At 43.8% G+C, this 72,089-nt stretch overlaps 1 protein-coding gene across 3 annotated transcripts; it reads right to left on the reverse strand.

Moving 5' to 3' along the window:
* Nucleotides 1-17,663: 17,663 nt before the first annotated feature.
* Nucleotides 17,664-51,901, reverse strand: LOC119651294 (ubiquitin carboxyl-terminal hydrolase 1). Of its 3 annotated transcripts, XM_038054815.1 has the most exons (6): nt 51,567-51,901; nt 21,305-21,387; nt 19,808-21,030; nt 19,516-19,757; nt 18,920-19,373; nt 17,664-18,859 (listed from the first exon to the last, which is right to left on the reverse strand). In XM_038054815.1, exons 3-6 carry the CDS (start codon nt 21,017-21,019, stop codon nt 17,882-17,884), a joined length of 2,886 nt encoding a protein of 961 aa, XP_037910743.1. In that variant the 5' UTR covers nt 21,020-21,030; nt 21,305-21,387; nt 51,567-51,901; the 3' UTR covers nt 17,664-17,881. The 3 variants fall into 3 exon arrangements, with proteins under 3 accessions (XP_037910743.1, XP_037910741.1, XP_037910742.1); XM_038054813.1 differs by lacking the exon at nt 21,305-21,387; XM_038054814.1 differs by lacking the exon at nt 51,567-51,901 and having other exon boundaries at nt 21,305-21,398.
* Between the last annotated feature and the right edge of the window lie 20,188 nt (nt 51,902-72,089).

Raw genomic sequence — 72,089 nt, forward strand, 5'->3', positions numbered from 1 at the left:
CTCCACGTACACTTGTCTTCAGATTTCTAGTTTTAGGTTTCACGCCTTTTTCCCCAGAAGCAAGTGTTCCTAAGCCTCAATTTCCTTTCCCACCTTGTAACGTAGAGTTTCCTGCCCTATCCTTGGTAGAATACCATAAGAGCTAGTCGTTTGTTGTGTTTGTCTTGAGACTTAACGTCTCGTAGGTGATTGCCTCCCAGAAGTCTCTGGATATACGGGCCTTTGCGGCTATAAGCTGAAAGGTATTGCCGTCCGAGCTTCTGAGGAGTGTCCTTCCCTACCTTAATGTGAAACGGCTATCTCTTCGTTTCGGAATTTTAAAGAAAATTGAATATTCTTTCTTCTTCGTAGGGAGGAAGCGACGGGTGAGATGGACCCTTGATGGAATACGGAGGTAGTCGGCTATATGCTGTGCCATTCCGTCCTCAATGATTCATCTTCACTTTGTTCTCTGACTCCAGACGAGGAAGATTGAATTCTCGCGATTCCTTTTCGCTTGAGTTCTTTTATTTAATATTCTGCGACGGGGAGCAACTCGATTGTTGTCTCTTCTTGGAAAAACACTGTGTGTGGAAGTTCTGCACACAGATGAGAAAATTTATGAGGTTGGGATGGCATTTTAGTCATCCGAGAGTTCTGCGGGAGTTGAATATGGAGTTGAAAATTTGGAAGGAGAGGAGTCCTCGTAATACATTTTTGTTTCTTTCTTATTTTTCGCTGTTTTTTTTTTTTTCGATTGATTCGACAAGTTTCACTTTTTTTCTTGCTTTCTTTTATATACTTCGTTTTTTTTCCTTTTCGCTTCTTTTTCCTTTTTCTTTTTCTTGGACTTCCTTTTGGTCGTTTCCAATTTTATTTTCTTTTTTTTTAAATTTTAATTAAACACATGTCTCATCAACGAGATCACTGGTCTCGCGACCTTTATCGTCTCCCTTCCACGCTACCTCCAGGTCAATGGAGCTCAGCTGAGCTTGACCTGCCAGCACGCCGTGACGACTGACGGTGGCATGAGGCGGCGAGGAGAGATCCTGTGGGTTGGGTTGATCCTTCCACGCGGGATGTTAGGGCGACGGGCGCTTCACGAGTTGTAGGATTGGTTCGAGAGCAATTAGTTGCGCTTCGAGACTCGAACCAGAACACGCACTCAGTGCATCAGGCAGCACAGCATCAGCCTGCTTCAACTCGTGCAGTACATTTTGAAGACAGACGTGACTATGGACAGAATAAAGACAATTTTTACTTACATGACCATAGACGTAAAGTTGATTTTTACGGACTTGACGACAAGTCCGGATCCGAGAACATTCAACGACATGACGACAGATCCGGACTCGACTATATGTACAATTTTACTGACTCTGATGAGGACGATTCGCCGTATGGATGTCAGGCACGACCGCTTAGTACCATGTCAGCGGATCGTGTTTATACAATTTTGGCATCCTGGGACTTGGTTTTTGATGGCACATCCAAAACTTTGCCCATCAACCAATTCTTGTTCCGCGTGGAGGCGTTGACCAACACAACCCTACAGGGGGATTTTGGCCTGCTGTGTACTTATGTACACACCCTTTTCAGAGGCAGAGCAGCAGATTGGTACTGGGACTACCACCAGTCTGTCGGACGAATCGAGTGGACCTCTTTTCGTGAGGCTCTTCGCCATGAGTTTAAGGATTCTCTAGATGACTGGGATATCCTTGAACTGATGCGAGACCGCATGCAAGGTCCATCCGAAGATTTCGACAGTTATTATAAAGCTGTGCGTTCGCTAGCCAATAGGCTAGAAAATTCCTTAACGGAAGACAAATTGGTAGAGTTGCTACGTCGTGGGCTGAGACCTGACGTTCAGAGGCAACTTCTCTATTTTCCGGCTAGTACGGTTCGCGAGCTGCGTAAGTTAGTACAGCAAAGCGAAATTTTAGAGGAGCGTCTCTCAAGCAGGCTCTCTCACCAATTACACAGCTATTCTGCTGAATCTGAAGAGGGTGTTGACATAAAGAACATCTCAGGAAATCCTCAGTCTGAGATTCATGATCGAGATTTGGACTTGGTCTGCTGGAATTGTCGGCAGATTGGACATTTGTTTGAAGACTGTTGGGAGGATCCCAAAGTCTTTTGTTTCGGTTGCGGGCGCCCGAACACTCGTAAGCCCGTATGTCCGGACTGTCGAGTTCCAGAGCCCAGCCCCAGTCATCAGGGCGTTCCTACATTGGACGCACGTGACTGCGCAGGCGTTGCGACAACGTCTTCCACAGTAACTCCGAAAGTTACCGTGTTGAAGCGGTCCGATAACTTAAACATGACCTACCCGGATTTGACCCCACCACCAATTGTTTCAAGGAAACCGATGCTTTCGGTTCTGAGGCCGTTGCACGTAAGACTGCAACAATATCAAGCGGCCAGAGAACGGATCTTCGGAGTAGCAGAGATGGCGACGAAAAAACCGAAGCGTTCAACTCTTCGCTTACGCCACTATTGGATGCGAATAATGCGCAACCGTCGTCTTTACTACTCTGCCATTCTCACGAGTCGGCCCAATAACGACGTTCGCCCGTATGCGGATGTCACAGTCTTGGGTGAGCGTGTTTCAGGACTGATTGATACCGGAGCCACTGTAAGTTGCTTAGCTTCGGATTTCGCCCGGAAAATTATTAACGACGGTCGGTACAAGTGGGAGAAATTACGCATCGATCTCAGGACAGCTGACGGGACTAGCCACTCGACAGTAGGCAGAGTGTCAGCTGACATCACGTTTCGTGATCGGACGGAATCGATGTCGTTCCTCCTTATCCCGTCGTTAACGCAAAATCTTTACCTTGGAGCTGATTTTGTGCGCAAGTTCGATCTCGCACAGGACTTATTTGTACCTTCCATTTGTTCTATCGAAAATGTTGAGAACGTCAATCAACACCAGTTGACGACACACCAGCGAGCAAGGCTCGATGCTGTCATTGGCAGTTTTCCATCTTTCGAGTCGGAGGGCTTAGGACGTACAAGTCTCACGACACACGTCATCGATGTCGGCGGTAACAAACCGATTAAACAGAGACACTTCTCAGTCTCTCCCGCCATCGAAAAGCTCCTCTACGAAGAGATTGATAGGATGCTGGCTTTGGGAGTCATCGAAGAATCGCAAAGCGCCTGGTCTTCGCCAGTTACCCTTGTGGTGAAACCTGGTAAAGTGCGACTTTGCCTTGATGCACGTAAAGTGAATAGTGTAACAGTGAAGGACGCTTATCCTTTACCTCTCATCGAGGGGATTTTCAGTCGTCTCCCGAAGGCTAGATTCATTACGAGTTTAGATCTGAAGGATGCGTTCTGGCAAATTCCTCTGGATGAGTCGTCCAAGGATAAGACTGCCTTCACCGTCCCAGGTCGGCCACTCTATCAGTTTGTGACCATGCCGTTTGGGCTCTGCAATGCACCTCAAACCATGCAGCGACTGATGGATAAGGTCATCCCTGCTCACTTACGTCATCAAGTCTTTGTATATTTAGATGACTTGCTGCTTATTACAGAGACCTTCGACCAGCACCTGCTGCTCTTAAGCGAAGTGGCTCTCTGTATGAGACGCGCTGGCTTGACGTTGAACATCCAGAAGAGCAAGTTTGTCATGAAGGAAGTTCGATACTTGGGGCACATCATCGGTAACGGGACGATTTGTACCGATCCCGACAAGGTACACGCCATTAAAGATTTTCCGCGGCCGAAAACCGTCAGGCAACTGCGGCGGTTTCTTGGGATGTGTGGGTGGTATCAGCGATTTGTGCCAAATTACGCTTCGCTGACTGCACCGTTGACAGACATGCTTCAGAAGAAGCGGCAGTTTTGCTGGTCTGAGGAAGCTATCTCGGCCTTCGACGCTCTGAAAACGAGTCTCTCCTCGGCTCCAGTTCTGCACAGCCCCGACTTCTCCAAGCCTTTCGCCATACATTGTGACGCAAGTCAACATGGCATAGGAGCGGTGCTGATGCAGAAGACAGAGGAGGGACATGAAGTTCCTATAGCGTATATGTCGAAGAAGCTTACACAGCCTCAGCGAAACTACACTGTCACTGAGCAAGAATGTCTGGCAGCGGTGGAGGCAGTGCGCAAATTCCGAGCGTATGTTGAAGGCACAACATTCGAAGTGGTAACTGACCACGCTTCGCTCAAATGGCTGATGAACCAGTCCGACCTTCACGGCAGACTGGCCAGATGGGCATTGAAGCTTCAAGGATTCTCGTTCATCATTAAACACAGAAAGGGATCACAACATCTGGTCCCGGATTCTCTATCTCGAATGTATTCACCAGCGGAGGTGGATGCTTTGGAGAGAAGTGGGAACAACGCAGACGTGGATTTTAATTCACCACATTTTCGGTCTGCGAACTATTTGCAATTAATAGAGCGTATTAGGGAGAATTCCAACAAACTCCCTGATCTGCAGGTATGCGATGGATTGGTATACAAACGAACCAATCATGCTTCAGGAGATGAGATGCAGGAACAACAGGCTTGGAAGCTTTGGATTCCGGAGGAGCTGACGATGGAGGTGATCACCCGTGCCCATGATCATCCTTTGAGTGCACATGGGGGGGTTGGTAAAACCTTGGGTAGACTGCGGCTGTGGTTTTATTGGCCTAAAATGGTTTCACAGGTCAAGGACTATATCCGCAATTGTGAAACGTGCAAGACGTCAAAAGCTCCCAACCAAACGCACCAACCTCTAATGGGAAAAGCGCTCATCTCCGATAGGGTATTTCAACGTTTGTATATCGATTTGATCGGCCCATACCCCAGATCTCGCGCCGGAAATATCGGAGCAATAGTCGTTCTCGATTCTCTCTCAAAGTTTTCATTTGTGGAGCCGATTAAACGGTTTACCGCAAACGTGCTGACCGAATACTTGGAGAAGAGAATCTTTCATGTGTTTGGAATCCCTGAGTCGATCACATCTGATAATGGGGTACAGTTCAAATCCGTGGCTTTCAACGATCTTCTGAACCAGTATGGCATTCAACACATTTACACCGCTTTATACTCCCCGCAGGCAAACGCCTCGGAGCGAGTAAATCGCTCACTGTTGGCTGCTATACGCGCTTATATCGGTCCTGATCAAAGAGATTGGGATAATAAGCTGTCATCCATCAACTGTGCCTTGCGTTCAGCGAAACACGTCTCGATAGGGACTTCACCCTATCACGTCGTTTTTGGGCAAAGCATGGTCACTCATGGGAGTACCTACGCCCTTTTACGACGCCTGAACGCCTTGCCTGATGCGACCTTGGAGATCTGTTCTTCGGATAAACTTGCTATTCTGAGAGCAGAGGTTCAAGGGCGAATCCTCCAGGCAAGAGAGACACAGGAAAGGGGTTACAACTTGCGATCCCGGGCTCGTGAATTTCAGGTCGGAGATATCGTGTATAAGCGGCTCTTTAACTTAAGCAGTGCAGCAAAACGATATAATGCCAAATTGGATCAGAAGTTCGTGAAGGCGAAGGTCATCGGTCGAGTCGGAACGGTTCAATACGAGCTGGAGGACATGGAGGGTCGTAACCTGGGCATCGCTCACGCGAAGGACCTCAAGGCCTAATGTGGGTTTGGATCTCGGTCTACCTTTCCTTGTAACCGCCAACACCCAGCCGCTATCAGCAGTGAGGCCCTCACTGGTCTTCAGCTTTCTTTCCTCGAGCGGGTCTCGAAAACCCAGCTGCCCTGTAGTGACCGCGGCTGCGCGACGGGAGCGGAATTTCATTCGGCTCTTTCTTAATCAATTTGCTTAAACAATGCATTTAATAGTGTGCAATTGCCTTAAAGTTCGCCGCAGATTGCACATTATTCAATGTATTCAAGCGAATTGATCTTGACAGGAGGGGAATGATTTGCCGCATCCGCAGGCGCATGCGCATGTTGCCGCAACATTGCCTAGCGAGTGAGAAAGGCTATGTAGCGGGAATAGAAGCGGTGCACGAAGAAAGGCAGCGAGAATGTTGCTGGGAGAAGGTTTTTGGCGGGAAGGAAAAACGGGGAGTTTGGTTTGAGAGCTGGAGGACAGCGGTTCGGAGAGCTTCTTGGTGGAGGAAAGAAGGAGAAATAAAGGAAGAAGAGTGAGAAGTCTTCGAGAAGGAGAAATAAAGGAAGAAGAGTGAGAAGTCTTCGAGAAGGAGGAAAAACGTCATCAATCCGAAGGTGAAGGAATGGCAATTGATTCGCCATAAAGGTGCAAAGGCAACTGGATAACTTTTCACCCTAAAGCAAAAATTAAATAAGTAATAAAACATAGCGGATTTAAGGAAGAAATCGGTGAAGCGTTTCGCTAATTGTGTGATCAGACGAACAATATAAATGCCTCTATTTAAGAAACCGGTGAAGCGTTTCGCTAATTGTGTGATCAGACGAACAATATAAATGCATTTATCTAAGAAATCTTTGAAAAAGTTGTACATATAATCGGAACTAAAAAGTGGGGCAGAAAAAGTTTTAACTAACATATTATCATTGAATACGTGATATAATTTGTTGTTTTTCTTTTAGAACCTGTTACACCAGCCGCCAACCGAGCTCGGCGTGACGACTAGAGTGAGTAATTGTTTGAATTTCCTTTCTTTTTATTTTACTTTCTTTTTATTTTTATTTATTTTTCATTTGTTTTAGTATTTTCTTTTTTTTTATTTCTTTTGAATTTGAACCACTGTTTATTTTTATTTTCATTTGTGGTGTTTATAATAAATCTTACGGAATTGTATAAATAATGTTGGAATAATCGGAAGTAGTTTGAGGACTCCCTCCCCTTAGTTCCTCCTTACTCCCGCGGAATTCTTACATAAGGGACATCCACTAAAAGAATAACTGGCCGGAGGATGTCGAGGAAGGGTGGGAACCTCACCGGCCGCGCCTCGTCCAAGATCTGAGGCGGAAGGGACGGCAACCGGGAAGGTGATCCGTCGTGGATTTTCCACTACTTGATCGCGGCACTCGGGTCCGGAGACAAACGGCTCCACGCGCGCGGTCGAGCCGTTTTTTTATTATTTTTATTTTCCAATTTAGCTCGCGTTCTGGTTTTATTCGATAGGCCGTCGCGAATTCCTACGTAAAATTCGATTTTAAAATCTGGTGCGGACCCACGCACCGGTAAAGACACGTTGTTTTTAGTAATGAAGCGTGAGGGATCAAAGCGCTCAAAGGACCCCCCCACATTCCCGAGCCTGGCTAGCACAGGGGCGTGCAAGAACGTGTCGACCGAGAGCTTTGATAGAGCTGCAATCTTCGTGGGCGGACCTTCACGGTCAAATTTTGCCAAATTGTTTAGCTTTTTGGGATAGCTCTGCCCTCTAGGTCGTTATCGGCCACTCAAGGGATCGACTTGATCTCATATTTCCATTCTTATCATTACAGTCTTCTATGCCGGTGCAAAGTACTCCTAGGATGAACTCAAGAGGGGTTTTTCAGTCAATTTCTAAAAGTTGGTAATACACTATTCATTATCATCATCAATAGTGTAACAATTGGTCTAGGCCTGCCTTAATAGGGAACTCCAGACATCCGGGTTTTGCATCGAGGTCCACCAATTCGATATCCCTAAAAGCTGTCTGGTGTCCTGACCTGCGCCATCGCTCCACCTTAGGCAGGGTCTGCCTCGTCTTCTTTTTCTACCATAGATATTGTCCTAATAGACATTCCGGGCTAGATTATCCTCATCCATACGGGCTAAGTGTCCCACCCACCGTAACCTATTGAGCCGGATTTTATCCACAACCTGACGGTCATGCTATCGCTCATAGATTTCGTCGTTATGTAGGCTAGGGAACCGTCCATATACTATTAGTAAGTTTACTTGGGCAGATATCGGAATAGGACATCTTTCGAGGCTTAGATTTCACATAAGTATTTTACACAAAACCTTAAAACGCGCTAGGAGAAGTTGATTCCTTATAAATGCGACTTTAATATTTCCCAAGGATGTCAATTATTCTAGTTAATTATGACGTCAGCATCTTATTTGCAGCACTCGAAATTGCAAGGTTTGAACTAGTATAACTTTGGCGCTAATGGCCAGATTTCGATGAAATTTGACATGCATATGCAAGGTATTGCAAATTTGGTATTCCTAGCATAAACTTAAGTGGGGTTTTCAGTTAATTTCCAAAAGTTGGTAATATACTATTAGTGAGTTTATTTGAGCCTATATCGAAATGGCACATATTTTGAGGGCTGGATTTCATCTAAGCGCACCACCCTGATTTTTTTATGAATTTTGGGTAGTTTCCTATAATTAGTCCTGTCTCACTATAAGTGTGTACATTTTGACTCCTTCCTCTCGTACCTTAGAATTCACGTCAAAACTAATATCAGTTTCGGAAAGTACTAACCGAGACCTTTCATTTAATGATCCACACCACCACATCCGGTGAAAAAAATTTTAAATCCCTATTTTGCATGTATGGGACTCCCTTTAAATTGCACGTAAATAAGCTCCCATATGTCCACCAAATTTCGTTCGGATCGGTTTAGCCGTTTTGGAGAAAAGTACGTGAGACAGACAGACAGTGAATCGATTTTTGGTTTTGTTTTACACAAAATCTTGAAATCGGCTCGACCGCGCGGGAAGAGCCTTAAATCTCTGGACCCGAGTGAGTTATGTATAATCAGACATCCGGTCCCATTAATTACCATGATATCAAAATTCTGTTAGATCAGGTAAAATTGCACATGCCGGAAATGCGATTGCAAGCATAATAGGCAGATGTAAAGTGCAGACACTACCATTAGCACTTTACATTAATAAATACGTCTGGTTATACATATCAAGTAGTCCGTTTAACTAGCTTAAGAACGTCACTATGTCCGATGGTGTACCGATATTTTTAAGTGAATAAAGTTTTTTTGTTATCGAATTAGAAATTGGTGTACGTTATTTTGAACAGAGTGAAACGCGGAGTTTGCTTTTTTTACCCGCTCAGCTACTTAAGGGAGTCATCCCGTGTGTCGGATCCGGAATCGAATTTTTTTTTGGCATCAATTGCATCTAGATATAGTGTAAAGTATATGGGTAAAGTGATTTTTTGATATTCGGAGTCGTTCGGAAATTATAGTGTTAAACATGTAATAAGTCACATGCCAGATTTATGTCGATCGCCGTAATAAAGCGCGTATTTATCGGCCCGAATGACGTTCGAATGACTCCGCTAAAAGGACAAGAATTGAAGCCAAGGCTATACATGTATTTCTTCAAGAAACCTAAGGTTTATGGATTATGTATAGCAGATTAATGGTCAGTTAAGGTTTTATGGCTAAAAATCGCATTCCACTTTTTAAATGCGTTTTTCTTGAAACCGCATGTTGAAAATCGGCTGCCACCATAGCCTAAAATCTATCAAATGAAATTCTTTGAAATTTTCACGACTTGTTCAGAATATATTTCTACGGTCCGCAAACTAGGATAATTGCGATTCATTCAGTTGTTTTTTTTATTTATTGAAGAAGCCGTAAAAAACGCCAAAATTAAAAAAAAAAATTTAACACGGCACTAAAAATTTAGCTTTTAATATTTTTTAATAATCCTAGTTTGCGGACTGTAGTTAAGTCTGTACGTTAAAATGCCCTTTACTTTTTTTCTTTAAGATAAATGCAGTGCCCTCTAGCGTGGCAGCAGAAAAACACCTTTTTTAGAGATGGGTGTATAAATTGCTCTGTATTTCAATAATGAACTATGCTATCGGGCTGGAAAATTACTATGCACGCTCAAGATATTAGTAAATCTATGGTGAAAAATTCGTATTTTTATCTTCACCCAGTTCTTCACAAAAAAATTCTAAAGAAAATAAAAAAAACGGCCTTCACACGGGATGACCCCCTTAACTACAAAACTAGTGGGACAATCGAGAAGGAGGATTCATGACGGATCATATCCTCGATTATTGTTCATCCTGCATCAGATGTTTAGTGAGGTCGCGGCTCTCAGGTTCCTAGCCTTCCTTGACATCCGCAGGTCATTACTTTAGAGGATGTCCTTATTTGAGACTTTTGCGAGGGTAAGGAGGAGGAGAGAAGAAGGGAGTCCTCAAATCAAAGAAATTTACTTAGAATTCCTAGCGCTTGATATATTCCGAGTTCAAAACAACGCAAGTAAAATCATGATCCGACATAAATAATTCTCAAAGCAAAAAACAAACTTACACTAAAATAAAAATAAAAAACTCCGCTGTAGTCGGTCCTAAGCCCGGTTGTGAAAGGAGGAGGGATGGATAGCTTCAGTCTGAATGACTTTACGCCAACACATCGTCTCAGGGGGTAGGTGAGGAAAGTACAGGAAATTTGCGGTCTTGCAGATTACTCACTGAAGAAGCTATCATCACACCTGGCAGTTAGGGATAAAATGTAAATCCATCTATGAGAAGAAGGAGAAACTTAAGGTCCGGTGCGGATAATCGGCGGGAGTCGTCTGACTTGGTGACTGGGTTGGGGGCCGGTAACCGACAGCCCGGCGTCGAAATTTCTAATCGTGTGACGATTCGACGTCTGGGTGCCACGATGACCAGGTGCATTGCTCCGCCTGCTGCAGCTGTTTCGCCACAATCTGTAGCGACCACTTCCGCAGGTTTACGTGGAGTGAAGAAGAAGTGAATCTCTTCATCATCCGCTCCTACTACGAAACAACGGCAGAGCCATGTATAACATCTCACCCCGCACGTGACTGTGCAGAGATTCGCAGACCACTACCGCACTATGACTCGTAGCGACACATTCCCGGCCATCATCATGGAGAGTATTCCACTTGAGGCCATCGCGGAAACTGGTGACCAAGAGTGGGGGCAGAGGCAGAGGCGGCAACATCAACAACACCACGCTGCATTGCAGGCAAGACTTTCAGTACTCGGCGAAGCACTCTTCTTCACCATCCAACTGAAGTCTCTGCTGAGGTTCGGGACGAATTTCAAAGAGCGTGCATAGAATTATCGGAAATGGATCCTTTGCATAGACCAGGTATTCCCAGGCTCTATGCGTCTCCAGCAACTCCGAGAATTTTATCTATATATATAAAAGAAAATGGTATTAGTTACACTATTTATAACTCAAGAACGGCTGAACCGATTTGGCTGAAAAGTGGTGGAGAGGTAGCTTAGAACCAGGAGACGGACATAGGATACTTTTTATCCCGTTCGACCGCGTTTCTATGAAGTCACTATAAAACGTGGTATAACAAGCATCTGACATGGAATAAGAAAACGTAAATGACAGCTAATCATAATTTTGTCTACGGTTAAGTAGAAAATTTGATAATATAAATTTTGTCAAAAATATAAATATAAAAAATATATCATCAGTAATTTTTATTCTATTTGAATCATCATTAACAATGCAGCGACCAAGACAATCGAATCTTTCCCGATATTTGGAATGCTTTATTGAAGAATATTCAACGACAGAAGCAAGGTTCTTGGTTATCCGGATGTGCGTTCTACTGATACTCTTGGTCGTGTGTATACAGTTCATCCAAAGAATGATGATCGAAGACATCTATTACGTTATGTGCGGTCTATTAGTCAGGTTAGGAATGCCGCCGCCAAACCATGAAATGAATGACGCATTTTATCGAGAATTGGAACGGGAACGTGAATATGATCACCAGGAATTAGATTTAGCAGTTCAAACAAATGTACCACTGTTAAACCCCCAACAAAAGGAAGTTTATGATACCTTAATGAAGGCAATTGAGGATGGAAATGACGGTTTATATTTCCTGGATGCCCCTGGTGGAACTGGTAAGCCATTCCTCATATCAGTAGTTTTAGCTACTGTTCGTGCGAGATCCAGTTGCTTCTTCTGGAATAGCAGCCACATTGTTAGGATGCCGTACGGTTCATTCAGCCTTAAAATTGCCGTTAAATCTTCAAACTATCGAATAATCAACATGTAATATTTAAAAAAAAAACTCCGCAATGGCGAACCTTTTATCAGCATCGAAAATCATCATCACGAATGCACGATGGCGCAAAAACGTGCATTAGAAGCACTTAACCGAACATTGAAAGATCTACGCAATGACTCGAGATGTTTTGGAGGCGCAATGATTTTACTGTCTGGCGATTTCCGCCAAACACTGCCAGTAATTCCAAGATCAACGGCTGCCAAAGAAATAAACGTTTGCCTCACATCATCGAATCTATGGCGCCATGTGAACAAACTTCAACTGACATCTCCTGAAGATTTCTCTGAGCAATTGCTGACTATCGGTAAGGGTCAAGTACCTGTCGACGAATCAAGCGGCTTGATTTCATTTCCTCAGAATTTCTGTAACTTTGTCTCATCGAAAGACGAACTTATCAGCAAAGTATCCCGAAACATCACTACTAACTACAAAAATAGTAAATGGTTGAGTGAGCGAGCAATTTTAGCGGCTAAGAATAAAGATGTAGATGATCTAAACTACATAATTCAGAATGATATCATTAGAACAATGCATTCATTCAAATCCATTGACTGTGTAACAAATGAAGATGAAGCCACCAACTATCCAATTGAACTTTTAAATTCCTTGCCTGGCCACACACAATTTACGCCTAAAGGTTGACTCCGTAGTAATTATATACTCAAAGGAAAATTTGAAGGTGAGCAAGTTCTCATTCCGAGGATCCCGATGATCCCAACTGATATGCCGTTTGACTTCAAAAGAATTCAATTTCCAATACGTCTTGCATTCGCCATAACCATTAACAAATCACAAGGCCAATGCTTGAAAGTTTATGGTCTGAATCTGGAAAATCGATGTTCAATTATATGTGGCATGTTCACGGGTTGGAAGACCATCTGCGTTGTTTGTTCTTGCGCCTGATAATAAAACAAAAAATGTCGTGTATCACAAGGTGCTTAACTGAAGAGTGCAGCCTATTAAAGAATCATTGAAATACTTGATTAATAAAAAAATTAACTTAAGATCAAAAACCTGCTTATTTTTTGCCTCTAAGGCGGAACAAAGTTCGAAGGCTCAGCTAGTTTTAAATAAATGATGAAATTCCATCTCGACTGTGAGCTGATATGTCGCTGCTAAAATTACAATCGTTTGTGTATTGTGGCGCAGTTACGGCTATCAGTTTGCCCGGTCAAAAGATTCGCTTTCGCGTTATTAGTTTGAGTGACCGAAGAGGTCCAATATAGAAAATGCGTCTGGAACGTCGGCGTAACTCACTAAGGCAAGACAAGATTCAAATCAGCTCCGGCAATGCCACCAGACGAGTGAGAAGAAAGTACAAAGGAGTTACAGGAACTATGCCATCCCCAGGGATGCTGGACATACTAAAGTGCAAACTTTCTATCGTATACAGTCGGTTACGACGGTATGACGAAAGTCACTCCAGACGTGTTCAGAATGCAAAGTACGCGCAGAATCAGCGGAGTTTTTCAGATCTGTCAATGAATCCCAACAGAGCGTCCAGGACAGTACAGTTTTCAGTGCCAGAAGCGAAATAGTATTGGGGTGGACTTTGGGAATTGCCCGCCCAGCATGCTGAGGGCATCACCGCCATGCCACTACACCGGGCATGAATTTTCCGAATGTTACCAAAGAGGAAGTTCGACGACAACAGCTTGAAAAACTGGGGGGGTCTTGGTCTGGATCAGGTGCAGAATTTCTGGTATAAGAAATTTACTAGCATGCACGGCCCGCTGACACATGCATAAACCAGGTCATTGGTCGGCCGAAAGAGTTTGCACTCTTCCTCACTGCGGGAATTACCACCATTATCTCTAAAAAGGACACGATGCAGGACCCCATGGACACAAGGCCGATTACTTGCTTTCTAACTCTTTACAACTTCGTAACGTCCATTATTAGTGGAAGGGTTAATGCGCACCTCGAGACCAACAACATTCTGTCCGAGGAGCAGTGGGCTACCGAGTCGGGTCAAAGGGATGCAAAGAGCAACTCATCATCTGAAATCGCATCCCTAGGAGTAGAATAAAATAAGCACATTGAATGTATTCTCTATCCCTTCACGGCCGTATACATTCGGAATATTGCCGTGGACAAAGACGGATCTGGGAACCGTCCAACGGCGGATACGGACTACTATGTTCAAATTCCAAATGCACTATCCAAACTTTGCCGTATAGTGAATGGTGCTACAACATCATCGACAAGTCGACTCGCTACACGCTTAGTTTCACAGCATGCATGCGACTGTCTGTAAGGCAGACTGTGGGTTGACTTCTCTGAGTGGGGTGAAGTCAGACTAAGAATAGATCGATGAATGGAGGTCGAAGGTAACGCACGGTAAACACCTGAATTATCTTTGGCAGCCATTTGTCGAACAGATGGCAGTTAGAGTTGTTTGCTGAAACAAAGAGATTCATGTGTGCCATTCACGACGGCGTCGTCGCCATCTGAGCTTATAAAAAGTTCATGATGAAAGAGCGGGTGGATAACGACAGTACAGCATGTGTGGTTGGGCGTCAGAGGCGTTGGACCATCTCATTTTTGGATGCGCTGATATGCTACCGGTGCAATACACGAACAGGCATAATGCTGCATAAGCAGAAGCTGATTATGGGAACATGTCCGGTTTACCAGTATGAGCCGGAAGCAGTACTTGATAGTTCTGCTTACAGCATTGGGACCAGCAATTTCTAACTGATCGCCATATACCACACAACAAGCCCGACTTGCTGTTAGTTAACAAGACGGGTCGCTCCGCGTATGTAATTGATGTTGGCATCCCCACATTGAACATTGAACGGAAATACGTGGAGAAGAAGGAGAACTATGAGCTACTGGCTCGAGAAATCGAAGAAATTTGGCGTCTCGAGCGGGTGGTTGTAGTTTCCATAATATTGTCAGTGCCAAAACCTCTCACGACTTCTCTTGGTGTTCTGGAACTCACACAGTTTAGTTCAGATTTCTCGCATACTTTGCTACACACATAGCATAATTAGAAATTACGAATGATGGACTGCATTTTACTAGTGTAGGTAGAGGTTTGATAAGTATTTTTGGCTTGTACTGGGAGTATTCGAATGATAGTCAGGCTTTGTGGTTAACTCTTATGTCAATTAATTTGCGTATAAATCATAAATGAGCGAAAGAATTTGGAATCAACCTCAAGTATCTACCATTCTTACGATTTTTTATGAAGTTCAGCCATTCCGCTGTCAACTCTTTCTCATTGATATTGTCAACACTCCAATTAAATTGCTCTTCAGATCGTTCAGATGGTATTAACGACCAATTTGGCAAGCCGCGATCACAAGCTACTTTCACCCCACCTCCATCCTTCGGCTTCCGTGTTCAGAAAAAAGTTCAAATCGCAATTTTCCTCATCTTTACATTCAGATTTGTTCGAAAGTAAAATTGATGGACTTAAACTTTTCGAGACTATTACTCTGCAGCCAATTGTTCAGCCCCAATAAACCTGGCCTTGAACTTCGAAGTTCATGTCACTCAGCATCGAAAGCAATGTACACAGTTGTGTGGTGGGAAGATCATTCCCTTCAGCCATGATCGCCTGCCTGCATTCAATATTGTGAGGGTCAACGTACAGTTGGCCCGTTTAATTCTGGCTTGCACTCATTGGAATTTTAAAAAAGAACTGGACTAGGAAATTTAAAGAAAATGAACCAATTGTGGGATTGTTTTAAAAATAAAGAAGAATTTTAGTTGGAGTGTATATTTAAAAGAAAGACAGGATGGGATTTGCAACAAAGAAGGATGAATGGGGAAAACTAAAGAGGTAGAGAAAAATGTGAGGATAGAGGGACTAATACACATTATCGAATACAATATTTGGTCAAACCCATCCCAAAAAAAGCGAATGGAATTCCGCTCCTGTCGGTGAGTCGCGATTCATGTTTGCACGATGCTGTATATGATGCTGGCGCATAATTTTCGGCCGTTTTTTTTAACTTTTTTAGATTTTAGCAAATGATCATGTGAAGACGTCCATTCTCGTGCTGTAAAATCACTTGCTGCTGTCGTTCTAGTTTTTTTCTTTCGAAGAACTGCTTGATGTCGGTGAATTTGTTGGCACTAATTGTGTTCTATCTTAGCGGCTTCTTTCTGCTTTTTATCGAAAAAGTTTCTATTCTGTATAAGGAATATATATTGTACTCCTCCCGGTATTTAATAGCGATTGGTTGAGTGATTTCTTCTTTATCGGGTACTTTTATTTTATTAACATTATCGTCAGCATCATGCTCACATTTGCTATAGTTTCTTGTAATTCGCGGAAAGTCTTTCAAAATTTGATGCTCACCGTGAACATGAGTTATCGGGACATCGGCGTCAATATGGACATAGTTCAGCAACTATGAACAACTGACATTATATCTACTTCCTTCCTGCTTAATTTCTACTGCTTTAATGTCGTAGTTGTTTGTCTTGCGTTGGAAAATAATCGCCGTCATCTCAATCAAATTTCTCGTAATCTTTGAAACAATTTGTAATTATATTTGGCGTGGAATCTTGAGTACGGACTGATTGATTTCTCTGAAGCAACAGAACTTTTGTTAAATTGCGTTTCTGATAATTTATTTTTAAGTTCTGTAAGTTCCTATGTTCCTTGGTTGAACTTTACTCATCACATTCTTGACTTCACCGCTCAATCAATTTGAAGAATATTCCCTGTCATCCATGACCGTCTGCATGTCATTTAATTGACGTTGCCTGTTTGCCACATACTTTTCCATATTATTGAAGATTTTAACTGGTTTAACCCCGCCATGTTAGCTCCAGCCAGAAAAATTTTCCCTTCTTTGTTATGCTTTCTCTCAAAACATTCATTTCCTATTAGCATTAAAGTGCCTTTTGGAAAGCACTTTGAAACAAGTCGCGAAACCAGAAGCTGGACGCTTCAGGCCTGAAAGGTTGTGTGTATTTCTTATATAAAGACATTTGAGTGTGCATTTGTCCCATTAGTACGTAGCACGTAATATATGCATATATTACGTGAGAGTTTTCACTTTCGGATGATATTGACATTCACAGTCTTGAATTTGAAAAAATGCAACAACCTTGACCTATTATAACTTTGTTAGTAATAGTGTGATTTCCACCAAATTAGGATCATGCTCTATGTTATAGCCTATATTATTGCAAAAACTTCGTGATGCTAGAATGTACCTAACGGGGTTTTGCAGCCAATTACTAAAAACTATAGTAATATATTATTATTAACTTTATTTGAAGAGATATTGGCATTTAGGTTATTTCGGAGCTTAGGCACCATATAGTAGGCAGCCTCTTGTTTTCCGATTTTTGAGTTGGGTGGTTTCTGAGAATGGGTCCGTTAAAGGGATGATCAATTTCGAATTAAAATTCCCACCTTAGTTTGTGAATGTACACTTATATATTAGAATAGAGAGAATACTGATTTGCGCCGTGGAATCGACCAAATATTTCCCAAAAGTTACGAAATATGTTTCCACTAAAAGGAATTCGACTTAGGGATTGAATTTTATAGAGGATGTTCACGAGAACGAAAATTAAGGACGAAAAAGTTCGAGTTGGAGAATAATTCGGCTTATAGAGGTTCGACGGTTTATGCTCGAGAAATGATTTATTCGTTGCCCCTTCACTAGCACTAGATTCACCCGGACTTAACTACTAGGCCGAGTGCCCGTAGTACAAAAATTCGACATTATCAGGAGCTAGAAAATTTGGGGATTAACAACCAAAGGAAAAGCATACCATGTTCTATTTTGATCAATTGATTTTTATTGTAACAATGAAATCTTTCACCGCTTTTTGTCCTTATGAATGCTTTACTTTTTATGGTTTTTCTCAGAAAATAAAATGCTAATACGAAAATATTTCTGGCAGAATAGGCGAAGTTAAAATTATTTTAAGGGTTTCTACTAACTAAAAAATACGTGTTTTCATTTCACATCACAAATTATCCACATTGAAGCATTATTGCAAATCTCTTCGAGCGTAGAACAGGAGATACGGTGTTACCATGATTTTCCGATTTGGCGACAACAACTCCTCAAATTCGCGTTGTGACATAACCTTAATTTTATCATCGTCACACATATACCAAGTTGACTGATTGTTCACCGATGATTTTGACTTGCCATTACTATTGCTATTATAACTAAGTGCATCACTATAACAACTTGCAGAACTAAATGCAGTTGAAGATTGATCATCCGTAGATTCTACATAGATGCCGTTTATGTTCATCGCGTTCGCCACACTTGACCCATTGTAGCTCGAACCGCCAACATTGGCATAATTTTTAATACGCAAACCGCAACAATTTAGACTAGCGCACGTCGTATTTATATTCAACTTCTCGACTCCATTTGTTATGGTTTTGTTGGACACTCCGTTAACGCTTTTTACTTGTTTACTCATATCACTACTACTTGAGGCCTTGCCACGACCAAATCTCATTTTTTTCATTAAGCCAATATTTTTCTCACTTGCGTTTGTAGTAACAACATGAGAGCAAGTATTGTTACTACTATTGTGATTGCTATTAACATTACCACACGAATTCAATGAGTTAAGTTGAGTTTCTCGTCTACGATCTTTGGGACAGTTAACATAATCGTTAGCTAAATCCAAGGAGCATGTATATGCGATATAATGTCCTACGGACATAGTAGCTCCAACGTGTGTTATGACACTATACAATTTATATACATGGTGTTTCTTGTTATCCGGTTGCTGACAACATTTTGCACAGAAACATTGGAGAGTAAAAGGTGTTGGAAGATAACTATTAATCTTTTCCATACCTCCAGAAAAGCGGTTTAACTGGATCATTAGCAATCGGGGGAGAACTTCGTAGGAAATCGACCGAATTGCTTCTGTATACCCTATGCACTGTTCGCAGCGATACTTATTTTCTCCGCGAAAATATTCCCGTGTTATGCAGGAATTCTGTAATTGGAGAACTTACTGTAATTTACCGATCTAAAGTTATTGAAATTATGATCTTACTTGAATGAAGAACTGGGATTTTTCACTGTTATCCACATTCTCGTATCCCGATATCGGGACAGCTATATCGATCATTGTCTCCTTTTGTTCAGTTATAGTTTCGCAACTTAAACACTTCGTCGTAGACACAGTGATCCCCTCAAAATCTTCCGTAAAGAAGTCCAAACCCAATTGCTTTATTTTTTCGTTTAGTCGCTCTCTATCTGTAGTTGTAATGTCATCATCAGTTATTATTGAGCTCAGACTATTCTTAATGGCTGAGTTTAGTGAATCTAACTGTGGACTGCTAATAAGATTTTCCTTGTGTGGGGAATTTAATCGTAAACCTTTCGGTTGTTTCGCATCCTCTTTCCGTTTTGATCTCCGAGAAAAAAACGATGTTTTTATAATACTAGATTCTCGTTCTCGCTCTTTACTTGGAGCTGATTGCATTGATTCAGCTTGTTCTGGAAGACTGTAAAGGAATTATCCGTTTGTTTTGAATATTGACTTTCATATAAATCTTTGGTATCCTAAACAACTTTGGACAAGAATTTTAGTATATCTTTAAAAAATCAAAGTGAGAACCAGGAAAATTCGTGTACGAAGAAACTTACCCATTTACGATTAAATCTGGACATTCAGAGACACATTTAATCAATGTTTGGCAGGTTTCCCGAATACTGTCAAGTACACACATGAGAAATTCATGGGCGTCTTGCTGCTGATTCCCTTCGAAAATTGTGCTGACTTCTTGGATAGCGCGGAGAAATGTGTCGGCATGAAAGGGTTCTGTAGACTCAATCAACTCATTCCTGTGCAAGTGTTGATACAATTCATGAAGCTTCTCAGTAGCAATCTAAAATTTAAAGTGTATTTAAAGAATTTTTAACGGAAATGAATTCAAACCTGTTGATTCGACTTGGGCATATCACTACTCGAATTTTCCATAGATGCCAAATCTTTACTACTCCAACTACGTACATTTTCAGTATGGATGCCTCCTATATTTCTTCCCAACGAAGAGCTTTTCACTCGCTTTCCGATTCTTTGATTAATATGCGAAAGATCTTCTACCAGATGATGCAAATTATGCAAGAAAAGTGGTGCAAAACGCAGCGTATATACCACTGAGTTAAGATAGCAAGTATTGCCTATATTACAAAGGGTAGCTATCATTGGCTGAGAATTAGGATAATATTGATTTCCTAAAGCCGAAGCATTTTCATCATTATGCAATCCTCTAGTAACGTATCCGTTTCCAACAGCACGGTCCTCAGATTGCAACCGAGGGTCATACACAGACATATTATCTGATTTATTTCGTTTGTTTCCTAGCGCCACTGCTGCTCTTAAGGTGCTATATTGATGCTTTCTTTTCGATCCGAGTATTACACTATCAGATCTGATAATTCTATAATTTTCATCGTTTTCTTCACTATCTCGAAGCTGTTGCCGCGTGGCTAGAGATAATTTACCAGCTTTACTCAATTTTATTTTTAAATCACTAGAAAAATCTCGTGCAACACTATTTGGAATATTTCCTATATACTTTTTGATACACAATTGTCCATAATTTAGTTTTGATTTAATCTCTTGCTTTTCTAGAATGTATTTTTGCTGGAAATTCCTCCGACGTCTAATACCCAATGACTTCCTTGATAATTTTAATCTATTAGCACGTTCCTTTCCTTTTAGTTTATCATCAAAAACTATTTGTATTTCTCGTACTGGGGATTGAGTTCTGCTATGAATTGCTTGAGTTGATCTAACTGGCAGAGTTAATGCTTCCGATAGTTGGTTCGCTTCATGGGACTCACAAGTGATGTTTATTTTTGATTGTGTTTCTTCACATTTTGGTAAATTCAACGTCTCTAATCTTACGTTTGTTATATCCACATCAGTAGTAACCCATTTTTTCTTTACAGTTGTTATTATTTTGTCCGACTTGAGTGAAAGCTTCTTATTGTCATAAGATGAAATTCTACGGAAATGGTTGCATACTAATGGTCCGAATTCTTCTTTAAGGAAAAGTTGATCTTTTTCACTTTTATCGGTGCTCGATTTATTTAAAACCAATTCGATTTCCTCTAAATTTGATTGCATCAACAGTATTGGCATGTTTCATCGGCCTGCAAGGAACAGTTTTCTATTATTTTATAAAAATTACTAGATCTTACTTCCGAGAGCGAATATAAAAGTATTCGTATTTACGAGTGTGAATACGATTTCGTTTGGATTCGTATTTCCAAGTGCGGATATGAGTGAGTGAGTATATAATGATCTGATCATGCTGTACTTAGGTACGAAGGAATCGGACTTAATATCTAATAAGAAATTAAAAGGCGTTGCAGGGGTAGACAAAAAGTATGTGCATACTTGTCACGCGACAATATAAGAGCTTACTTGCTAAGCAGACGGCAGATACCCTGAGTTATCCAGTTAAGAATATCGATGAGCATTGGGCCGCTGCACCAACTTTCACCATTCTACCAAAACAAAAATCTAAAATTATATTCATTCTGCAAACAAAAAAAAAAAAAATAAAAGTACACTAGCGAAATTTTTGTAGTTCACGAAAAAAATGTTTAAAAATTTTGCTATTTCTAGATGGTGATCCAAGAGAGTTCTATCTTTTTCTTTGTTCTGAAGGGTTGCTTAATCGACTAGTATATTGGTTGCGGATTAGAATTTAAAAGTTTATTCACAAGAAAATTTTGAAAATATCCTTTTCGGGGCGGCTCCATACAGATGTAACGATTTAAGAGGGTCATCTCGTGGGTCGGGTACGAGAAAGCGATTGTTTTGTCGTCAATTGTATCCAAATATAGTGGTGAAGTGAAGTGATATTTGGGCAAAGCGATTTTTCGCTATTCCAAGAAATTCGGAAATTTCAGTGTTGAATATGTAAAGTGTCATATTTCAGATTTACTGATACGAACGACATTCGAATGACTTCGCTAAAAGAGTGGAAATTCATGCCAAGGACTGTTTTTTTTGTTGTTTGAAGAAACCGAAGAACCAAGTATAGCAGATGACTGGTCAGTTAAAATTTTATTTATTTAATAATCATAATTTTCAAATGCGTTTTTCTCGAAATTGCATATTGCAAATCGAGTTCCACCGTAGCTCAAAATACAATGAAATTCTTTGTCATTTTCGCGATCTATTTAGAATATAGTTCTGCATTTCGCAAACTAGAATAATTGCGATCCATTGGGTCGTTTTTTAAGGTTTTGTGTGAAACAAAACCTTATTAGAATCGAGACGGTGTCTGTCTGTCTGTCACACCCGATTTATTCGGAAACGGCTAGACCGATTGTCACGAAAATTGGTGAGAGTATGTAATCTGGTGATCCCTTTACATGCAGTAAGTGGCGCCATCTTGTGTTAAGTTTAAGGGGGGGGGGCTCCCCGTACATGTGAATGGAGGGTGCAAATTTTTTTTTCACAGAATGTAGCCATGTAGGATATCAAATGAAAGGTCTCAATTAGTACTTTTCGAATCTGGTTCAATATTTGATATTAGATGAAACATAGGGGAGTGAGGGTTCAAAATATGACCCACAAAAAGTGTAACAGGTCTCGTTCTCAGAACCTATCCAACCGAAAAATCTGAAAAAAATCACAGTGGTGCATCTCTACAAAATCTAGGCCTCAAAATATATCCGGTTAAGTTAATAATAGTATATTTTAGAAATTTACCCGGCACCCCCCTTATGTTCATCCCAGAAGTATAAAATTTGACATGCCTGTAATGAAGAATATAATGCACAGTTTGGTCAAGTTTGAAGAAAATCCAACTATTATTAACAAAGTTATAGGGGGTGAAACTTTACAATTTTTTGTGAATTTCGTGCACTCTACAACCCGCATGACGTCATCATCACATATCAATTCGTCAATACCACAACGAAATGAATTCTTATGAATTGGGTCGTAGACAATTATTTTGTTTTAGTTTTTTAGTTATTTGTCAACCAGACATGTGTGTATGTAGGTATATAATATATGCGAGCTAATGAACTTTGCGGGTAGTGCCTAATTCAGATAGATAGATATAAGGCGTAAATCGGAAATATGGGTACGATAAATTTAGATACTTGCATATATGTGTACACTAGGTAAAAGGCAGTTTGTTTGTTTAGGGTGAGCGTGATATCTATGGCTCTAATATGTACGTATGTCTCGTAGTTTGGAAAAATATGAAGGATTATGTTGGATTTGTAGCTATATACGGACAGAAAAATGTGCGTCTCTTACATAAGATGAACACAAAACCTTTGTACCCGAAGCGCGAGCTTCCGGTATTCCGACTTGTTTTTATATGTTATTCTTTAACGTGTGAAAAAACATCAAAAAGTTTAACAAGACACCGAAAATTTACCTCAATATTTGTTTTCATTAATATGAGCAGGGCGGGTTTCCAACGGGTTCGAATTTCGAAAAAAAAAAAAAATTGCCAATATACTCTATGTATGCTCTAGATAAAATTTATGCAAAAATAAAAAAAATAATAACTCACACTCAAATGGATATTTCCACAAAAAGACAGGAATTATGTGAAAATGATTTTTTTTTTCCATTTTTCATATACAAAAACAATTGCTGTATAAATTATTAAAATCAAAATGAAATTGTTTTTGTTGTTATAATTTCAGAAATAAGTTAAATTGGACTAAATTAATTTTCTCCATTGACTTCGAAAAACAATTTCCGAGTCATGTCTGCCCCGGAAAGAAAGAATCCAGTCTGTCAAAGGAGACCGTCTTGGGTTTGTCACCGATGTCCAAACTGGAGGTGTGCTCACGATGTTCGAGGACTTTATAGGGACCTTCGTACGGTGGCTACAGCGGTCTCCGGGTGGGGCATTAGTCACCATCATCCCCAGGCGGTGGACCGCTGGCCGCACGTGACGAGATGGCGAAGGCGGCTTCAAGTTTCCCGTAGCAGGTGGGTTCTCACCATGCCGTCCTCCTTGTCGAGGAAAAAGTCGCCGGGGAGTTGTAAGTTCTCCCCGTACACCAGAGGCCAAGCAGAACGAAAGGCAATACCTGCGACCAGGACCGCCCGTCGCGCCCATAATAGCTGCCTTCAGTGCCCGATGTCAACGTTCTAGCATCCCATTGGACTGTAGATGGTATGCGGTTGCGTTGCAATCCAAGGAGCTTTCCGAGCTCTGAGAAAGAGGTGGACTCGCATTGCATTCTGTAATCTGTGGTGATTACGGCGGGAACACCAAAGCGCGGATTCCACTCTCGACAGAGGGCCTTACCACATGATTGTGCTGTAATGTCCTTCAGAGATATTGCCGCAGGCCACCGCGTAAACCGATTAATGATGATGAGGCAATACATGTAGCAGCGCGAGTCTCTCAAGGGCCTTCAAAGTGGTGTATGATGTGTAAGCGCTTTGTTGACTTAGGCAATACATTTATTTCCTTCCTAGCATAATCACCTTACACCTTTGGCATGTGATGCACTCTCTTGCCTAAGTATTCACCTCCTTGTTCATGGATGATCAGAAATATTTGTTGGAGACTAGCCGATTCGTTGTCCGAATGCCGTCGTGCGCAAGATCGTGGCCGAGCCTCTACAGAAGCCGACCGGGATATATGGCCTAGGTCTTTTTACGGAGATCTCGCAGCAGCGTGTCTGCGATATCTGAGGTATCGACAAACATGGGTAGAGGTGCATCTTGCTGAGGGAATGCCAGTATAGCGTCTACCAACTGTTGCTTGGTTATTTCAAAAGCCCATTAAGGCTTCTGGAGACCACATAGTCTCCCGCGATTCTTTGATTTTAGTACCAAACGGGAAGCCGTTAAGTGAAACCTGATGGTGACTTGCTGTGGGCATGAAACGACGGTAGACGTCATATCCAATAGTCTTTTAAGGCCTTTAACCGTTTTTAGTGGCAGAGTGTTGGCGATCGCTTATCGTCATTGGTCATAGAATGACATAGGAATTTCACCAGCCGCTGGAGAAATTTGTACTTTTCAACGTTCGGAATTAGTCCGTTGTCAAGGAGGCGTTGAATAATTTACTCGAAATGTGCGAAAAGCTGGCACTCTGTTGAATGAAGACATTCCACAGGGCAAAAGTCATCCATGTTAACTTGAAAAGTTTGAAAGCTGTGCAAATTGCTTTCTTTGCAATCTCTTTGAGAGCTACAGAGATTTGATGGTAAGTCTTGGCGAGATTCAAAGTCGATAGAACACGATAGTTTGCTAAATAATGCCCAAAGTTTTGGATGAGTAGAATGGAGTGCCGGTCATCTCACTTTTAGACGTCTATAATCCCCACAAGGTCGCTATTCGCCATTGGGCTTGGGGACCAGATGGAGTGGAGATACCCAATTGCCGAAATATAAGCGATATTGAGATTCCAAGTCTTGAATTTGCACAGAAGCGACAATCTGGAGGGTATTTCGGAGCCTAGGCACCATACAGTGGCAGCCTCCTGATTTTTTTCAGATTTTTCGGTTTGGTAGTTTCTGAGAACGGGTTCGATAAAAAAATTATCACTTTCAACCCCCCTCACTCCCGACCTTTCCAACAAATGTCAAATCCAAGACCGGCTTCGAAAAGTACTAATCGAGACCTTTGATTTGATACCCCACATGATTATATTTGATGAAAAAAAATTACACCCTCCTTTTGCGTGTATAGGTACCCCCCCCCTTAAATTCGACATAAAAGAAAGTAACTCACTGTATGCGTGAGCGTTCACAGTTCCCACCAAATTTGGTGTCAATCACTATAACCCTTTCCGAGAAAAATGCGTGTGACGGACATACAGACAGACAGACAGACAGTAAACCGATTTTAATAAGGTTTTGTGTTTACACAAAACCTTAAAAATGATGCTGTTTGCATAAGTTGAAATTTTCCCTGACGACCTAAGAGAGGCAAGGACATGTTGCTGCACATTGCGTAGACGTCGCCGCGTCCCCCAGTGAACTCAATTTTTTGGATATGCATGAAAAATGTTGGTATATTTAGTGGCCTGATCCGCAAACTTATGAAGACAACAGCGCACGCCGGAGTTCAATGGGAACCGCGGTTATTCGAACGCCCATTCCGACGGATACCTTCACGACCGCTCTCTCGAACGCAAAGAATTTACATCGGCTGCAATTGCGGCAATTTGCCTTCTCAGTTCTGCCATGTCAGCGGTTTCGCGCGATATCTACACGACCACAGGGCGCGCGTGCACCTCGTGGATTTGATGGTGGTGGATAAGCTGATCCTTTAGCCGAGTGTAGAAGCCATCGCGGTTAGGGCGGCAAAAGACCCTGCGACCTCCTTATTTACGCGTGACATGTCTACACCAAAAACGAGCGCCAGTAAAATGCCACGGGGTTATAAAAACCCCAGTAAGTTTGAACCGAGGAAAAACGACATTCCCTCATATAATTTTCTTCAAAATTTATGAGTTATGTGGATTCAGCCATAAAATCTAATGAGAAATGGAATAAAAGAAAAATGAATTCAAAGGGGCACGGTCGTTTTTGAAGAAATAGAAAACTAAATAATAAATATAATAATAATACATTCCATGCTGTTGCCACCCTCTGCATTATCCTCAGTAAAACAAAACAAGTCAGAAAACCGGAAACTGGACGCTTCAGGTATGAAGGGTTTTGTGTATTTCCTTTATAAGGACATTTGAGTGTGAATTTGTCCCATTAGTATGTGACACGTAATATACGCATATATCACTTTCCGATGATATTGACATTCAAAATTTTGAATTTCCAAAGAAGTGAAATTTTGATCTATTATAACTTTGTTAGTAATAGTGCGATTTCCACTCTACTTGGTAGGATCAAACTCTATATTATAGTCTACATTACTGAATTTCGTGGTGCTAGGATGAACTTAATGGGAATGCAAGCTAATTACTCAAAATTATAGCTATATATTATTATTAACTTTATTTGAAGAGATATCGATATGGACGGTACTTCGGAGCCTAGCCACTATACAGTGGCAGCCTTTTGATTTTTTTTCAGATTTTTCGTTTGGGCAGTTTCTGGGAATGGCTCCGTTAAATAAATGATCATTTTCGACCCCCCTAACTCCCCGCCTTCCCAAATGTCAAAACTAAGACCAGATCCAGAAAGTACTAATCGAGACCTTTCATTTGGTACACATGACTATATTTCGGTTATTTTAGGGTGTAGCGTATTGATTTTCTCCAGCATGGATGGTTATTTTAGCGTGCAGCGTGTTGATTTTATTCAGCATGGATAAAAAAAATCCTACCCAGCATGGATAAAAAATCAACACGCTACACCCTAAAATAATTTTCACTCATGAGATTGAAGTTAACAACCAATTGCCTTTCTTAGATTTATTAATCAAACGTCAAAACGGACAATTTTCTTTTTCTATTTTCAGGAAACCGACTAGCACTCAGCGTACAATCCGGGCCACTTCGTTCCACAGATATCAGCACAAAATGGCTGCCTATGGCACGATGATTCATAGCCTCCTAACAATTCCTCTCACAGAGAAAGACTACCGGAGCGAAAAACTCTACATCATGGACACTGCAAAGAACGTGTACACCAGCGCCACCATAGACACGATGATCAGGAGACACACATGAAGGTTAGAACGTAGTAATCTCACTACACTGTATACCCAATAATCGACCTCTACCGCTCTAAAACGATCAAGTGTCACCTTCTCAAATATGTCCAAGCACATCAAACGGACATTGAAAAGGTTTAATATACAGCTGGTACGATCAAGTCGTATCTACCAGTTAAAATCCCAGCTGGCTAGGGAAAAAGACCGAAAAACGATAGAGGAGATGAGTGGCATATATAAAATCGTTTGCTCAGATTGTCCGAAGGTGTATATCGGACTAATGAAAAGACTGGTAACTACCAGATTTAGAGAGCATACGAAGGGGGCAGAGTTGGCTGTCAAGTACTCCCGAAAACCTACAAAATCTACGGTAGCTAAATATATGGTGGAAGGGATTTGAAGGTTTTAAAGCAGGTAAGGGAAAGTAACCACCTGGATGCCTATCAAAACTTGTTCATTAGGAAACAACCGGTAGACACTAGGTTGAATTCAGATCTGGGTAATTGGGTATTGCTAGTTCCGCGCCATCTACCCGTCCGCATCCGCAGCATTCGAAATAAATTTCGAATGCTGCGGATACTGCCGCGCCACATCACTCCGCCCCCAGACGAAACCTAGGGGGCATCCGTCCTGACCAGAACGTGCGTGCATGTGTCCAGTTCCTTGGGCGAACAGGCAGGTGTGGGCGAGTGTCGAGTGGGTGGTGGCGCTTTGATGCGTCGGAGATTGTCCCTCAGCAGGCGCACTAACACCGACTCCGTGAGACCCGATCTCTTGTCGAAGACCGGATCGCTTGGGAGTCTTGGGTTCTCCCCGTATACCAGTTCCGCGGGGCTGGCAGCAAATTCCTTCGAGAGGCAAGACTTGAGTCCAGGACGCGTGCCATAATGGCGGTTTTCAGCGTCCGGTGCCAACGTTCTAGCATCCCATTGGATTGCGGGTGGTATGCAGTAGTCCGCTGGCGTTTAAAACCCAGGAGTTTGCCTAACTCCGAGAAAAGGGTGGATTCAAATTGCATTCCTTGGTCAGTGATGACCACTGCAGGGACGCCAAAGCGCGGTATCCACTCTCGGCAGAGGGCTTCGGCACAAGATTGCGCCGTAATGTCTTTCAGAGGTATTGCCTCAGGCCACCGCGTGAATCTGTCGATGATTGTGAGGCAATACCTGTAACCGTGCGAGTCTCGCAAAGGCCCTATTACGTCGAGGTGTATCGTGTGGAAACGCTTGGTAGTGCGGGGAAATGAGCCCACTTCTTTCCTTACATGCCTGGAGACTTTACACTTCTGGCATGCGATGCACTCTCTGGCCCAGGAATTGATATCCTTGTTCATGGAGGGCCAGAAGTATTTTCCGGTGACTAACAAATTTGTTGTCCTGATGCTGGGATGCGCCAAGTCGTGAACTGCGTGGAACACTTCCTTGCGAAATGTGGCTGGAATGTATGGCCGAGGTCCCTTTTCCGAGTCTTCGCAGCAGAGCGACAGGTTTGAGCCGAAGATGGGCAACTCCCGAAACTTATATTTGGGGTTGGATTTGAGGCTCTGAAGTGCTGCGTCATCCTCCTGCGCCTTGGCAATAGCCGAGAAATCGAGTGAGGCGAGGATGTTAACCTCGGAGACACGAGACAAAGCGTCAGCAACTATGTTGTCCTTGCCGGACACGTGCTGGATGTCTGACGTAAACTGGCTTATGAAGCTCAGGTGTCGAAGCTGACGAGGGGACGCTTTGTCGGGCTTTTGTTTCAAAGCATACGTGAGAGGCTTATGGTCCGTGAACACTGTGAAAGGCCTGCCTGCATCAACAAAAACGGCTAGGGGTGCATCTTGCAGAGGAAATGCCAATAGTGTAGCATCAGCCAGTTGCTGTCGGGATTTATCGAACGCGCGGACAGCCTCTTCAGACCACACAATCTCTCGTGTGTCTTTTGTTTTGGGGTCAGACAAGTACGCGTTCAAAACGGACGGGGGATGGGCGGCCTTGGGCAGGAAACGACGGTAGAAGTTTAGCATGCCCAAGAACCTCCTCAACTCCCTCACTGTCTTCGGACGCGGGAAGCTTGTAATTGCTTGCACCTTGTCTGGGTCGGGCTGTATTCCTTCAGGGGAAATGGAGTGGCCGAGGAATCTCACCTGTTTTTGAAGGAATTTGCATTTCTCAACGTTTAGGATTAAACCGGCCTCAAGGAGACGTTCAAAAATGCACTCTAGATGGGCTAAGTGCTCAGACTCAGTGGAAGAAGCGACCAAAACATCATCCAAATATACGAAACAGAAATCGAGGTTTCGCAGGACTGAGTGAATGAACCTTTGAAAGGTTTGCGCCGCATTGCACAGTCCGAAAGTCATTCGGGTGAACTCGAAGAGCCCAAAGGGTGTGCATATTGCGGTCTTTGGAATGTCTTCAGAAGCTACTGGGATTTGGTGGTAAGCCTTGGCTAAGTCCAAGGTCGAAAAGATGCGGCAATTCGCGAGGTGATGCGCAAAGTCGTGGATGAATGGAATTGGATATCGGTCAGGAACAGTCTGTGCATTTAGTCTTCTGTAATCCCCACAGGGGCGCCATTCGCCATTAGGCTTAGGTACCATATGTAATGGGGAAGACCAACAGCTGTTTGAGGGCCTGCAGATACCCTGTTGAACAAGTTGTTCAAATTCTTTCCGCGCAATAGCCAGTTTCTGGGGTGGTAGAGGACGCACCTTCGAGAAGATCGGGGAACCAGTAGTGTTAATGTGGTGCTGCACATTATACTTCACTGGTCTTGAGAGACTACACTCGGTAGTAATCTGGCTGAACTTTTGGAGGAGTGTCCGAACACGAGAGTCGGTGATGTCTTCCAAAAGAATGGACAGTTATAATCAGCGTTTATTCGAGAATTAGTTCCACTGAATAGTTAAAAATTGGATTATACTGCGCGTTCAAAGTACACTAATTGATTCTAGTTTCGGATTGGCGATTCACGACTGTATCCCGCAACGGCTGGAGACAGAAGAGACCGGCTTATTTCCATGCGGTTCTTTCTTTCCCAACCAACGGCACTTTCTCACCGCTAATTCTCCACTCCCGTGGCGAGTTCTAAAGTGAGTGGCGAGTTCCGCGCCATCTACCCGTCCGCATCCGCAACGTTCCCGCTCCCGTTGGTGAAAGGAATTCCCTGACTTGAAGGCTCCCAAAGCCGGGAGAGCGGGAGGGCTAGCCCGAAGTAATGTGTCAAACGGTTCCAGGCTAGTTCTCTGATGACAGGGAGGTGTTTAGTTGGTAGTCCGCCAGCGTGCTATTGCGGGAGTCCAACACTCTGTGCGTAAACGCATTCACCTACCCTACTCCAAAAAAAAAAAAAAAAAAAAAAATCCGCAACGTTCGAAATAAATTTCGAATGCTGCGGATCCTGTCGCGCCAGAAAATAAACCTCTTCTCGTTTTAGGATAGATAAATTAGCCATTAGAATGTAATTAAATATTTATTCTTTTACAGGACCTAGATATAAGTTTTTTAAAATTCTGATTTAGCTATAATTTTAATATTATAATATATAGTATAGATTTAGACTAGTATAAATACAACGCGGATAAGAGCGGAAAAGCAGCGATATGGACATGCGGAAATCGAGCCATAGAAGAAACCACGAACATTTTCGAGAGTGGCTTCACTAGAGCAAAAATAGGCGGAATATCTATTTATGGCTGTTATGCGGCTCCAAGCGCCTCCATTCTTGGTGGAGAGGCTAAGAATGGATGCAAACGACCATAACCCTAAGATAGTGGCTGGCGAATGGGGCAGCCGAGAAACGAACGCAAAAGGACGTATATTACTCGAAGCTCTTTCTCATCTGAATCTTGTAATTGCTAACACTGAATGCGTGAACACTTCCCGAAAGAGAAAAATCGAGTCCATGATAGATGTCACTTTTGTTGGCGATGTTCTAGCTAAGGACCTCCAGTGGTATGTTAGTGAAGAATATACACTTAGCGACCGCCAGGCCATCATTTTTGAAATCATGCATGGAACACGAATGAAATGGTCCCGGGCAAGAGCTGAAAGGTGGGCAGCTAATGGGTTTGACGAGTAGATTTTTGAAGAAGTTCCTCTTTCACACGGTCAAACGCTTTCTCTTGATCCAGAAATGCAATGTAAAGTGGGCGAAGCTAATAGGTTTGACGAGGAGATTTTCGAAGAAGTTCTTCTTTCACACGGTCCAACGCTTTCTCTAGATCCAGAAATGCAATGTAAAGTGGGCGAAGCTTCTCACGGTGTTTCTCCATGAGTAACCGCGCAGCGTGTATTGCGTCAGTAGTTCCGCGGTTTTGACAAATCCGGCTTGATTCACGGTTATTTCAAAGATTTCGCGAATACGGTTGTCAAGAATGCGTTCAAAAATCTTCATGGTATGGGAAAGTAACCGGATCGGACGGTAATTTGAACATTCTGCTGGACTACCTTTTTTTTCATATTGGAATAGTGGTACTTTCTTGCCAGTCAGATGGTGTCCTTCCTTCCTGAATAACCCCATTAAATGATTCACTGAGAGAAAGTGTTGGGTCCCAGCTCTTCGCTTTCCAGAGCTCAGATGCGATATCCTCAGGGTAGATTTCTAAAATGTAGAAATATACTATTATTACCTTTATTTGTGCAGATATCGGAACCGGATATATTTTGAGGCCTAGATTTCGTAGAGATGCACCACCATGACTTTTTTCAGATTGTTCGATTGGATAGGTTCTGAGAACGAGACCTGTTACACTTTTTGGGTGTCATATTTTGAGCCCTCACTCACCTATGTTTCACACAATATCAAATATTGAACCAGTTTCGAAAAGTACTATATGAGAAGTTTCATTTGATATGCCACATGGCTACATTATGCGAAAAAAAAATTGCACCCTCCATTCACATGAATGGAAGCCCTCCTTTAAACTTAACACAAGATGACGCCACTGCATGTAAAGGGAACACCAGATTACATACTCTCACCAATTTTCGTGACAATCGGTCTAGCCGTTTCCGAATAAATCCAGTGTGACAGACAGACACCGTCTCGATTCTAATAAGGTTTTGTTTCACACAAAACCTTAAAAATGATACCCCGCTTTCGCATGTATGGCGAAAATGTTTCGAGCAGATTTCAGTGGAAGAATTTGTTCATCTTCCACTTCCAAAAACATAGCTGGCTGCGCGACTGAACTCGATCAAGCAATAAAACGAATGAAATTTGGGAAAGCAACAAGACCTGACGACATCGCTAAAATTACCGCCCCAAACCATGAACATTTTTGGACACATTCTTGACAACCATAATCGCGAAATCGTTCAAACAATCGTGAATCAAGTTGGGCTTTTACTCTTACACGATTCGTTGAACTAATGGCGTGACACGCCTTGATCATATATGAAATAAAGATATTCGCGATTGTGTGAAACAAAACCTGATTAGAATCGATTCGATGTCTGTTTATCTGTTGCACCCGATTTACTTGGAAACGAGTAATTGCCACGAAATTCGGTGAGAGGGTGTGTTCTGTGAATCCCTTTACATACAGCAAGTGGCGCCATTTTGTGTTGAGTTTGAGGGGGAGGGGCGCTTCTCATACATGCGAAAGGGGAGTGTAAATTTGTTTACCGAATATATTCATATGGGGTATCAAATGAGAGAGCTCAGTTAGTACTTTTCTTATTTCTGGTATTGGTTGAAGCTTAGGGGAGTGAGGGCTCAAAATGTGTGCCCCAAAAAGTGAAACAGGTCCCCAATAACCGAAAATCTGAAAAAAAATTCACAATGATGCAAAATCTAGATCTCAAAATACATCCCACTTCAATATCTGGCTAAATAAAGTTAATAATAGCATATGGCTATATTTTATAAATTTTCCCGAAAAGTTCATGGTAGAAGTATGAAATTTGATAAATTTATAATGCATAATTTTGGAAGTTTGGAGAAAATCCAACTATTTATTAATAAAGTTATAGAAGGTCAAAATTGTGTATTTTACATGAATTTACCGCACTCTAAGACGTGTATAACGTCATCATTAATTAAAGTAAACTCATATGAACGGCAGAGTTTTTGTTTGAAAATACACATGTATACAAGGAATATTTTGAATTGGAGGTATATGTAAATGGGAAAGATGAACACAAAACCTTTATATCCGAAGCGTCCAGCTTTCGGTATTCCGACTTGTTTCCAAATTTCTGGGTTGGAGAGTTTCCGAAAAATGCGAAAGGAAAGTGCACATTTTTTCCACAGAATATGACCATGTGGGATATTAAATGAAAGGGCTCAATTAGTACTTTTCTAAACTGCTTATATTTTTCATATTGAACGGAGCATATGGGAGTTAGCGTTCAAAATGTGGGCCACGAAAAGTGAAATAGGTCTCGTTCTCACAATTTATCCAACCGAAAATTTGAAAAAAGTCACAATGAGGCATCTGTATAAAATCTAGGCCTCAAAATACATCACATTCCCATATCTTCTTAAATAAAGTTAATAATAGCATATTATCATATTTTAGAAATAAAAGAACATGTATGATGTCATCATATAAAGTGAACTGAGCTGCGGGTCACAAGAGTTTTCCTTTTTTAGCTTTTCTTTAGTTTATATATCAGTATCAATTATTCGAAGCAGACATATATATGTGTATATGCAAATGAAGTTTGCGGGTAGTATTCAATTCAATATGTACGTAAGTATGTAAGTTAATACCAGCGGATATTGAGATACTTGTGATCAATTGCGTACCACCTTAACTGACATATCTGCCAATATTTTAGCGCCAGTGCGCCATTAGTATCTGCAGGCGTCTATTTCCATCAGTCAACTTTTCACCTTTTGTCGCATTTCAACATGCATAGTTTTGTTGAGCAAAGAGTTTATTTGCATTTTTATGTTGCTAACGAAATTTCATATACTGATGCATTGAAAATGTTGCAAAAAGCCTTTGGAGGAACAGCTCTGTTGAAAACTCCGACATACGAGTGATATATAATAATGGCCGTACAGTGGTAGAGGGTTTGCCTCGTTTCAGATACCGACGAAAAAGTGGGAGAAATGTTACACGAAAATCGCCATGGGATACATATGGAACCACTCAGCACATTGTGGTGGAAAATTTGCGTATGAGACATGCCGCATCCCGCTCCTCTCGAATTTTGCGCCAAATAAACATCGAGAGACGGTTGCTGAGGACATGATATCTGAAAGGAATAATGGGACGACCTTCATGAAACGCATAATTACTGATGATGAGACGTGATGAGTCGACATGGAGACAAGTCAACAATCGACAGAAACTTCGAAGGAGAGTCGAAGCCGATCAAGCAGAATACGACGAACGAACTTAAGGTCATCCTTTTAGTAATCTACCAGCGGTGCATGCACGAGTGAATGAAATGCCAGCACAGTCTTCCTTCAGATATAGCATTCATCTGAAGCAAGAGGATAAAATAAATTTGTCTGAAAATTAAGTCCTTTTTGTTTTATTTACAAATTCCCAATAATTTTTGATCATAGGATATATCGACTTATCAAAAGTCGGCACCAACGCACACAGGATATCGAAAATTTCTGTAGTGCTAATGATAAGAATATTAGACGAGATTTCAGTAGAAGTCTCCTATTACTCCCTGTAAGCACTGCGAAATTTGGGGAAATTCTACCCAACAGTGCCACGGAAGTTGTAGAAGCATCCAAATGAATGTAATTGGATGAAGCAACAGGACCTGACCACATCGCATCTGCACTCACGAAATCGAATAGCTGAGACCTCACACTTTGACTCAGTGAGTTCTTCAATCTGTTATTAAGGAGGCTAGAACATCATCTAAATGGCAAAAAAGCACGATCGTTTCAATATGGAAAAAGGAAGGCACTCCAGCAGAATTGTTCATTGAATTTGAACTGCATTCGCGTCATTGTTCATTGAATTTGAACTGAAAAGAGTTATTGATCCCAGTGAAATAGGCACAATCATTTCCAGTGCAGTGAACTGCACTATGAAATAACATCCTGCATCAGCGCAATTTGTCTTATCTTCCTACATTTTATAATGACTTTATTGCTGTCACAAAACGACTATGTCCTGATAAAACGGCAACATTTTACCATCGTCACTGATTGCAAAGTCGCTCCCTATGACACCATCGCACCTCAACATCCACCGTTGATTGCCGTCTTGCGAATCAAGCCGCCGATAAAACAGCCGGACATTAAATGGTAGCGATTCCATGAGAGGAAAGAGGAAATGATCCCGCTTAGGTGATTACCAAGCATTACGTGGCAATGTGGAAGAATCGAGGAAATAAGTAAAGACAAGTTCCACAACTTATCTGGCATAATACCTAATACCAGAGGAACCCGTTCGGGTTAATTGCTCTATAATGATCCGAAAAGTGGCAAGTTTATCAAAACCATTTCGTATCTCTGTCGGTGTTCATCAAGGAAGCGCCCTCTCACCACTCCCTTTTGTTTGTGTTATGGACACTGTCACACGGGGCATCCAAGGTCTAGTGCCCTATAGACTGTTTTATGCAGATGATGTTTTCCTGGCGTCTCATAGCAAAAGTGATTTCGAGCAACTTGTTCAAAAATGGAATGATCGTCTCATGCAACACGGTATCAGATTGAATCTGAATAAAAGGGATTTCTTGACGACCGGTCCCCACCTTATGAAATTGCTTTACGCATTAGCGCAAACTGGATAAGTGTCGATCCACAGCTGGTGTTCTTTGCGATTGACATATAAACGAAGGTCTCAAATCTCAAACGGCTCTTTCGTCCTCTATGGTTCCGAGTGTTGGCCAACTATAAAAGACAATGACATGGTAATGGAGACGAAGATGCTGCGTTGGATTAGCAGTGTGACAGGCCTTGATCACAGCCGAAATGAGGATGTCCGCGATCGGTATGGAGTTACACCGATCGTGGGAAAATTGCGAGGGAGACGTCTTTGACGATACGATCATGTAATTCGCGTTAGCAAGAATTCACTTGCCAAGATTGGTTTGAACATCGAAGTCGATGATAAGCGACCAAAGGCTGGCCGAAACAACGGTGGCTTAAAACGCTGGATGAAGATTTGAAGGCTTCGCGACTACATCCACATCAGGCCCTTCATCATCATCAACGGCGCAACAACCGGTATCCGGTCTAGGCCTGCCTTAATAAGGAACTCCAGACATCCCGGTTTTGCGCCGAGGTCCACCAATTCGATATCCCTAAAAGCTGTCTGGCGTCCTGACCTACGCCATCGCTCCATCTTAGGCAGGGTCTGCCTCGTCTTCTTTTTCTACCATAGATATTGCCCTTATAGATTTTCCGGGTGGGATCATCCTCATCCATACGGATTAAGTGACCCGCCCACCGTAACCTATTGAGCCGGATTTTATCCACAACCGGACGGTCATGGTATCGCTCATAGATTTCGTCATTGTGTAGGCTACGGAATCGTCCATCCTCATGTAGGGGGCCAAAAATTCTTCGGAGGATTCTTCTCTCGAACGCGGCCAAGAGTTCGCAATTTTTCTTGCTAAGAACCCAAGTTTCCGAGGAATACATGAGGACTGGCAAGATCATTGTCTTGTACAGTAAGAGCTTTGACCCTATGGTGAGACTTTTCGAGGGGAACAGTCTTTGTAAGCTGAAATAGGCTCTGTTGGCTGACAACAACCGTGTGCGGATTTCATCATCGTAGTTGTTATCGGTTGTGATTTTCGACCCTAGATAGGAGAAATTGTCAACGGTCTCAAAGTTGTATTCTCCTATCCTTATGCTTCTTCGTGTTTGTGTTTGACCAGTGCGGTTTGATGTTGTTGGTTGATTCGTCTTCGGTGCTGACATTGCCACCATATATTTTGTCTTGCCTTCATTGATGTGCAGCCCAAGATCTCGCGCCGATTGCCGCCTGCTCGATCTGGATGAAGGCAGTTTGTACGTCTCGGGTGGTTCTTCCCATGATGTCGATATCGTCAGCATAGGTCAGTAGTTGGGTGGACTTGAAGAGGATCGTACCTCTTGCATTTACCTCAGCATCACGGATCACTTTCTCGAGGGCCAGGTTAAAGAGGACGCATGATAGCGCATCCCCTTGTCGTAGACCGTTGTTGATGTCGAATGGTCTTGAGAGGGATCCTGCTGCTTTTATCTGGCCTCGCACATTGGTCAGGGTCAGCCTAGTCAGTCTTATTAATTTCGTCGGGATACCGAATTCTCTCATGGCCGTATACAGTTTTACCCTGGCTATGCTATCATAGGCGGCTATAAAGTCTATGAACAGATGGTGCAACTGTTGTCCATATTCCAACAGTTTTCCCATCGCTTGCCGCAGAGAGAAAATCTGATCTGTTGCTGATTTGCCTGGAGTGAAGCTTCTTTGGTATGGGCCAATGATGTTCTGGGCGTATGGGGCTATCCGGCCTAGCAAGATAGTGGAGAATATCTTATAGATGGTACTCAGCAACATGATACCTCTACAATTGCTGCACCGTGTGATATCTCCCATTTTATGTATGAGGCAGATAATGCCTCATTGCCAATCGTCAGGCATTAATTCGCTGTCCCATACCTTGAGCACAAGTTGATGAATCACTTGGTATAACTGGTCGCCTCCATATTTAACCAATTCGGCTGTAATTCCATCGGCTCCTGGCGACTTATGTTTTTCTAACCGATGAATTGCACGGACTGTTTCTTCTAAACTTGATGGTGGCAGTATTTGTCCGTCGTCTTCAGTTGGCGGGACCTCTAACTCGCCGATGTTCTGGTTGTTCGGTAGCTCATCGAAGTACTCAACCCATCGTTCTAATATACCCATTCTGTCGGAAATCAGATTTCCCTCTTTGTCTCGGCAGGATGAGCATCGAGGTGTATAAGGCTTCATCTTGCTGACTTGTCGGTAAAACTTCCGCGCCTGATGCGGTTGCTCTCTGTACTTTTCTAGTTTACAGACTTGCTGGTTCTCCCAGGCTTCCATTTTTCGTCTGTGAAGTCGCTTCTCCGCTCGACGGAGTTCGTGATAAGTCTCTGCGCGTGCCCGCGTTCTTTGAGAATGCAACATTACTCGGTATGCGGCATTCTTCCGTTCCGTTGCTAGCTTACATTTATCGTCAAACCAGCCGTTCCGACTCCTTTTGCGGCTGGGGCCAAGTATGTTTGTGGCCGTATCCATGATAACGTCCTTCAGGTGATTGTGAAGATCATTTGTTGATGCTTCATCTCCAGGTCCTCTGTTGACTGCGACTATTCCGGCATCCATTTCCCTCTTATAGGTGTCGCGGAGGGTTGTGTTGTGGATCGCTTCAGTGTTCATTCTCACCTGATTGTCAGAGGGGATTGTAGGTGGTATTGTTATTCGAGCTCGGAGCACCATGCCAACGAGATAATGATCCGAGTCTATATTGGCAACCCTATATGTTCTGACAATCATCAAGGCTGAGAGGTGGCGGCGTTCGATCAACACGTGGTCAATTTGGTTGAAAGTGGTCCCGTCTGGAGAGGCCCAAGTATGTTTGTGGACCGCTTTCTGCGCAAACCAGGTACTTCCAACAACAATTTCGTGTGACCCTGCTAATTGAATAGTCCGCAGTCCGTTATCATTTGTTTTTTCGTGTAAGCTATGGGAGCGAACGTATCGCCTGAATACGGGCTCCTTCCCTACTTGGCTGTTAAAATCTCCAAGTATGATTTTGATATCATGTCTGGGACAGGCTTCGAGGGTTCGTTCTACTGCCTCGTAGAAGGTATCCGTCTCCGACTCTGCAGTCTCCTCTGTAGGGGCGTGAACGTTTATGAGGCTTATATTTCTAAACTTGCCTCGCAAGCGCAGAGTGCATAGCCGTTCGCTTATATTTTCAAAGCCGATAACAGCAGGTTTCATTTTTTAGCTAACTAAGAAACCTACTCCGAGCACATGGTTTACTGGATGACCGCTATAATATATGATGTAGTGGCTCTTCTCCAGGAAACCGGTCCCTGTCCATCGCATCTCTTGTAACGCTGTTATATCAGCCCTATATTGGGACAGGGTATCGGCTAGCTGCTCATCAGCTTCATCTCTGTACAGGGAGCGCACGTTCCATGAGAAAATGCGCAAATCGTTATTCGGTTGTCGTTGCCGGGTCCGTCGTTTTAAAATCCGTCCTGTCCGAGGCTCCTGTTGTGGCTTCGTAACAAGTTGTTTTCCGTGTAGGGTTGTCAGCCCTACCCAATCCCCAACCTGGAGGACCAGTTGGTACAATTTGTCCCGTTTTTAGGCGTGGGAAACTCGCCTTCATCCTTCTCCGTCTGCAGCTTTTCGTTAAGAAAGAGCTCCCAGCGGTCACCTCGTGGAGCTGGAGATAGGGTTTGGTAGTAGAGGTGTTGGTTCAGCAGGCATTTCCCAGGTTTTATGCTCCACCGTGAGTATCAATGCACGTTTCACCCTGGGACCTATACTACCCTTTGACAGGCCCTTGATAAAATAAAATAGCGGAACCGAACACGACGAGACAACCTCGCCTGAGCGGGACATTAAAGAAAAAGAAGAAATAGATTCTACTCCATTGGGTTGTTAACTTAGTTAATATCATTGTATATCATTTTTCGATTCGTACATAGCGAAAAATTCAAAAGATTCCGGGATATATGTATTTCCAAAGTCCAACTTCAACGTTCATATGAGTTAGCTATATGCGCAGATGGCGTTATACATGTCTTAGAGCGCGATAAATTTACGTGAAATATACACTTTTGACCTTCTATGTGATTTTTTTTAGATTTTTCGATTGAATAGGTTCGGAGAGCGAGACCTGTAGTATTTTCGGGGCATACATTTCGAGCCCCAAGTCCCCTATGTTTCACCCAGCATTAGAAAGAAAGGCAGGAAGAAAAGTACTAATCGAACCCTTTCATTTAATACTCCATATGACCATATTCTGCGAAAAAATGTTACACCACCCTTTGACATGTGACTCTTTAAACCGAGTGCATGTTGTTGTATGTAAAGGGAATCACAGACTCACTTTCTCACCAAATTTCATGACAACAGCTTCAGCTGTTTCCGAGAAAATCGGGTATGACAGACAGAGAGACGCACAAACATTGACTCGATTCTAATAAGGTTTTGTTTCACATAAAACCTTACAAAGTGCATGACTAGAGATTTTTATTGTGATCAGCCTTCCGATACAGATTCGCATTTTTTCACAATTACCAAAGATTGAAGAAATTTCCTCTTCTTCTTTAACCTTTCTCCCGTTTCCCTTGTTATGAGGCCTGGTCTGGCTGAAGTCAAGGGATTTTCAAGTGCCCAAATCGGGGCAAACGCACTACCTGTAACATGGTCAGCTGTGTAATGGCACTTTTACAGATCGAGAGAGATTCACTCTTAAATCTTTATAAATGGGGTGGCTATTGGTGTGATCATGTTGGTAACATTGTACTAAAAATTGTTTAGTGAGCAGGTTATTGGGGTTCATTATTGGGCATATTTGTATTGGTAAATATGAATACAAATAAATTGGTACGATGATTTTGTATATGAATATTTGCCGATTCGAATACGTGAATATTTTCGTAATTACAGAAATGAATATGAATACTTCTACGTCCGAAAGTAAATATAGGCGTATTTGTATTTACGAGTGTGAATACGAATTCTGTTGGATTAATACTTCTAAGTCCGAATACGAATTTAGTTGTATTGAAATGTTAGTTTTCCCCTGGCTAACGAATATGAGCGCTCTAATGATTTGATCATGTTGTACTTAGTCATGGAGGAGACGGACTCGATATCTAATAACAAAATTAAAAGGCGTTGCAGGTGTAGACAAAAAAGTATGCGCATATAAACTCGAAAGATATTTCGAAGTCTGAAGAATTGTTTTGTGAAGAGAAAGCACTTGAAAGCAAAGTCATCTTCATTACTTGTGTTAGGTAAATGTCTGTATCTGTATCAGACATCAGATAGACAAATGTCTCTGTCAGACCAATGTCTGAGACTGCCTCAGCTTGATTTCTGTTTCAATATCAGACAAATGTCTGAGTCCGTCTCAGAGAGTCTGTATCAGACAGATGTCTGCGTCTGAAGGAAACAGGTAGTTGGGCAATTAACTCACACAATACGTGCATGTAAACAATAGCCACTTACGAAATACGATTCAGACTCATTCATAGCCGAATGGTATCCGACATCCATTCACGATGTAATTTCCTACGCCAACAGTGAGATTTGAACCGTGACTTTCTGCTACCAGAACAGAATGCTCTAACTACTGCCATCCGGACACGTGTGTGATAAACTGACTGTTAAAGTAACAACTGCGTCTATTGTAGTCGCATTCCATTTATATTTTCTATGCTCGGTTATATCAGAAATCAAGTCGGGTTGATTTCCCGGAGACTGCCTGTTTCGCCTGACAATGAAAAAAATTGATGATTGAAATGAAAAAAATCTTGGGAGTTTGTGGTGATAGCTCCCGGTGCTGAGGGCCGAATTGACATTCAGTATGCAATCGAAATACGTTATCTGTCCACAATTGTCCACTATTGATGTGAAATAATCTTGCTATCTATTTAGGGTGGCACTCTTAGTTATTGGAGTTGATGACATATACCTGTGAGCTAATAGGTATGATAGTCGATAATACATAGTTGATGTTGCCTACTTTTACACTGGTTTCAAGTGAAAAGAGAATTTCCTTGCCTATATTAATTGAGGATGGAGCAGCTTCTAAGATGATACCAATATTCTAAGCGAGACAGCGTTTGGATGAATGATGTCTTTGTATAGCGCTGTGCATTTAGTGCGGCAAAATACCTGCAAAATCAAAATGCGTTGGCCTCAGTATAAAACTACTCAATGAACAATTAAATTAAGTGATATTCCCGGAGGGTTGCATTCTGTGCTTTAGAGCTTCTGTAGTTATAACTTAGAGTTCTGTAATTATTCAAATATTTTCTAAGTAAATTTTTTTTTCTTCTCAGTAATTGTTTTATTCGCAAGTTACCTATTGGGGTCAAGCTGTGAACTGCAGGATTTACTGACACGGAATATAGCTGCCTGGGACCAACCTATTACTCTCTGGGAGTGAGCTGTCTTTCTTCTAGGGTGATGTGTGGGCTAAGCCAAGACTCTCGTCTATCAAGACCTTTAATGAGTGGTGATAACCACACTCGTACAGAGTGTGTGTGACCCTACCATTAACAAAACGCTACGGATCTAGACTGGGAAGTTGAAAATACCTCCCCAATCCAGGGTGTCATGCGAACCGTGGCCATTGAATTGTTTGAAGTCGGCGGTAACTGCCTGAAATCGGAAGAGGCCCTTAAGAAGGCTCAGGACAGACCGAAGTCATCTTTATCGGAGCCAGGAAAGGGGGCGGGACAGAGATTAGCTCGCATGAGGAGAATGCTCCCAAAAAACCTAAATCTATATTCAAGGGGGGAAAAAAACCCGGGTTTAGCTATGCTAGTACGGTCAAGGGCATTCGACTGGGCATATTGCTAAAACATTTCCCTGACAATTCCTCACTCATGAGGAGTAGGAAACTATCAAAGACCTTGGTGTCAGGCAGATCTACAAGAGATGGACTGCGAAACTTGCGTTCACCGGGATACGCTTCAACCAGGTCACATATTGGGAGTGCGCGACGGAGAACATTCCCGTGGCTTAGGACCATAGTTCCTAAATTGCCAGGCTGGGAAGGAGAAGAGCTGTCGACATGTGCTGGGGATGATATACCAGGGGTAAGTGTAAACTCCTCACGATCGGGGTTGATAGAGGTAATCAAACGTCGGAGTTGCCATATCAACTATCGTTTTGGCAACATACCGAGAGAAACACCGGATGGAAAGTATACCGAGGTTCCAAGAAATCTCGGATGCCATAGAGGCGGAAAGGAATGGATCAGTCAGGTAATGAGAGCTGCTGCCCAGTGAAGAGTAGAAGCTGGACGACCTATAACTAGATCTTCTAGGGCTTAGGATGGGCAACGACGTGCAGGAAAGTGCCATGTCAGAGGAGGAGAGTAATATTCCGACAGTGGAGAAGAGCTGCAAACAACAAAGGAGTCAATGTTCAGCACTAAGAAAGCTCAGATAAACCTCCACCATGCGAAAGCTGCATCTGCGACAAATGCAAGGGATGTCCAGGAGAAATTTATAATATATATGTCTTTCAGAGTTCCTGGCCGGGGACCTTGAGGCTATTTGAGTCTCACTGGAAGCCAGGGGAAGCACTTGAGAGGCAGTCGCGGTATCGGGCTACTTTCCAAAAGACGACATCCGAGTCCCACAGGAGCTAGTCGCTAAACTGTGAAGTACTGTGAGAAGAGGGTGTTACCACTTCTCCTCGACTGCGATGCCAACCCCATCACGAAGTCTAGGGACACCAACCGAAAAGGTGAGTTAGAAATATATAACATAGGGACACGGTCAAGAATTGGAGGGTGTCGGATGAGCCCTCTATGTCTGATCACAGAATAAACAGATTCGACATTCAGGGCAACTGCGAAATAAAAAGAATAATAAGGAATCCCAGGAGAAGAGGCGAAAGAGGCAACGAGGGCTGACATACCCGATGTGACACCGGGGCGCCCAAATAAAGAGGAAGCCTTATCAAGTAGCGCGACTGACCGTGCGGAGATGGCAAATCCAATACCTTGTAGTGCCCCTGTTTTGAAAGAAAGCTCAATCAGAATTGCTAGTCCTGAACGGATGGAGCAGACACAAACCGAGTGCAAGTGCAGTCGACCGCAGACAACCCAGTGCAAAGCGAACTGGGATAAAAGCGGAAAGAGGACGAGGTGCCTGAAGGAGACTCTAATGCAGTTGTTTCCAGAGCGTAAAAGAAGAAGGCGAAGAAGGAAACAACTGACTACGCAGGCAGAGACATATCTGTCCAAAGGCAAGGAAGCTGCCAACCAAAAGCCAGGGGCAGAAAAGACGAGGAAGCGAAAAAGGACTAGGCCGTCGGCTCTGCTCATCAAGCCGACGGAATGCAAGACATTTGCGGAAGCCGTTAGTGAAATCTGCTACAGGATGAAATCCGAAGACAACGGAGCAGAGGTATCCTCCATACGGAAAACGAGGAATGGCGGAGTTCTTGCCGAACTGGGCCCAAAGACGACTAACAAGAGTATGTTCTGCGGAACGTTCAAGGGGTTATTGGGGGAGAAAGCTCTTGTTTCCAGTGTAGAGCTCATGTACTCTCTAGAAATCCGGGATTTTGACTGCCTCACAGAAAAGGTCGAAGTGGAGGAGGCGATAAAGCGTGAATGTCATGTAACCAATGCCCGGGTAGGTTTCACCTCTGTAAATGCTCGAGGCCAAAAACTCGCCGTGGTGGAAGTCCCCGAGCAATATGCAAGAAAACTCCTTAGCAATGGGAGAATCAAAATTGGATGGGTAGTGTGCAGGGTGCGAATGCGGATATTTCCCCAAAGTGGTGCAGGTGTCGGGACTATGGGCACACGTCAGCAGCCAAAAGACGATGGAAATCACGTCCGGAGTAGCACAGGGATCCATCCTAGGGTCGGACCTCTGGAACGCTTTTTATGATAGTCTGCTGAGACTCGATATGCCCAAAGAGCCGCGACTGGTCGGTTATGTAGACGTTGTTGTGGAACTTGTTGCCGGACGCACTGTTGAATAGGCCCAAAACAGACTTGGCATATTGATGCATCCCATATCGATCGGCGAGTTGACTATAAAGTCAAAACCAGCGGTTAAATACGTTGGTTTAATGCTCGACTCGAAAATGAACAAATCAAAGCAGCAGCGGATAGGGTTGCAGTTGTGACGGATAGGGTTGCAGCTGGAGTCAGCTAATGGCGAACGTTGGGGGCCCTATATCTACTAGGAGACGTCTCTTTATGGGAGCAACGCAGTCCATTCTGCCCTATGGCGCGGAAGTAAGGGCTGATGCCCTTGACAAGGAGGTGCATCGTAAGCGCCTTGTTCAAGTGCAGAGGCGGGGAGTTTTGCGAATGGTGTCTACTTATCGCACCGTCCCCGAACCGGTTGTGATGGTGATCGCGGGAGTGATCCACGTTACCTTCCTTGCCAAGGAGCGCAAAACTATCTACTGCCGTAAGGACGAGAACTTAAGAGAGGTGGTTGCTCGTGACAAACGTCAACGCATCCTTACCGAGTGGCAACTTGCTTGGCAAAATGAGCCAAGGGGCAGATGGACTGCGCGGTTCATCGAGAATTTAGACCCGTTGTTCAACCGAATGCACGGTGAGATTGATTACTTCCTTACCCTGGGTGCTCAGAGGTGGCGGCGAGGAAGACGGGGCGGCAACCCTATTGGCCAAACCCAAACCAAGTGGTCGAGGAGAACCTCCAGAGTGGTGGCACCGGGAGACGCTGTAATCACTTTGGTTTGCCGGCCGTGATTCAGTAGGCGAATGCTCCAAAGACCTAATCAGGGCGATCATACCCGAGTCTGCACAGGGACTCATCTGAAGTGGCAAATTGGTCACGAAACCTTACCAGGGGTATACTGGCACCATGGGAACCGGGAAAGCCCCTGGACTCACATACTTCGGGTGAACTCCTGTTGTATGTAAGGACAGCTCGGTTATTTGCGGTTGGCTCCCCTAGTGGGAGTTTCATGGTGGTTGTGCTCAAGCGAGAAGAGACCTTGGGGCCTCGACGTGGTGTTGTGTATCAACACGGGTGCCGTACTCCATAGTTCAGTAGAGATTTAGGTAATTCTTGCATCCACCAGTATGAATGCTAAGCCATGCACTTGGTATAGACTGGTACCGTTGTTGCTTGTCTTAGCGGGGCTCTGATTGTGGTCCCAAAATCAATCCGTGTCTGAAGAGGACTGTAGGATTAAGTCTCCAAGTCACGAAACCTAACCAGGGGTATACTGGTACCATGGGAACCGGGATAGCCCCTGGACTCTCATACTTCGGGTGAACTCCGGTTGTGAGTACAGCTCGGTTGTTTGCGGTTGGCCCCCCTAGTGGGAGTTTCATGGTGGTTGTGGTTGTGCTCAAGCGAGAAGAGACCTTCGGGCCTCGGCGTGGTGTTGCGTTTCAACACGGGTGCCGTACTCCTTAGTTCGGTAGAGATTTAGGGAAGTCGTGCATCCATCAGCATGAATGCTAAGTATAGACTAGTACCGTTGTTGCTTGTCTCAGCGGGGCTCTGATTGTGGTCGTAAAATCAATCCGTGTCTGAAGAGGACCGTAGGATTAAGTCTCCACGACAGGTACCTACGTTAAACACTCAAGGGCTTAACTTCCTTACCCAACTTCTAGGTTGGCATGGAGGTTTTCAGTCTTACCCGCACAGGATTGGGAAGGTGCGATCTCCTGATTGTGTATTCTGTAATGGAGTGGCGGACGACGCTGAACACACCTTTTTTTCTTGCTAGAAGTGGGAAGCAAAGAAAGCGGTCGCTGTCACCCGAGCGAACCATTTCAAAAATCTTTACGATAAACTGGACACTCGGGATGGCGAGAGAGATCTGTATCGACTTGCTAAAAGCCGTGATGAACGCACACAGGATATCGACCACTTCTGTTGTGTTAATGACAAGAACGGTACTTTGCTTACCAACCGTCGAGCCGCAATGGTTAGATGGCGAAAATACTTCGAGCAGATTTCAACTGAAGAATTTGCTCATCCCCCACTTCCACAATCATTGCCGACATTTGGAGCAGTTCCACCAGTCAGCGCAACTGAAGTCGAGGAGGCAATAAAACAAATGAAATCGGGGAAAGCAACAGGACCTGACGACATCGCATCTGAGCTCTGGAAAGCGAAGAGCTGGGACCCAACATTGTGGCTCAGTGAATTCTTTAACCGGGTTATTCAGGAAGGAAGAACACCATCTGACTGGCAAGAAAGTACCACTGTTCCAATATGGAAACAGAAAGGTAGCCCAGCAGAATGTTCAAATTACCGTCCGATCCGGTTACTTTCCCATACCATGAAGATTTTTGAACGCATTCTTGACAACCGTATTCGCGAAATCGTTGAAATAACCGTGAATCAAGCCGGATTTGTCAAGAACTGCGGAACTACTGACGCAATACACGCTGCGCGGTAACTCATGGAGATACACCGTGAGAAGCATCGCCCTCTTTACATTGCCTTTCTGGATCTAGAGAAAGCGTTTGACCGTGTACCACACGAACTCATCTGGTATGCTTTACGACAACACTTCGTGCCAGAAGAACTCGTGCGCTGGGTTCAATTGCTCTACCACGATCCGAAAAGTAAAGTTCGAAGTATGGCGGGTGTATCAAAACCGCTTCATGTCTCTGTTGGAGTTCATCAAGGAAGTGCCCTCTCACCACTCCTCTTTGCCCTTGTTATGGACACCGTCACACGGGATATCCAACATCCAGCGCCCTCCACACTACTTTATGCAGATGATGTTTTCCTAGCATCTGATAGCAAAAATGATCTCGAGCAACTTGTTCAAAAATGGAATGATCGCCTCATGCAACACGGTCTCAGATTGAATTTAAACAAAACTGAATTTTTGACGACCGATCCCCATGAAACAGGCACAATCACTGTCAGCGGCAGTGATCTGCCCAGAACTGAGCGATTTAAATACCTCGGGTCAACGCTATCAACCAATGGAGAGCTGCGTTATGAAATTGCTTCACGCATTAACGCAATCTGGATGAAGTGGCGTTCCACAGCTGGAGTTCTTTGTGATCGACGTATCAATGTCTTAAATCTAAAATTTACCGCAATGTCGTCCGTCCAGTCGCTCTCTATGGTTCTGAGTGTTGGCCGACCATAAAAGACAATGAACGGCGTCTTGCGGTAATGGAGACGAAGATGCTACGTTGGACTAGTGGCGTCACACGTTTAGATCACATCCGAAATGAGGATTTCCGCGATCGTTATGGGGTTGCACCGATCGTGGAAAAGTTTCGAGAGAGGCGTCTTCGATGGTATGGTCACGCAATTCGTGCAAACGAGAATTCACTTGCAAAGATTGGTCTGAACATCGAAGTCGATGGTAAACGACCAAAAGGCAGACCTAAGCAACGGTGGCTTGATACGCTGGATGGGGATCTGAAAGCCTCGAGATTGCACCCAGATCAGGCATTCGATAGAACCAAATGGCGAAGCCGATCACGACGAGCCGACCCCGCTTGTGAACGGGACAAAGGCTGAAGGAAAAAGAAGAAGAGGTGGGACGGCTTTCGTCAGCAGCTTTATGCAGACACAGGGGAGCTTTCTCCAGACAACATTATTAGAGAGATGCTGAAGAGCGCTGGCAGCTGGAATCATATTGGGCATTATGTTCGGGCTCTTCTTATTGCGAAGAAGATTGAATTCGACCGGCGGAGGGATCGGATGGTAAGAATTATAATTATCTTTATTATATTAGAATTATCATTCTTAAGCGTTATCCCCTACATCAGTGTCAACATGCTTACCGGCCAGGCCGATCAGCCGAAACTGCTCTGTATCGGCTGACGGATGTATTACGGGATGCCATAGAAGCAAAATAAATAGTATTGTGTGCGCATTTGGATATCGAAGGGAGTAGAAAACACCCTAGTTTTCCGGATAGGCATAATGTTACAGAGAAGTACCGACAGGTACAAATTCTATTGTCGTGAATACCAAGCTTGTCCACAGGGTGGTGTACTATCACCGCTTATGTGGGATATGGAGGTGGACGAGGTAACAAATACTGGAATACAAGCCCAGGGTTACGCGAACGACATTGCTTTTATATGTAGGGGTAAATATACGGATACCATGTGAAAGAACTCAAATTGGATTAATGTTTACTAGTGCCTGGTACAGGAAGGCGGGGCTGCATATCAATCTAGCCAAAACCACCGTAGTACCATTCACTACGAAACGTAAGCTTCATTGACTCGAGAACCATAAGGTTACATAACATGGAGGTGAAAGGAGAAACAGAGGTCAAATATTTGGGAATTACGCTAGAATAAAAATAACTCAGGAAGACGCATGTCAGAAAGCTACAAGGACTCTGATGACTTACAGGTCCATAGCAGGAAAAAACTGTGGTTGCACCCCTAAGATACTACTTTGGATATACACTGCAATAGTAAGGCCAATGATTACCTAATCTGGGCAGAAGTAACTGAACTCAACACACAAGTTCCAAAGACTGGCTTGTGTGGGTATCAGTGGGGCAATGAGGACATGCCCAACGGTACCCCTGGAGGTCCTTCTGGGATTAACCCCACTTGATCTGCACTTACAAATGCAGGCAAAGAAGGCAATCTTCAGGATGGCCGGGAGTATCAGTGAGGCGGGGAGCGGCCAAAATCGAAGGAAGATTGTTATTCTTTCTAGGCGGTACCCCAAATTATTTATACCAAGGGATAACATAACAGCGAGGTTTTAATTGGATAAGTAGTTTGAAACACGCCGGAGTAACAAGGCAAACTGGGAGACCGTAACTGTGATGTACGGTTTAGACCAGCAACTGATGAACTACTTGAATCCCTCACAGCAGAAGAATTGGGTGCCGGGATCATTGTTCCATGAAAATGTACTTGAAGCCAATGTATAAGCACACTAGCATATTCTAGGCGGAAATATACGCAATAGACAGATGTGCCTCATTTAATCTCCAAAAGAACTGCAGAGGGCAGAACATTGCTATTCTAACGGACAGCCAAGCGGTGATTAAGATACCAAGTGAATTCTAAACTGTTTTAAGAGACTGATACGCTCGGTTCGCTCAATATGGTCTGGATACTCGGGTTCCAAGGCATGTTGCGCTGGAAGGCAATGAGGTAGCGGGCGAACTAGACAAGAAGGGAGCAGGGGCGCCTTTAAACCTTTCTGTGGAATCCGAACGGGTCCATGGCTATGACATTAAAAAATCAAGAGGAACGGCTGAGGGAACTATAATGGACGGGTCTTCCAGGAGCAGTCTAGGGTGCTTATTGGGGGATACGAACCCCTGCAAACCGATTTTAATAAGTTTTTTTTTACACAAAACGTTAAATATTAGGGAAAATGTGAATAAATGAGATTTCCACTCCTGTTAACCAACAGTGTAACGACCTTTCCAAAACCGAGATATTATTTTGGAAAAATCAATTGAAACCGCGGATCTGTAAATGATTTGGCTTTGTCTGCTTTTCTTTATTATTGGGAGAGAACAGTGAAATAACGACAAAGAAGGTTAATCTAAATTTGATTTTTGGATAGTTGTCAGAAATGTTGAAATAAATAGATTTCAATGAAAGAGCCTTAACATTAACACATTATAATTATAGTCAATTCCGATTATGTACTGAAGTAGGGTAGAACTTTTTTTAGGAGAAAATAAACTAGCCTATTTTTACTTTTAATTTTTGAACACTACTAGAAGTTCATATTCTAATTTCAATATTCAATCATGAAGAATCGACATTAACATGAACTTTTTTTGATAAACATTTCTTTTAAAAACGGTGCTCCTTAATTCTTAAAATCATTCGTTGGATGCATAAATATAGAGGTTGATTGCAACACTGTACTTGCGACGATTTTAACTATTCATTTAGTTCGATTTTTGGCAAATATTTTCGAATTATTTCTAACCTTAATCAAAAATGTTTGGATTTATTGAGGGATTCGACTCCCATATTATAGGAAAACTGGCAGGTACAATTATTCCATCATAGACGAGGAAACATCCCGAAAAGTATTGAATTGAAAACTGCGAAATTCATATACTGAAGCCGAAGATGGATTTATTACTGAATTTCATTCATCTCTATGTACTGCAGCCCCGCTATTCCTCATTTCAAACATCCCGTTCTATCCTATTTGGTGGTACATCGTGTGTTGTCAATCTGAAGTAATACACTTTGACAAATGACAAGTTCAATTAAAGCTGTTTTACCCTGAGTTAATAAATAAAAATCATAGCGCACTCAAATTCTACGACACCGTCATTTGGACGAAGTTGATAACTTCTCTGCTACTATTCACATTCACTAGTTGACAAAATTAAAAATTTGACAATAAAACGAGCCTGAAAGAAGCATTTAAATGAATTCTACTCAAGACACTTTCTGAGCGTCGCCCATACAAATTAATACTGACCCTTGTAAATGCCTTATCGATCTCTTACCGTAATAGGTGCATTGCAAACTGTATTCAACTGCATAGCTCGATAAAAGGTTTCAATATCCAGGTACAGATCTCAATTTGAATCTACTATATTCTCCCGACTAGCCGACTAAAAGTGCTTGTTCAGCCGCGTTACCAATAAGGGAACTAACACCGCTTGCCTGTCGAGAGCACGAACACTGTTAACGAGATCAGAAACTTCGTCCTGCCAGCAATTACAATCAGATTTTTATAATACAATTTTCCGAAATATAACAACCGGCGAAAGAAAACTCCATCTTACTCGGGAAAGTGCTCTATTTTTTCACTAGATTTTTGACAATGACGTCCAGCGGATTACACTGCATTATCGATACTTGTCATAATGGTCGAATACCTGCCTAAGGCCCCGAGGACTTCTACTAACATCCTAGAAATAACCCAAATAAGGAATATGCTTAGTAATTGTTCAGTGCGGAGTAACAATTATCTAATATAACTGCAATGTATGTAGATTTATATATGAATTCAGTAAGTTCTGCCTGCCGGTGAAACTACAGCGCAACTATTCATAGAGTTACTTTACTGAAAAGCACGAGCTACTGGCTGTATTGGGCAAATGCGATAAGCACTCGAATATATAATTTTTCGAGTAAGAAACCTAAGGTTTTTGGGCTAGGCACAGCAGATTAATGATCAGTTATGATTTTATGGCAAAAAAATCCCATTTTACTTTTGAAATGCGTTTTTCTCGAAACTAATAATCGTTGGCGCAACAATTCATATTGGATCTCGCAACTGCATGTTGAAAATCTGTTGCCAACCAAATTCTTTGAAATTTTCACGACTTATTCAGAACATATTTCTACCGTCCGCAAACTAGGATAATTGCGATTCATTTAGTAGTTCTTTTTATTCATTAAAACGGCACCAAAAATTTAGCTTTTTCAATAATTCTAGTTTGCGGATTGAAGTTAAGTCTGCACGTTAAAATGCTGTTTACTTTTTTCTTTAAGATGATCGCAGCGTTCTCTAGCGTGGCAGCAGGAAAACATCTTTTTTAGATGGGTGTATAAATTGCTCTGTATTTCAATAATGAACTACGCTATCGGGATGAACAAAATATTAGGCATGCTCACGATATTAATAAATATATGGTGAAAAATTCGTATTGGTATCTTTATCCAGTTCTTCACAAGAAAATTCTAAAAAAAACGGTTTTGACACAGGATGACCCTCTTAACTGTATCCGAGGATTGTCTGCAGAAATCGAAGCCCTAAATAAGAAAAGGAAAACAACTAACTCCAAACTTCTGAAAACTTACTTACTTAAAAAATGCATGCACCACAATAATTTCACTCAAAAGGGTAAATGAGAAATAACCAAAAGTTGCCCAACGAAATTCGAGTTTCGAAAGTTGATCAAACCAGAAATTTCATAAAATTTTTTTTCGTATTTAACAAAGGAAGGAAAGGAAATAGTCACCTACCATGACCAGGGTAAAAAAGAGTAAATTAATTCGTCGCAGTAGTTGAACTCAGGGGAGACAATATTTCGTTGTATTTCACAGCTGTTCTCATTCTTCAATGTGAATAAGAAAAAAAAATCTTTAGCAAAACTGCAAAGTTTGTTATTCAGTGACCAGACTTGCGAATGTTTTGACCATACACATCACCTTCCCTAATATATTCGTAAGTCCGGTCCATTGAGTGTGGGTATTGCCTATTAGATATACTGTGGTAGATACCATACAGCCACCACACTCCCTCTTGCCATCAAAAAGGAGGGAGAAAGGAGGAATTCTATACGGGTGCGTACGATTTTAAACTGCTCTACTCCTTAGCATGAGCGAGATATAATGAAAATGGGATCAGCTGTTTGACAAACCGCTCGGACCTGCCGATGCATGGTGGAAATCATCATCATCAACGGCGGAACAACCAGTATCCGGTCTAGGCCTGCCTTAATAAGAAACTCCAGACACCCCGCCGAGGTCCACCAATTCGATATCCCTTAAAGCTGTCTGGCGTCCTGACCTACGCCATCGCTCAATCTTAGGCAGGGTCTGCCACGTCTTTTTTTTCTACCATACATATTGCCCTTATAGACTTTCCGGGTGGGATCATCCTCATCCATACGGATTAAGTGACCCGCCCACCGTAACCTATTGAGCCGGATTTTATTCACAACCGGACAGTCCTGGTATCGCTCATAGATTTCGTCATCGTGTAGGCTACGGAATCGTCCATCCTCATGTAGGGGGCCAAAAATTCTTCGGAGGATTCTTCTCTCAAACACGGCCAAGAGTTTGCAATCTTTCTTGCTAAGAACCCAAGTCTCCGAGGAATACATGAGGACTGGCAAGATCATTGTCTTGTACAGTAAGAGCTTTGACCCTATGGTGAGACGTTTCGAGCGGAACAGATAGGAGAAATTGTCAACGGTCTCAAAGTTGTATTCTCCTATCCTTATTCTTCTTCTGACCAGTGCGGTTTGATGTTGTTGGTTGATTCGTCTTCGGTGCTGACGTTGCCACCATATATTTTGTCTTGCCTTCATTGATGTGCAGCCCAAGATCTCGCGCTGATTGCCGCCTGCTCGATCTGGATGAAGGCAGTTTGTACGTCTTGGGTGGTTCTTCCCATGATGTCGATATCGTCAGCATAGGCCAGTAGTTGGGTGGACTTGAAGAGGATCGTACCTCTTGCATTTACCTCAGCATCACGGATCACTTTCTCGAGGGCCAGGTTAAAGAGGACGCATGATAGCGTATCGCCTTGTCGTAGACCGTTGTTGATGTCGAATGGTCTTGAGAGTGATCCTGCTGCTTTTATCTGGCCTCGCACATTGGTCAGGGTCAGCCTAGTCAGTCTTATTAATTTCGTCGGGATACCGAATTCTCTCATGGCCGTATACAGTTTTACCCTGGCTATGCTATCATAGGGGGCTTTAAAGTCGATGAACAGATGGTGCAACTGTTGTCCATATTCCAACAGTTTTTCCATCGCTTGCCGCAGAGAGAAAATCTGATCTGTTGCTGATTTGCCTGGAGTGAAGCTTCTTTGGTATGGGCCAATGATGTTCTGGGCGTATGGGGCTATCCGGCCTAGCAAGATAGTGGAGAATATCTTATAGATGGTACTCAGCAACGTGATACCTATATAATTGCTGCACTGTGTGATATCTCCCTTTTTATGTATGAGACAGATAATACCTCGTTGCCAATCGTCAGGCATTGATTCGCTGTCCCATACCTTGAGCACAAGTTGATGAACCACTTGGTGTAACTGGTCGCCTCCATGTAATTCCATCGGCTCCTGGCGACTTATGATTTTTTAACCGATGAATTGCACGGACTGTTTCTCCTAAACTTGGTGGTGGCAGTATTTGTCCGTCGTCTTCAGTTGGCGGGACCTCCAACTCGCCGATGTTCTGGTGGTTCAGGAGCTCATCAAAGTACTCAACCCATCGCTCTAATATGCCCATTCTGTCGGAAATCAGATTTCCCTTTTTGTCTCGGCAGGATGAGCATCGAGGTGCATAAGGCTTCGTCTTGCTGACTTGTTGGTAAAACTTCCGCGTCTGGTGCGGTTGCTCCCTGTACTTTTCTAGTTCACAGACTTGTTGAATAGCAAAAGTTCAAGTTCAAAGATCCCAAAACTAAAGTTTACTTCGGCAACTACTAAAATCATTGCTGTCGTTGATAGAATTTTGGCTGATCGTTTGGCCAGCGAGACTACCGCTTAAGACTTTCTCAGCCTGATCTACGTTGCAGCTGCCACGGTTATTCGCCTCCATAATCAACATGTTGGAGCGAATAACAGAGGTATATGCAGGAGGTTTTTACCGTTCCTGGTATTTCGACTCAATAAAAGAGTTGAAAAGTTGAGAAAGGAGATTGGCCGTATCAAGAGTGCACACATGCGTTGCGAACATTATTGGAAAGTAGCATCTCTCCAATAATGTGTCAATCGAAGAAATTCTCGAGGTGCTGAAGCAGAACTCCTCTGAAAGGACAAGTTCTTTCAGAACCAACGGGGATTCTACAAAAACCTCACCAATTCAGGTAGGGAAAGTAACCTCGATCTGGATCAGGCAGAAAACTTCTGGAGAAGTGTTTGGGACGAATCCAGCCGTTGCAATTTAGAAGCAGCGTGGCTCCCACACCTTATGTGTTCATGCGAAGGCGTCAGGAGTTGACAAGATTCACAACTTCTGGCTGAAGCGGTTCAAGAGCAAACACAGGATATTGGCAAATCAATTTAATCTATTTCTATTTCTAAATTTCCTATATAATCTAAAAGCGAATTAAGGAACAACCGCGTGTGTAAAGTGTTCTCGATTAGAACACTTTAGCTCTTTCCTTTCCCTTCGTGCGGATAAGGGAATGCTCGGCGAATGTGTCATGGGCATGCACATGCACGCATCCGGAGATGTGCGTGTATGGGCATGCTTATGCGCAGGCCGGGTAGGTGGGAAGTAAACGCCCACCCGTGGATAAAAATTGGCTATGGGAAGGACACCCAGAAATTAAACCAAATATGGAAGAGGAGAAAAGTAGTTTTTTTACGGTGCAGGGATTCGGAAACCCAGTACCGGCGGTTTTTGGGAGTGAGCAAGCGGGCTCCCGGCCGTCGATATCCAACGACCGCAGTGCCTCAGTAGTGGGAAATTTGGCTACTGTGGCATCTAATGCTACAAGAGATAATGGTGGAGTGGAAATTAGGTCCACACCGGATCCTTTTAGGAGGAGTTCGAAGCTTGGGAGATCACCACCGAGAGCAATGGTTCTTTTTGGTAGTCGAGATTCGTCGCGGGACTCTGAAAGAAATACGAATAGTCCCTTAATCGAGATCATTCCTTGTGGTGCAAGGCGCGAAAGCAAACGGGAACATACCGGAATGGCGTTCGTTACACTCGGGGAACGAATAAATGAACTGTGCGAGTTCATCAAGGAGAGGCGGAATATCCACCAAAATATTCGAGCCTTGATAAGAGGCATTAAATTGTCTTATATCAAGGCACTCGAAGAAAAGAATTTCCAAGCGTCAGTTGGCAAGGTCACAAGGGAAACGCAGGTGACGCCTCCTCGTGATAAAGCAGCCGGAAAGACAGGAAAACGGGCTAGAGACGGTACCAGCGAGCCTTTTGGACCACAGCAAGTACCGAAGAAGAAAAAAGCCTCTGCACCAAAGAAGGCGGAGCCGGTGAGGGTACCCGCGAAAGTCGGTAATCTCACGATTGCAGCCACAACACCTACAAAAGTGGAAGAAACCAACGCCCGGAGGCCCGAACAATAGACTAAGGTGAGCAACAAGAGGAAAAAGGACAAACAGAAGCTCCGCCCGGAAATAATAATTATTTCCAAGGGGGGAAATATGTCCTATGCCGACATCCTCCGAAAGGTGAAGTCAGAGCCGGAATTGAAGGATTTGGGGGATAGTGTGAGCCGTATCAGGCGAACACAGAGAGGGGATCTGATGCTGGAGTTAAGTAAATCCGCCGACAAGTCGGTCGATAGCTTCCGCGGGAAGGTGGAAAGTGTACTTGGAGACGAAGCTGAGGTAAGAGCTCGGAAACAGGAGATAGTGGTTGAATGCAAGGACCTAGATGAAGTCACCTCACAGGAGGACATCTGTGCTGCGCTAAAGCAGCAGTTCAACCTTGGCGATATAGACCAGAGTGCCATAAAAAGGATGAAGAAGGCATATGGTGGCACACAGACCGCTATTATTAGTTTGCCGGCGGAATCAGCTATTAAGTTAATTACCGCGGGCAAGGTAAGAGTAGGTTGGGTCGTGTGCAGGTTCAGGGAGCAAATATCTCTAAAGAGATGCTTCAGATGCCTCGATTTCGGCCATTTTGCGTTGGCATGCACTAGCCAGCATGATAGGTCGAGGAGTTGCAGGAAGTGTGGGGAAGAGGGCCACCTCATCAAAGATTGCACCGGAGATCCACGGTGTATATTATGTAGTGAGAAAGAGGGCGTGGACGGCCGGCATATTGCGGGAAGCAGCAGATGTCCGGTATATACGAGGGAGCTGAACAGCAAGGCAAATGAGATTGATACAAATCAATCTCAATCACTGTGAGGCTCTCGCAAACCATTCGAGAGTCGAATGTGGATGTCGCGGTTATTTGCGAGCCGTACAGAAACTACGGCGGTGCGACTTGGGCGGTGGATGCGTCTGGCAACGCGGCAATCTGGGCGTGCGGAAGACAGGCCATTCAGGAAGTCATGGCCCCCCCGGCAGCCGGTTTTATAAGGACGAAGGTCAACGGTGTCCATATTTACAGCTGCTACGCTCCTCCTAGTGCAACCTTAGAACAATATGAGGAGATGTTAGACAGTCTGGTGTTGGACGCTAGAGACCGCATCCCTAAAATCATTGCGGGCGATTTCAATGCGTGGGCCCTGGAGTGGGGAAGCCGATCGACGAACACCAGAGGTCAAATTCTGTTGGAGTCTTTTGCGGAGCTGGACATCGTGCTGGCCAACGTAGGATGTGTGCCCACCTTTCGAGGAAGAGGGTCGGGTTCGATCGTTGACTTGACATTTGTTAGCACTTCACTGGTGAGGGAGATGGCTTGGCAAGTGAGTGAGCACTACACCCACAGTGACCACCAGGCCATCTTCCTCCGGATTGGGAACCGGGGAAGTAGTCAACGACGCTCTGGAGGTGGAAAGGCTAAGGCGGTTGACTGGTCTATCGGAGCTTGCGACGAGGAGACATTCCTGGCCGCATGATCCGGATGGAACAGCGGTGGAAAGGGTCACACAGCTGTCTCAGCGTGTAACCGAAGCATGCGACGCTACGATGCCACGACGACGTTTGCACCACGGCAAGAGGCCAAACTACTGGTGGAACAAGGAGATCGCTGCCTTGAGATCCTCTTGTCTTCGAGCGAGGAGACTTTCCCACAGGACAAGGCGAAGGCGGAACACCAGGAGCGTGAGGAGGAATACAGGGATCTGCGAAGCAACCTTAAAAAGGCCATACGAAGAAGGAAGCGGGAATGCTCTGTCTGGAGGCTAATATGAATCCGTGAGGTATAGCCTACCAAGTTGTAATGAAGAAGATCCGCGGGCGAAAATCACCTCAGGTGACATGCCCACGGCTCTTGTTGCAAATAATTACAACTCTTTTCCCGCAGCAGGAGAAGGACGAAAGAGAACCCCAACTGGCAGCGCAGCAGGACGTCTTCTCGATCCCTGATGTTACCGAAGAGGAACTTTGAGAAATCTGCAGGCGGGGGAGAGCAAGGCTCCGGGATTGGACGGAATTCCGAACAGGGCTCTGAAGGTGGCGGTCAAGGCCAGACCAAGGTGGTTCGCAAGCACATTCGAATCGTGCATGGCGGAAGGAGTGTTTCCCGCCCAGTGGAAGAGGCAGAAGCTGGTCTTGCTACCGAAGCCCCGAAAACCACCCGGCGTGCCCTCTTCATAACGCCCTATTTGTCTCTTAGACACCATGAGGAAGATGTTGGAGACGGTGATATACAACAGGCTGCTCCCGTTCATCGAGCTTGTGGGTGGTCTTTCAGAGCGGCAATATGGGTTTCAGCGAGCCCGTTCTACGGTCGATGCAGTAGCAAAGGTCATGGAATTGGCTCGGAATGCAATGGCCATGGGCAAATGCTGTGCTCTGGTGACGCTGGACGTCAAAAATGCTTTTAACTCAGCCAACTGGGGCTGGATTAAGGGCGCTTTGGCCAAACTGGGTGTTCCTAGCTACATGGCTTGGCTAATCGAGAGTTACCTTTCAGACAGACTTCTCTGGTACGAGACGGACGACGGGCCGAAGGAGTACATTGTGACAGCAGGTGTGCCTCAAGGTTCTGTATTGGACCGCTGCTGTGGAACATAATGTACGACGGAGTGCTTGGCCTTCGCGTGTCGGAGGAGGCAACGCTGATTGGTTTTGTGGACGACCTGGCGGTAGTTGAAATTGCAAAGCATCCCGAGGACGTGGAGCTTTATGCAAATGAAGCCATTCATACCATCAAGTCATGGTTACGAATGGCCAAGCTGGACCTGACGGACGGAAAGACGGAGGCGGTCCTCATTACCAACCGTAGGAAGAACAACACGGTTACCATCCAGGTTGGTAATCGTGAGGTCGTCTCAAAATCGGTTGTCAAATACCTGGGGGTGATGATCGATGCCAAGCTGAGTTTCAAGGGACACTTGGATTATGCGCGAGAGAAGGCAGCAAATGCCAGCTCATCCCTTGCAAGGATGATGCCTAACGTGGGAGGGCCGAAGTATAGTCGCAGGCTACTCATCGCGGGAGTGGTGAGGTCGATCCTGCTATACGCAGCCCCTGTCTGGGCGGGAGCGTTGAACCACGCTGTCAACCGGAGGAAGATAAGTTCGGCATACCGGCCAATTGCGCTAAGGGTGTGCAGCGCATTTAGGACGGCGTCGACGGAGGCAGTGTGTGTTATCGCAGGAATGATCCCTATAGATCTTCTAGCGAGCGAGGCACACTCGCTCTACGAAAAACGGAAGGCAAATCCAGCCGAGGTGAATGCGGATTTCCGAAAAGCCATCAGGAGAGAGTTGTGTGGCAAGTGGCAACAACGATGAGATAACTCCGACAAGGGCAGGTGGACCCATACATTGATCCCGTGTATCGAGAAATGGGTCAACCGAAAGCACGGAGAATTGAATTACCACCTGACACAGTTCCTTACGGGACACGGTGGCTATTGGAAGTACTTGCATCGCTTCGAGTAGGACGAGTCTCCCAACTGTCCTGAATGCGGTGCTACACTCGAGGACCCGGAGCACGTTATGTTCCATTGTCCCAGATTTCTGCAGCAGAAAAGGAGGTTGAACAGCATCTTAGGGGCGGACATCGAGCCCTCCAACCTGGTGGAAGAGATTTTTAAGTCGGAGGAAAACTGGATGGCGGTAAATGAGGCAGTAGCCGTGGTGCAGACAAAACTCCTGGAGTTTGATCGAGCTCGGAAGGCGGCGCGACGGAGACGTGACATGGACGAGCTGGTATAGCGAACCAGGGCCTCCCCGCAAAGTAATACTTCACGGTGGTCCCGCGGGGAGGGGCGGAAGAGTGGGGGTGGTTTTAGTGGGTGTGAATCCCACACACTGCTGCAACCTGGCGCAGCAGCGTCTTTCTAAGATTTCCACCTCCATCCATAAAAAAAAAAAACTACAAGACATACCTACATATTACAGCCATAGATATTATCCTCACCCTAAACAAACATTCCCGAATACTGTGCATATATATGCACGTAATATATAAATTTATCGTACCCATATTTCCGATTTGCATACATATGTACATATATAGTATGCATATTAAATACGGCTGCTTTAATGTGAAAATATATCTATCTGAATTAGACACTATCCGCAAATTTCAGTAGCCCGCATATACACACATGTCTGTTTGGAGTAATTCATATTCATAAGCAAATGTCAAAGGGGCCGAGACAGAAAGCAAAGTCTTTAACTGATTTACAAGAATTGTTTATTTCACGTTTTTAAACACGGAACATATTGTGGTCCATATCGGTCGGCGTCTCGAACTCGACTCCCTGCTACCCATGGTTGTGGTCGCGATTGCTCGTTTGTGACAGTTCGGCCACTCCTGACAAATCGGACTCCTGGCCGGGCAAGTTCCCCGGGTCTTCTTCGTTGTCGCTCCCATCGGTATCGTTGTCGAGGAAAGGTGCAGCTGTGCACCACGGTTTAAGATGTTCGGCGTGGAACACCGAATTAAAGCGCCTTTGTCGACGTTGGAGACCTTCGATATCTTCAACGATGTATCGGTCGAACCTTAAGACTTTCGAAATTACATACGGCCCTCGATATCGCGGCTCCAGCTTTCGAGAAAACTCCGTCGAAGGAGCAACGTTGGTAATCACGACCAGATCACCCTCCTGATATTGAGAAGGCTTCTTGCGTTGCCTATCGAATCGCTGCTTCCATTTTGCCTGCTCGGCTTCAATCGCTTTAGTTGCCCTTTCCCGTTGGATATCGATACTTTCTTGTGAATCGTTCGCTTCATCGTGGATGGCTTGTGCGAGACGGTTATGAACAACGTCCCGCAATCGAAAATCGAATATGAGATCGTTCGGACTATATTTGGTCGTTGCATTTGTATTGCTGTTCAAAGTCCACTGGATGTCGCGGATAGCTGTGTCCCAATCTGAATCGCTTACACAGCTGGCTCGAAGACATTTGCAAACCGTTTGATTAATTCTTTCAATTGAGCCGTTGGCTCGAGGTGTTCGAACAGCTGATTGAATGTGTTGGATCCCGTTTAATTTACAGTATTCGGCAAAGTTGTGAGAAGTGAAAGCCGTGCCTCGATCGGTGACGACAATAGCTGGTAGCCTAAAATACGAAGTCAATTCATTCAACGCTCGTATTACTGGCTGGGTGTTTACGCTACGGACGGCTTTTAAGACTGTAAATTTAGTAAAAGGATCGGTGATTCCCAGGATATATTGATTTCCTCGTGACGTCTTCGGCAGTGGTCCTACATGATCCAGGTGCAATCGCATGAAGGGAATAGGTTTCACAGTGTCGATGTATAGCTGCCCTTCGGCCTTCCCTGTCACCGTCTTATTGTACACGCATTCCATGCATGCTGATATATATGATTTGACATATTTTCTCATTTTCGGGAACCAAAAATCTTTCCTCAATCGATCTAAAGTTTTCTCCGCAGCAAAGTGTCCCATGTCATCGTGGTACGTACGCACTACTCTCCATCGCATTGCCGTCGGTACAACGAATCTCAACTGATCGTCAACTTTGCGGTACAAACGGTTATTTTTGTAAACGTATTCGCGTCGAATCTGTGTCGCTTGTTCAGAGCTCATTCCTTGAAGAACTTTGACAATATTTGCTAACTTCATATCCTGCAGCTGGATGGTCGTCAAGAAATCGTGTTTATCGAGTTCCACCTTAAGGACGAGGTCGACGACTGTCTTGGTTGGGTTTGGAGGCTCTACGGGTGCTCTGCTCAGAGCGTCTACATGTCGCATGCGGTCAGCACTTCGATGGATGTATTCACAATCGAATTCCTGAAGACGTAGGCACCATCTAGCAATGTGAGGATGTAACGGCGTTTTATTTTTCGTAGATGTTATTGCAGCACAATCAGTAATGACACGAAACCTCTTTCCGATCAAAAACATTCTGAACCGTTCCAGGCTGTCGACTATGGCTAGAACCTCTAGCTCATGACTGTGATATTTCGCTTCGGTCTCCGAGCACTTCCGACTGAAGTACATGACAGGTTTTAACCCGTTGTCGCTCTCTTGAAGTAACACTCCAGCAATTCCATTCGAACTCGCGTCCGTGTGGACTTCGTGCTGTCGCTTGACGTCGTAGATCTCTAAAATCGGTGGATGATAAAGGGCTCTTCGTAAGGTATCGAATGCTTCCTGTTCAAGAAATGTCCATGTAAATGGTTCCGCATCCTTCGTTTTCAGCAATCGAGTTAACGGTAAAGCTATCTGAGCATATCCTTGAACCAATCGTCGAAAGAAACTAGTTAGTCCAAGAAACCGTCGAACCTCGGTTCGATTACTAGGTGTTGGGAATTTCTGGATTGCAGCGGTTTTCACTTCACCGGGTAGAAGACCTTCCTTAGTGATTCGATGTCCCAAAAAGGATACTTCGGTCGCTAAAAATGTACATTTCTTTATATTTAATGTCATACCGATTTCCGCTAATATTCCTAAGAACTCATCCAACGCTTCCAAGCCTTCTTTGATATTTTTGCTCGGTATGATGATTTCGTCAACATAAGATACTATTCGTCGTTTCATTCTCGATGTGATTTTTCGGATTTCTCTTTGGAATTTGAATGGAGCGTTGGTCAATCCAAATGGGGCTACGTTGAATTCATATTGGCCTATATGAGTGGCGAAAGCCGTATACTTTTTCGATGATTCGGCAATCATCATCATCATCATCAACGGCGCAACAACCGGTATCCGGTCTAGGCCTGCCTTAATAAGGAACTCCAGACATCCCGGTTTTGCGCCGAGGTCCACCAATTCGATATCCCTAAAAGCTGTCTGGCGTCCTGGCCCACGCCATCGCTCCATCTTAGGCAGGGTCTGCCTCGTCTTCTTTTCCTACCATAGATATTGCCCTTATAGACTTTCCGGGTGGGATCATCTTCATCCATACGGATTAAGTGACCCGCCCACCGTAACCTATTGAGCCGGATTTTATCCACAACCGGACGGTCATGGTATCGCTCATAGATTTCGTCATTGTGTAGGCTACGGAATCGTCCATCCTCATGTAGGGGGCCAAAAATTCTTCGGAGGATTCTTCTCTCGAACGCGGCCAAGAGTTCGCAATTTTTCTTGCTAAGAACCCAAGTTTCCGAGGAATACATGAGGACTGGCAAGATCATAGTCTTGTACAGTAAGAGCTTTGACCCTATGGTGAGACGTTTCGAGCGGAACAGTCTTTGTAAGCTGAAGTAGGCTCTGTTGGCTGACAACAACCGTGCGCGGATTTCATCATCGTAGTTGTTATCGGTTGTGATTTTCGACCCTAGATAGGAGAAATTGTCAACGGTCTCAAAGTTGTATTCCCCTATCCTTATTCTTGTTCGTGTTTGTGTTTGACCAGTGCGGTTTGATGTTGTTGGTTGATTCGTCTTCGGTGCTGACGTTGCCACCATGTATTTTGTCTTGCCTTCATTGATGTGCAGCCCAAGATCTCGCGCCGCCTGCTCGATCTGGATGAAGGCAGTTTGAACGTCTCGAGTGGTTCTTCCCATGATGTCGATATCGTCAGCATAGGCCAGTAGTTGGGTGGACTTGAAGAGGATCGTACCTCTTGCATTCACCTCAGCATCCCGGATCACCTTCTCGAGGGCCAGGTTAAAGAGGACGCATGATAGCGCATCCCCTTGTCGTAGACCGTTGTTGATGTCGAATGGTCTTGAGAGTGATCCTGCTGCTTTTATCTGGCCTCGCACATTGGTCAGGGTCAGCCTAGTCAGTCTTATTAATTTCGTCGGGATACCGAATTCCCTCATGGCCGTGTACAGTTTTACCCTGGCTATGCTATCATAGGCGGCTTTAAAGTCGATGAACAGATGGTGCAACTGTTGTCCATATTCCAACAGTTTTTCCATCGCCTGCCGCAGAGAGAAAATCTGATCTGTTGCTGATTTGCCTGGAGTGAAGCTTCTTTGGTATGGGCCAATGATGTTCTGGGCGTATGGGGCTATCCGGCCTAGCAAGATAGTGGAGAATATCTTATAGATGGTACTCAGCAACGTGATACCTCTATAATTGCTGCACTGTGTGATATCTCCCTTTTTATGTATGAGACAGATTATGCCTCGCTGCCAATCGTCAGGCATTGATTCGCTGTCCCATACCTTGAGCACAAGTTGATGAACCACTTGGTGTAACTGGTCGCCTCCATATTTAATCAATTCGGCTGTAATTCCATCGGCTCCTGGCGACTTATGATTTTTTAGCCGATGAATTGCACGGACTGTTTCTCCTAAACTTGGTGGTGGCAGTATTTGTCCGTCGTCTTCAGTTGGCGGGACCTCCAACTCGCCGATGTTCTGGTTGTTCAGTAGCTCATCAAAGTACTCAACCCATCGCTCTAATATGCCCATTCTGTCGGAAATCAGATTTCCCTCTTTGTCTCGGCAGGATGAGCATCGAGGTGTCGGCAATCGGGATTTGGTAATATCCTGAAATGAAATCCAGCGTAGTAAAGAAGGAATTTCCGGCCAATTGTGCCACTTGCTCTTCCACACTGGGAACTGGGAATGGTTCCTTCACTGTAATCGCGTTTAATGCTCGATAATCGATACAAAGTCGGTCTGTACCATCTGATTTCGCGACCAATATGACCGGAGATGAATATTCCGACTCGCTCGGTCGAATTATTCCAGCTTTCAGTAGCTCGTCGATCATTTCTTCCACTTTCAATCGCTTCGGGAACGGAACCTTGTAAGGCTGTCGACTGACTGGTTTGCTGGTTGTAACACAGATTTCCATTTCGGTGGAATTTGAACGACCGATCGTTGATAAATTAGTAGAAAAACACTTATGCCATTTTTCCAATACTTCAAACAGTTGTTCTTTATCGATTGATGATATTGGTCCGGTTCGTATGTTCTCGAATTCCGATTTCATTTTAAATTCACGACCACGAATTGTGCAGCACCTACCTTCTCGCAGTAGAATATCGGTTCCAATGAGTATCCGCTTATCCATCTGCTCGTCGTTCACGATATACAAAACTCCCTCCAGTATCACGTCGTCAATTCTGATTGTTGCAATTATTTTCTTATTGCAAAGGTATACAGCTCAACCGAACCCTTTAAGTTGTTGTGCTGGCTCGAATTGTTTAATCTGTCCAATTCGTGGAGCCTCAGACTGTCTGATCAAAGAACAGCTACTTGCTGAGTCCACAATACACTCAAATTCATCGTCGCCTATTTCCACTGTCTTCGTTAGCAATTTGTTGTCTGTGTGTTGTGCTATACGATTTATTGTCTCTCGGCGGTTGGCTTCTGTTCGCGCGGCTGTCGGGCAGTCATTCTGCGCATGGCCAGTTCTATTGCATTTCACGCATCGTGGTCTTCGTTGCGGCTTCGGACAGTTCAACGACAAATGCCCTCTTTCGAAACAATTGTAACATAGCCTCGAGTTTTGATTTGCAGCATTCAGCAGCGGCGACGATCGGAGTATATTCGTTCGTTCACCCCGAACGCTATTGGAACTATCGTTCGTTCCCGGATCGTTCGCTACAAATCGTCGTATGGCCACTAGCATTTCGCTCGGCATGTTGAAATGCATCGTGGCTATGGCAGTTTGTAATGGTTTCATACAAAGCCCTCGTCGTATGTAATACACGATCGTTTCGTCGTCAAGCTTCGCCCGTCGTCCCATTGCGCAGACGCGGAAAAAATATTCTTCGGTTGTTTCGTTGTGTGCGCGACGGCTGCTATCGAGCCGCTGTCGCATATCTTCTGTCGTAAATCGACTGTGGAAATCTGTAATTAGCGCTTTGGAGAATTCTTCCCACGTTGCAAACGTCGTTTGCAATCCGTCAATCCATCGTTTAGCCGGGCCTTTCAACTTAGCCTGAGCGGCAAACAGAACGAGGTATTCCTCCCAGTGATATACCTGAGCCAATTTTTCAATTCGGCTGATGGGGACACATCGTCGAGCGGGTCAAATGTTGGTAGAATCCCGATAACATCTCATGGTTGAAATACGTATTCCGCGGTCGGTTGACGAGCTGACGTCATCGTCTCGTTGCGCCGTCGTAGTGTCGGCTCGATATCGCCGAAAGCCGTTGAATGAGTCGGTGCGGTAATATTGAATGGTGTGCGTTGATGATGGGCTTCGGCAATAGCATCGTCGTCCTGGGGTAGGACAGCTGATGGAACGGGTGGAACAGGTGGTACGGGTGGTACACCGACTTGGCCATTTTTAATGGCCGCCATTATTGACGCCACATTTTCCACCAAAGCGGAAACCGTCTGTCGAAGGTCGCCGTCATTGTCCTCGATTTCGTTGTCGGACAATTCGATTTCATCGCTACCTTCACTGTCGATCAACCGCTTCACTAAATCCGGTTTTCGCCCGGCCGATCTCAACTCCCGGTCGCGCAGCAACTTCCGTAATACCGGGCACGTTAAATCTGCGATTGCGAATTTTTGTCGCGGCATTTTGCATTCACCGAAACCGAAAAGGAAGATCCCACTTCTGATCTGTCAAAGGGGCCGAGACAGTAAGCAAAGTCTTTAACTGATTTACAAGAATTGTTATATATCGGTCGGCGTCTCGAACTCGACTCCCTGCTACCCATCGTTGTGGTCGCGATTGCTCGTTTGTGACACAAATGACTAAAAAAACTAAAACGAAACAATTCTTTGCGACCTCATTCATATGAATTTACTTTGTTGTGGTATTGACGAATTGCTATGGGATGATGACGTCATACAGAATGTAGAATGCACGAAATTCACAAAAAATGGCAAAGTTTCGCCCCCTATAACTTTATTAATAATAGTTGGATTTTCTTCGAACTTGGTCAAAGTGTGCATTACGTTATACCTTTTACCTATGCCAAATTTTGTTTTGTAGAATGGACATAAGGGGGGTTGCTGGGTGAATTTCAAAAATGTGGAAATATACTATTATTAACTTTATTTGTGCAGATATCTGAATCGGAGGCCTAGATTTCGTAGAGATGCACCACTGTGATTTTTTTCAGATTTTCTGGTTGGATAGGTTCTGAGAACGAGACCTGTTGCACTTTTTGATGGTCATATTTTGAGCCCTCACTCCCCTATGTTTCACCCGATATCAAATATGGGACCAGTCTGGAAAAGTACTAATCGAGCCCTTTAATTTGATACCCTGCATGACCACATTTCATGAAAAAAAAATTTGCACCATCCATTCACATGTATGGGGAGCCCCCTCTTAAACTTAACACAAAATGGCGCTACTTACTGCATGTAAAGGGAACAGCAGATCATAAAGTCTTACCAATTTTCGGGACAATTGGTCCAGCCGTTTCCGAATAAATCGGGTGTGACAGACAGACAGACGGACAGACAGACATCGACTCGATTCTAATAAGGTTTTGTTTCATATAAAAAATCAAAAGTAAGTAAAAGTTTCATTTTTTAATTCACCTATCTTTGACCCTTCCTTGCTTCCGAAAGTGTTCTTGTACACAACAGTCCAAAAGTGTTCTTGTACACAACACAAGAACACTTATTCATTATTATTTATTATTTTCTTGTTTGTGGCAAATCAACACCTGTTACTGTTTACATAAATGCGAAGTGATGACACGGAAGAGAACCATGGCGAGGCCAAATATACCATTTCATAGATAATATGCTGATGCAACGACGGAAAAGAATCTCGTTATGTCAAAATAGGCTATTTGCATAGCATGTGATGTAACGACGGAAGAGGCTAAATGAGCAAGCCCATTATGGCAGATTTGTTTTTATTGGGCTGGATCCAAGATGCGGCTGCTGGAGAAAACTTGGCCAAATCGCTTAAACATCCTCCCGCGCAAAAAAAAGTCCAATTGAAAACCATCCACGTGATGAAGGACGTGGACAGAAATATAAGAAATGTGTAGGGTCATTCCTGTTCAATCAAAGTAGTGATCAAATCCTTAAAATATTGCCAGGATCTACCAGGAATTTTGAAAAATGATACGTTATGGTGACCTGATTGATTTTTTTGTTTTTAAGGTTTTGTGTAAAACAAAACCTTATTAAAATCGATTCAATGTCTGTCTGTCTGTCTGTCACACGCATTTTTCTCCAAAACGGCTAAACCGATCCGAACGAAATTTGGTGGCCAGATGGGAGCTATGAAATCCCACGCATACAGCGAGTGGCATAAATTTAGGTGGAGTTTAAAGGGGGGCTCCCCATACATGCAAAGGGGGATTCGAAATTTTTTTTTTCAGCGGATATAGTTGGGTAGGGTATCAAATGAAAGGTCTCTGTATTTTCCGAAACTGACATTAGTTTTGGCATAAATTGCAAAGTGCGTGAGTAAGGAGTCAAAATGTACGCACTTGAAGTAAAACAGGACTCATTTTCGGAAACTACTCAACCTGAAAATCCGAAAAAAATCAGGGTGGTGCGCCTAGATGAAATCTAGACCTCAAAATATGTCCCATCGCGATATCTGCTCAAATAAACTTACCAATAGTATATAACTACTTTTTAGAAATTTACTGAAAAACCTCCCTTAAATTCATCCTTGGACTTCCGAATTAGAGGACAATATTTCGTATATAAGTATGTGCTAAATTTCGTGGAAATCTGGCAATTAACGTCAAAGTTATAGCAGTTCAAACTTAGCAATTTCGCGGGAATTTACTGCTTTCAAAGTCATGCAAATCAGATGCTGACGTCATAATTACCCGGAATAATTGAGATTCGAGTGAAATATTAAAATTCCATTCAAGAAGAATCTAATTCTCCCTAGCCCTTTTTAAAGTTTTGTGTAAACACAAAATCTTATTAAAATCGGTTTACTGTCTGTCTGTCTTTGTTTTCCCCCGACAGAAGGTGGAAAGCTTCAAAAGCTACCGCAGGCTCCTGCCACACGGTTATGTGGGACTCTTACCCACTAAAACCACCTCCTTCTCCTTCCACTCTCCCCGCGGGACTCCCATTTGGTATTACGTCGGGAGGCTGGATCAGAATTAATTCTGCGCTCATGTCAACATTCGTGTTCCTCTCGCGTTCATTCTTTCGGATGACTACCTCCTTCCAAAGCTTCTTTCCGATGACTGTAATCACTTTGTCAACTTCGGTCCATAACCCCTTGGCTTTCACCATAAGCTCCATGATATTTTTGGGTGTAAAGTGCTCCCCGGTTGTAGCTTCTAATGTAGCCCTTTGGGTTTGGAATCTGGGGCAGTGAAAAAAGACGTGTTCTGCGTCCTCTGGAATGTTTGCACACTGTGGGCAATATGGCGAATCATTACGCCCAAATCGATACAGATATGCTCGATAGCCTCCGTGTCCGCTCAAGAATTGAGTTAGGTCGAAACCTACTTCGCCTTGAGGTCGCTCGATCCATTTCCGGATATCCCATATGATTTTGTGAGTCCAACGGCGTTTTTCTGACTCGTCCCACTTCTCTTGCCATTCCGCGACAGTTTCAGCTCGTGCGAACTGTCGCCGACGGGCAGGAGATTCTCCGGTGAGGTACGTTCGATCGTAAAGTCGTTGTATTTCTTTCGCCAGAATCTCAACCGGGACCATTCCTGCTATCACGCAAGCTGCTTCATTGGAAATTGTTCTGTAAGCGCAACATGTTAGGAGTACACTTATGCGATACGCAGCTCCAATCGGCTTTGGGCCACCTATATTTGGTAGCATTCTCGCAACAAGCGCTCCGATGTTATATGCCTTGGTTGCTGCATCCTCCACATGCAATCTGAAATTCAACCTCTTGCCAATCATTACACCTAAGTACTTAAGTGCAGGCTTGGAATAAATTGTTTGCGTTCCAACTTTGATCTTCATGGAAGTGCACTTTCTTCGCTTGGTAATAAGTACTACTTCCGTCCTATGCTTTGCGAGCTGTAGACCAGCATTCTCTAACCAGAATTTAATCTCATAGACTGCTTCATTTGCATAGAGCTCGACTTCCTCGAAAAGGCGTACAACAACCGTCACACCAATATCGTCTGCGAAACCAATGGAGGCCACACCAGTAGGAAGGTCTAGGGTCAGTATCCCGTTATGCATAATAATCCACAAGAGTGGCCCTAGGACAGACCCTTGTGGAACTCTGTATGTTGTTTGGTAGGATTTCATTCCTTCATCTGATTCGCAGCACAGAATCCTGTCGATTAGGAAGTCGGCAACGATACGCACCAGGTACTTCGCCACGCCTAAGTTAATTAGGGACTCAAGTATCTTGCTCCATCTAGCGGAATTGAAAGTATTCTTCCCATCAAGTGTAATCACTGCACATCACTGCCCTCGTCAAGTGCGGTGTTAGCTGTGTTAGTTACTAGGACAAGTGCATCCGTTGTAAACCTCCCCTTTCGAAAACCGAACTGATTTTCGGAGAGACCGCCATCCTTTTCGGCAATTCAAATTAATCTGTTATAGATTACTCGTTCGAATAGTTTGCCAGTATTATTTAGAAGGCATATCGGCATGTAGGACGAAGCTTCACCCAAAGGTTTGTTTGGCTTGGGGACTAGAATTAATTTCTGCTTCTTCCATTGTGTAGGCAATGCTCCTTCTTTAAGGCATGTGGTGAACGCCTCAGCAAACATATTTGGAGCTATATTGACTGCTGCCTTCAGAGCTTTATTGGGGATGCTATCCAAGCCAGTTGCTTTATTTCAAACAATTTTATCCGCAGCTTCGAGGACCTCCTTTTCCCTTACCATGGGAACTTCGGCGGTGTCTATCTCGACAGTGGGAAGGTTAGCGGTACTCACATTCTGTGGGAAAAGATCCGTTACTATTTCATCAAGCAGAGTAGGGGAAGAGATCGGTGGGGAGCGTTTGCCTTTAACTTTCGATATTACGGTTTTATAGGTGCCACCCCAGGGGTTCTTGTCAGCTTCATTACACAGTCGCTTAAAGTGTTCGCTTTTACTTTTCATGATGGCCACATGTAGTTTCTTCCGAGCGTTTTTATATTCTTCATATATTTCGCTGACTGCGCCTTCTGGCCTTGAGGCAGGCCTTGCGGCATTCTCCGATTTCAGAATTCCCCAAAAAGTTCGGAACTCGCTTCTGTGATACAACATACCTTAGCATGGATGCGTCACATGCTCGTCGCAACTTCTCGCCAATCTGCAAAGCTTTATTTTCTGCGCTTCCTTCAAGCGCTGTATTTTGCTGCAGAACTTCTCCGAAAATCTCCTCGTCAAACCTATTAGCTGCCCACCTTTCAGCTCTCGTCCGAGACCGTTTTTTTCGTTTACCATATCTGATTTCAAAAATGATGGCCTGGTGGTCGCTATGTGTATATTCGTCACTGACA

Source organism: Hermetia illucens, chromosome 3 (assembly GCF_905115235.1).
Source record: "Hermetia illucens chromosome 3, iHerIll2.2.curated.20191125, whole genome shotgun sequence".
Taxonomy (NCBI): domain Eukaryota; kingdom Metazoa; phylum Arthropoda; class Insecta; order Diptera; family Stratiomyidae; genus Hermetia; species Hermetia illucens.

Coding starts and splice junctions, on each gene's coding strand:
- LOC119651294 (XM_038054813.1), bottom strand. CDS start 21,019: ATGCCAATACTGTTGATGCAATCAAATTTAGAGGAAATCGAATTGGTT. Junction 19,758..19,807: donor TGCCCAAGTCGAATCAACAG/GTTTGAATTCAT, acceptor TTTAAATTTTAG/ATTGCTACTGAGAAGCTTCA. Junction 18,860..18,919: donor AATCCCAGTTCTTCATTCAA/GTAAGATCATAA, acceptor CTCCAATTACAG/AATTCCTGCATAACACGGGA.